At 41.3% G+C, this 72089-nt stretch overlaps 1 protein-coding gene across 3 annotated transcripts; it reads left to right on the top strand.

Moving 5' to 3' along the window:
• Window positions 1–38905: 38905 nt before the first annotated feature.
• DPY19L4 (dpy-19 like 4) lies at window positions 38906–71786 on the top strand (the record flags this gene model as incomplete). Of its 3 annotated transcripts, XM_084207669.1 has the most annotated exons (19): window positions 38906–39038; window positions 42589–42696; window positions 43656–43780; window positions 44489–44579; window positions 46322–46443; window positions 47299–47444; window positions 49135–49258; window positions 49802–49936; window positions 51158–51289; window positions 51379–51477; window positions 52673–52746; window positions 54538–54696; window positions 56353–56472; window positions 57528–57648; window positions 59077–59133; window positions 61448–61530; window positions 63244–63376; window positions 63809–63967; window positions 66081–71786. In XM_084207669.1, the coding sequence occupies 19 exons, from the start codon at window positions 38906–38908 to the stop codon at window positions 66243–66245; spliced, it is 2286 nt and encodes a 761-aa protein (XP_084063795.1). In that variant the 3' UTR covers window positions 66246–71786. The 3 variants fall into 3 exon arrangements, with proteins under 3 accessions (XP_084063795.1, XP_084063796.1, XP_084063797.1); XM_084207670.1 differs by lacking the exon at window positions 51379–51477 and having other exon boundaries at window positions 38916–39038; XM_084207671.1 differs by lacking the exons at window positions 52673–52746; window positions 54538–54696; window positions 56353–56472; window positions 57528–57648 and having other exon boundaries at window positions 38916–39038.
• Between the last annotated feature and the right edge of the window lie 303 nt (window positions 71787–72089).

Raw genomic sequence — 72089 nt, 5'->3', positions numbered from 1 at the left:
TACATATAAAACATTAAAAAATTCGTGATTCCTCAGACAGGCAAATGCAAGAGTTATGCATTCTGCTGTTGCCATTACTCTTTGTACTTACAAGAATTGAATGCAGAATCTGTTTTTCCTTGTACTCGGCTACAACTCAGATAAGCATCAGGAGAGATTAAATATAACTGTGTAAGGGACATAACCTCCTGTTATGCTGCAGTAGGTTTGTTTTGCCACCAGCTACTGCAGGATAACATGAAATTCAGACCTTGGCAGGTAAAACACATCCAAGTTGAACTTGATAATTTCTGTAATGTGGAATATTTGAAGCTGTAGCCATGTTAAGCATAATTAGATGCACCCAATGGTTGTATACCACAGAACAATTAGAACTCAATCCCTAGAAATGTGTTAAAGTTCTTTCCAGTTATTTATGCTGTTGAGATAGGCAGAGCCATATACAGTGCTCAGAAGTGATATGCATTCATCTGTGTTTATATCACCAGGAAAGGCACTGCCATCTGCCCTTAGCAATTCGCTCTCTACTCTTTGCTCTTTGTAAGATGAGCCCAGCTTCAATGTCATGTGACAATTTATTGCTAGTGATCTGCTCCGAGTTGTTTTCTGGTCACCACCAGTTTGTTTGGATTCCCTTTTTTCTTGTGTGTTGTCTGGTGTCACTGTGGAACTTGGGCTTGTCAGACTTATTTTATACATCATTAGCTCAGGAGTGCAGGGGATGATTACTTTCTCATAAAAAATAATTCTTTCCCAGAAGACGTGTAAATCTTGGCTGTTGAGACAGTGCTTTTTGCAAATTTCCTTGAGAGTCAAAAACTCAGGATTTTATTCTTCATTGCCTCACACCTCTTGCTGTCATTTAAACTCCTGCCAAAGAACATCACTGAAGCAGCAGCTCTGCACTCTGCGGCTTCCAACCTTTGAGACTGCTGCTTTCTAATCTTGATGTCCTTGTACACAAGTCTTATTTACTTTTTTTTTATGTCATCCCAAGTTCATTTCCTTTAATGATCAAAAGTCCATGGCACGGTTTAGCCCTGAAAAGGACTGATACTACAGCCCTCACTGCGTTGCTGAGTGTAACTAGGGCAGAGGCCAGCTGGGCAGCAGCCAGTCCCTGGCTCCAGCATTTGAGAGCTGGGAAGTTCTGAGGTGAAACATTATTGGACACACTTGAGAACTAGAGGCTGTAAATAGAATAAAGCAAATAAAAACATTCAGAAAAATGAGAGCCACAAGAACTGGGCTCTTTCCAAACACTCTTCCTATTTTTATTTTTTTTTTTACAAAGTCTTCATTTCATTTGTAGGGTAATACAAGTTCTAGATCTTGGCTCTGCCCTTTCCACAGCACAACATGTGCTCAATTGTTCTTCTGTCCTATTTCTTCTTGTGATGTAGTTTGCTGAAAGGCTCTGGTATGTAGCTGTTAAAGTTCATGATAAAGTGGCTGGTAGCGTCAGGACAGAGCAATTTTACAAGTGTATTTGGTGTGCCTCCCTGGGCATCTGCCATTTGTGCAACAGGGAACTAATTTTCATAACCTGAGAGCTGCTCTGGAACTTGTAAGAACTTGGAGCATTCACCGCTGCTCCATGTTTCTCCAAAGAGAAATGATCCAAGTTGATTGTAGAATAATCTCTCCAGAGTCCTGTTCTGTTCCTGTTTTGCTGGTGTTCTACTGCTACAGCAGTGTCTGCTGTTAATAGGGAACCCAGGCTCACAGGGAGACAGGCACATTGTGGCAGCAGCAAAGTTGTCAACCGTCACTCCACAATCCAAACTTGTCAACAAGCTTGTATTAACCAAGCTTTCAGCCTGACTCAATGCCTTTTCCATTCAATTTTTATGTCTTCTTAATTGCCCAAACTTCATTTTTCCACAATGAGCTCTGCCCATCATTATCAAGAGCAGCATTTCCTGGAGTAATTTGGAAGAAACTTTGTGATTCCTTTGCCTTCCATTTAAAACATTTTATTTTAATAAAAACTTGATTTTCTTTTTCAATCTCCCTGCACTGTAGCAATATCATTGAAGGAATGTGTGTTCTACTCAGGTAAGGGAGGATTGTTCCTCCTATCATTTATTTGTGAAGTTCCAATAGTATTTGCTTTATTTGATGGCGGCACAAATTACCTCCCAGGGGAGGCTGCAAATTTAATAAATCTTATGGCCCTTGGCCTAATTATCTTCTGTCTTGGTTTCTTGTTAGCCATTCATCCTTGTGCAAGGTGTATATCCACTATTAGGAGGAGTATATATTTGGGATTCAGCAGCATTTTGCTTTCATCCACAAAAACCTACAGCGACCCTAAGGCCATGCCAGCAATACTACACTTCTGGCCAAAGCTGTATTTTGGTGTGACCCACTTGCAGGGGTGACTGGCATACCTGTAGTGTAGAACTACACAACCCTTCCAGATGTACACCAGCCCTGCAGGAATAGACAAGTCATGATGGAGAATCAAAATCCTTACCAGTGTAGACCAAGCTGGCAATACCTACAGCAGCACTTCCACAAGAACTTCAGAGAAGTTTACACCCTTAGGTCCCCATAAAGGACTTTTGTGGTTGAGATTTTGAAGGGGACAGAGAGTCCCTTGGTGGAATTGTGTGGGAGTGAGCATACATCATAGCCAGTGGGTTCCTACTGTGATTTTTCTGTGATGGAAACAGGTCTCAGACCACGACTCTATGAAAGGAATCTCAAGGCACTGATAACTGCAGGTATTCGCATCTCTCACATTTGTCTCTGCCCCTGCCAGTGCTGCTGCAGTTGGCCCTTTGGCCTACCAGCTTAAAAAAGTAATTCTGGGGGTAAATAATGTGCTGACTTTTCAAAGCTGGACCAGTTTTTCAATCACGCCCACAAAGAGCTGGGTTGGCTTCCCGATGGAGTGTTGCATTGTGATTTGGGGACTGGAGACTTGTGATCAAGATGGATAGAGAAGGATGGAGAGGGGCTCTGTGATTTTGCAACCCATCTTCTTGGTGGTTATGTTCCACATATGGAAATGTATTTTTACTGAAGCCAATTTACTGGGGTGCTCAGGAGAGAATGACTGTTCTGCAGTCTATGTGTAAGGGTGAGTTACCATAAAACGTGCACAGGAACTACAAAATGAAATATCCAAATGTATGACTGCCTCTGTTCATCCTTAAAAACACATTTTAAAATATTACTTCATGAGAGGCTGCAAGAAAGAAGCCAGAGCAAAAGGAAAAACTGGAATAATTCACAACTGTCACTTAGAAAGTGATGCAATATGTCAAAAAAGTAGAGACTTTATGAAAGCCAACTACACACTGCAGTCATTTATGCTTAGTAAAGCTTGTAACTATTGCTGTATGTAGGATAGCAAATAATTAACATAAAACTGGTTAGTTATTACTTGGGCATGGAGCCAAAGTATGTTATGGCTGATTTACTGTAAAGGCTTATCTGCACTCGGGCTGTTCCCACCCTTGCTCTGGTACCAGCATGGCTTCACTTGTGGTAACAATTGCAGGAGCTCTTGTTTGACCAGGCAGGGGCACTTTTACTGCCATGTGGCCTAATCTGTTTGTGCAGTCATGTGTGCAGAGAGCAGCGTACGGGTGTGTGCTTTACAGCCTTTCCTTAGAAATGGCTTTAGTATGCACACCAACAGTCAGCACATAAAAATCATTTCCATCAAGTGATTTGGGGATATAGGAAAGACAGATTTCAAGGCTTGTTATTATGCTACTGTGATGGGCTTTAAAAAGGAAACATTTTTCCTAGCATGTTATAAATATCTCATCATGCCATTACGATCACAGACTAGGAAACCATCACGGCTATGCATGAGAAAGGCAACACTGCAGTAACATCACATCTCTCCCTCTCTATTGTTTTCCTGGTGGATTGTTGCAAGAAGGAAAACTTGATAATGTCCAGACATTTTCTTGCCCTTTTTTGAAAATCAGAAATGTCTTGTTTACCTTAGAAACTGGGGCTTTGTTTATGGTGTGTTCTGTGTTGTGAAGCACACAGAAATACAGGCAGTCCCTGCTTGAGCAGGTTCCTTACTCACTGATCTACTCCAAGGCTGTGTACTCACAGGGGAACCTGGCCTTGGGTTTGGTGATTAACCCAACACAGGTACGTGTCTCAGAGGACTCAGGCATTTTGAGAACATAAGCTTAAGTTTCTAAAAGTAAGCAAGGAGTTAAACAATAAACCATATCAGGTAGCCTGTTTATTACCACATGGCCATTTCCACTGCTGTTCTCCATAAAGTTGTGCCAGCACTTTCATTTTAAGCATTGTTTTTCATTAGTTTATATAATACAGCTGTAAACATTTTTTCAGGCTCAAACTTGGAATTTAAAGGGAGAAACTAGGAAAAAACCACACCCCTGACTACTCTGCTTTTGAATGATATAAAAGTGAAACTGCTGGGAGTATTGCATGGGATGGGTATGTCCATGCCAATAAAAGCTTTGGATTAACAAGTGGAGGATGTACAAAACCATCTCTGCAGATGTCCTCTATGAGGCAGATGTCCTGGAAAAGGCCAGGGAATGAGCCTGTGTGTTGAATCTTGAACTAGAATGGAAGAGCTCAGTAAACAAAATACCAACATAGTAATGCTGAAGGAACATAATTAGTCACCACATTCTTGACTTGTGCTCTCTGGTATTTCCATTGTAAACATGGATTGTTTTCATCAAGCATAAGAACAGCCGTGGATACAACTCTATGTCCTTGTGTAAGTGACAAGCACCAAGGATCTGATCACTGAGCTTGACATCATACAAGACAACTAAACTATCTAACAGCCCAGTAGGAACCTAGCCTCTTTTTTACACAGCCTGTCTAGTTTCTGCCAGGTTAGCAGTGAGCTCAGTTACTCTGGTGAAGCCTCCAAATGCTAGAGCCAGCACAAGTGAAATGGCTCAAGCAAAGACCCTCTTAACAGCACCTACCGATGTAGCTCAGTCTCTTTGCATCACCAACCTGGGAGCATCTTCCAAGGGGGACATTTTGTGGGTACCAGTGTTGAGCAGCTGTTTCTCCTTGCTCTGCACCCCGTGCCACCTGTCTGAGGGGCTGGCACAGCTGTTTGTGCAGCCAGGCAGTGAGCTGTGCCAGGGAACATCCCTGTGCTGGCTGCTTCCTAAGGCACTTTGCTGCATGGTTACACAAACTGTCGGGCTGGTGCAACTCAGGAGGCTGCAGGGAGGCACGATGATCAGCTGGTGGGGACTGGGTAAACAGCAACTGCTAGAGCCAGTTCCAAAGCAGTAGTGAGACCAAAAGCCAAACCACAGGCTCAGGTTATTTACAGTCCTTTCCACTGGCTTCAGTGAACAACAGTTAGTGTCCCCCTGTTGCACCCCCACATCCTAGTGAGACTGAAATCAGTGAACAATCCCGTTCCCTGTGATTTCAATTGATCTGTATTTAGAGTAAAAAACGTACTGAAGTTTTGATGTTATCTATGAAGGTCCCATCTAAGGGCATTTGGAGTGAGTATTAAAAGACTGTTTGGGTAGCAACCCATAGATTTTTATCCCACTTCCTGGCTCATTCACCATGCTCTCTGTTGTGACTAGGGATAATGTGAAATAATATGAAAGCAAGTTCCTTCAATCTGAACCATGGGGGAAATAAAAAACCACGGCTGACAGAGGCTTCTATGCATCCAGCTCAGCTGAGAACACAGGCTGGGAACAAAAGCACCTGATGTGTGGGACTTGTCCACTGAAAGAGAGCATCCAGTCTTCTTCCTCATGCTAGGCCACATAGCCACTGTGATGGTGCTGTTTTAGCAGTTGTGCAGAGAAAGTCCCATGCTGGGTCCCTAAAAGCCATCAGGGACTTGACCATCTGGGAAGGTCAGTACATTAATAAAAAGCCTCTTGCATTAAACCAAAATGAAGAGCGACTCTCCCAATCCATCAAAGGAAGTCCAACACATGGGTGTTAAAACAATGGGCCCTTTAGGTGAGTAGCTCTTGTCTACAGCAAGATTACAAAACCTCATTTATTTTTGACTTGTTTTGAATCTAGGTGCCCACTATCCAGGGCAAGTATTAAAGTTTTGGCCAGCAACGCCCTAGGCGTGGAGATACCAAATGGTAATTCCTGCATCAACCCGTGAGGGCTTGGTCCTTTAGGAGGAGGTTTCAAGCACCCCTAGAAAAAAATCAGAGAAAACAACTTGATGTCTCTGGCAGGAAGATTTGTTTTGCAGTCCCATTTTTTCCATCTGAAAAATGCCTACAATTACACCTAACCTAACAGAAAAGCTCTGAATCTTGATTAGTGTGTGCAAAGCCCATCAGTGTGTACATGGTGAAGTCTGTAGCCCTGAGAAAGGAAGGAATGAGGTGGCCCAATAACTCTGCAGTGAGTCAGTCACATTACCTAATCTATAGTACAGCTGTGCCACACGGGATACTCTCTGTAAACACACTGCCTTATCACCTGCTTGGTGGGAAGGGTGAGCTGGTTCAGCTAAAATAAGAACAGGAATAAACCTGTGTCCAACAGCACTTCCATCTTACCTCCGGTTATGCTCCAGCGCTCCCTGTCCCGAGTGAAATGAACTCCCAGAGGTTTTTTTCCCTTGAGGTATTAATTATTTCATTGAACAAAAGAAGGGAGGATGAAAATAACCCAGAGAAATGGGTGTTTGTGCAGTGTTTACGCCAAGGTTTCCAAGCTGATATACAGCAATAAATATCAGGGACCAGCTGCTTCCTTTCTTCCATGAGTCCACGTGGAGATGGCGATTCCCTCCAGATCTCCCCTGGGAAACACTGGATCAGAGCATTGTTTTAAAAAAGAAATAAGGGGATGTCAGCAAGCAGAGGTGGACTTTGCATTATTCCTGTCTTGTTTTTGCTTTTACAGTCCACCGAGTTCCATGGCTGCGTTCATGGGGGCTCATGAAACCATCTGGCCCACGGAGGCTTTGTTTCCACTGGAGTTATGTCCTGCTTCCCACCACCCTGAGGAAAGAAGGGGACCAAACACTGAGGCACAGCACAAGGGCTCAGCAGATGCTGGTTCTCATGTCTGTAGGGACATGTTATGTGTCCTGTGTCACATCACTGTTACTCATGTGTGGTGTGAGGGTAAGAGCACCTTGTCACCTCTGGAGGGTCCTCCAAGCTCCTTAGAGCTGGGTAGGTGGACGATCACAGGGAGAGATGCTTAGGAAGTGCATGACTCCAGACATCTTAAAACTGCAGGCAACGAGTGCTTTATGTATTATTTTGATTATTGTGTGGCATTTATATTGCAGGAGTGATCAGATGTGCTAGAAATTGTACAAACTGATAGTGTAATATGGTCTCTGTCACTAGGGAACATTTTTAAAAAATAAAAGAGATGAGTCTGGGGGAAGGTAATACTCTGTCTTACAAATATGTTCCAGGGTAATGATGAGAGTTCTTGCACATGCTCATAGATCTCACCCAGAAAAATACACTTGTAGCAGAATTGTTAATCTTGGCTTTCCTGCTGGGTTGTGTTTTCTTTAGAAATCCAGGTTTTTAACCAGAAAAGCTCATCAGAATAGAAATGAGAAGGAGGGGAAGTGCTAGCCAGAAAGGGGATAAGAAAATGAGAAAATGGGAATAAGGAAGGAACAGAAAGAAAGAAGGAATAGAGGTGCAAGAGGAATAGAAAAGCTTATCATTTGAGAACATTGAGAGCACAGGGAGATTACAGAGTACAGAGTTAGGAAAAGTGCAGTGTAAAGCAGGGACAATTGCCATTGGTAGTTTTGGAAAAAAAAAAAATAGCCAGAATTTTAAACATGTGTAAATGGTGGCTTCATGAGCTCTAGAGGCATCAGAAAAAAACTGGTGACCACTGGGACTAAGACAGGGGCACTACCTGAGCACGGACAGAAGAGGATGCTGCCGCCCCCTCCCACACTGCTTCCCATCAGCAGCACCCTTTTGTTAAGTCTGTTCTTAGAGTAGTTGTTCCTAAGACCACCTGTCTTGATCCAAGCAGTCTTGCCCCCCAGTGCTGAGAAATGTGCAAAATGCAGAGTAAATCCATTTCCAGTTGTCCTTCATTTCAGTGAAGTCCTAAACCAAATCTGGGTCTATGTTTGAGTTTTAAGAGGAACTGATGCCAGGGACAGGCATTTCTTAGGTGCAGTTTTCCTCACTTACTAAATAGCTCTCCAAAGTCATTTTTGTCTGAGCAGTGAGTGCAAGAAAGCCAGGCCTGTCCTTCCATAAAACACCACTCCCAAATCTTAGTTTCTTCCTTATTTCTGCTAGAAATGACACACCATCCCTTCTCTGATTTTTCTCCTTTCTTTCCACTTCCTATGCACGTGCACCCTTCGGTCTGTAACCAGATCTAAGAAAGCTCATTGGTACTCGGTGATGCCTCCTGCTTGGGTCACCCTGCATCCCCACTGCCACTTCAGAGTGTCATTGCCACTGCTGTGGTGCCTCCTGCTTGGGTCACCCTGCATCCCCACTGCCACTTCAGAGGTGTCACTGCCACCGCTGCAGAGCTGGCCATGGAGAAGGAATGGGAAACTGCTCCAGGTGTAAAGCAATACTCTAAACCTGGGAGACTGGGAGAGGATGAGGGAGAAGCATGGTCATTTTTAACCTGGATTGATTCCCTTGCCCACTTCATGCTGCAGCCTCACAGACACTTGCATCAGTGGAGCAGGCAATGGCATCGAACTGGTGGGTGGGGGATCTGTGCTGCTGGATGCTCCTTGCCAAAAAGACGAAGGTGGCATGTGGATGTGCTCTGCCTGCTCAGCCCAGCCCTGCTGGCCGGCGGCTTCTCTTGCACTTCTCCAAAATGAACCCTTCCTTCCTCCTTCCATTTGGGGAGTTCACAGCAGCTGGAGTTGAAAGTTTTTAATTCCCACAGAAAACCAGGGGTGTATAAGCTCAAGGTGACGTTGTTTTAGCTGAGTTGTGTTGGCCCATCTCGCAGATGAGGGTGTGTTTGACTGTGCTGACTGCTCTTACAGCATTATCTTAAGTTTTGTGATATCAGGTGATGTTGGTAGGGGGCAGTTGTTGAAATCAGATGATCATATGTTAATCCCAGATTTCTTTTCCCTTTCTTAAAGCAAGCTTGTGGCAGCAAAGTAAGGGAAGCCTGACAGCATGGCACAAAGCCTGAAACATTTGAAGGCCCATAAAACACACTTCAAATGAACACATTTTGTAAAATCTCATTAGTTTCTGAGGCTTGATTCATGACAGCTGAATCCTCAGGACTGGCAATATTCATATAATGTAAAAGAGCTATAAACATTAAAGAAGTAAAAATGCACAAAGCTTCTACATCAGTCACCAGCTGCAGCCAAGCTATGGCTCATTGGAATTTATTGCAGCGTCTTCAAGCGGAGCAAGTGGTGAAGTGGTGCTATTACTTCTGATTACAAATGGACTGGGTAAGAGCACTGGTGCTATAAACACCCCATTATAGAATGGGCTGCACAGTACAACACCTACTATATTAATAACATTCAATTCTTTGGATTCAAAAATAGTGCTCTTAGGAAGAAAAGCAATTGCATTCTAGTTTGACACCTAAAAGGAAATGTGGGAAGGAAATAACTGTAACTGGCACAGCTAATAATGGATTATGATGTTACCCTCCTGGGAACTGGAGAGAATTGTCCTGCACTTTAGATTGGAACTAGCCTGCTTTCTCAAACATAAATCTGTGTTAATCCTTCCAAAAGCTAAAAAAAAAAAAAAAAAAAAGCCCAGGTGAGCTTTTGGTTCCCATGGAGCTCCTCTGTGCCATTTTGATGAAAGAAAAGGATCAGAAAGCTGCCTTTAAGGTTCATCTGAAAGCACCCCTCTGACAAGGGAACCAGAGACATCCCTGCTACTTACCCCACGCACAGTGTCTCCACACCTGCTGACAACAAGAAGAGGCTGGAGCAACCTGCCCTTTGGTAGGCTTTGCCTAACATAATGATCCCTCAAGGCCTTTGGCAATTCAAAGATTAGAGGGCTCAGCTGAACACAGAAGCTGCACCAATTTAACGTATATCATGGCTTTGATTTGCATTCCCAGAGCCAGTTCAAGGTGTGGTTTCACAGGTTCCCAGGTCTCTGTTCCCATCCCCTTGCCAGAGGTCTGTCTCTCCCAGCAGAGCTGATGGCCATTGCCCTGGGTGCTCATCTCAGAGCTGGTTTTGTGCAGAAAACCCCACAAACCTTCCCACACACCTGCCTTCATCAGCCACCCGTGGGAGGACACTGGACTTTTGCCCTGGAGGAACTGGGGCGCAGGGAGGCTCGTTTCTGCCAGCTCACGGTGGGATGGTGACGGCAGCACAAGCGCTGAGTAAACACCTGAGGAGGGACTCCTCCAGCATAGCAGCGAGGGCTGTCAGACTTTGTCAGTCAGCACAGCTGCTCCACAGCCCCAGGGAGTTCTAACCCTTCCTCTCCCACACCCCAGCATTACGCCCAGGCCACATTACTGTGGGATAGCAGGAGAGGAAGGGAACGCTCTCTGTCTCATCCCATGATTCTTTAACTGCTGAAATTCAGGCAGGAGGAGCAAAGGGAGGCTTTAGGTATCACTTCCCACTGGTGGATCTCAAAGGGTTTTGGAGGTAGATACTTTTAAACCTGTTGCATAAACACTGCACCAATAGCATTGTGTAGATGGCTGATGTGATGAAGGCCATCAAACAAGCAAATTACAGAGCTGGGAAAAAATGTTACCTTAGACCCTTTCCAGTAACCCACTTACTTCACAGTGCCTTCAGCTATGAACTCCTGTGGCAGAGACAGACCATAGTTAAATGCTTGCATCTCTCTCTTATCCCCTATCTGGGCATCAGGTTTTAACTAAACCTGTCCTATCCCTGCCTAGGCCCCCTTTCACCACCCAGATCATGCCCAAGGGGCCTTACATGACTGCACTCACCCTCATACACCCTGGAGGAGCAGGATGGGACATATTCATGCTTTTAGACACACCAGTTTATTCATACCAGACAAACCTTGCATCTTTGGTTAAATTGATGAGACATTACACATGGGCTACAACAAATGACCACATGACCTCTGGGAAATAAAACAGTTGAAGAGAGGCCTAAAGGTTTGTTTAAACCTTTGTCCTGTCATTTTTTCAGACTAAGTAGAGCATGAGCACAGGTGAAGATCCAGCCTATTTTGTAGCAAGTATAGATTTAATAAATCTGTCTCAACTCCATTTGTACAATGAGAAGCTGTTACAATGGGAGGAAATCGGCTGAGCTCATATTCTTCCCTGAGACAAAAGTTCTGGGCACAGCTAGATGAGAAAATAGCTACAGCTTTTTCTAAAGAGCCAGTGAAATAAAATCACTGGAGGAAGTACTCCAAAACCCTTCAATACAGCAAACTATGTAGGCAAGCAGTACAAGCAAAGATTACATCATTGCCAGAAACAACCAAATAGCCCCATCAAGGTAATTACCAAGTATGAGGCAAACAGCTGGATCAGGGTATGGGTAAATATTGCTAAACCAGAGTTCTGAACATGTTATCCTGGAGAACAGAATGGGAGCATTTCAAGGCATATGTTAATTCATCAGCTCTCACCAGTATTCTTGATCAGAAGTGCTTGTGTTTCCATAGTGCCTTGGGAAGCTGTGAACATCAAAGCCCAGACATACACACACACATCCAGGTCCACCAGCTCTACCAGGCAGGTATGAATCTCCAGCAAGCAGATGATAACAAATAGCAGGAAGCCCATGAAAATACATCTTAAGCTAGCTCTGGGAACAGGAATCAAAGCCACAGGTTACGTTACTTTGATTCAGCCCCTGTGTAGAGACTAGAAACTGAAAATCAAAGTGAGGCTTGGTACCTTTTTGAAAGAGCCAATTCACCACAGCCTAAATGAAAAGAGTTAGTAGCTCCTACAGAAGTGCAGGTACAATTCTCAGCTGAGATGTGAGAAGCTCTTTTCTCTTTTCAGAGCTGGTTACACAAAGAAGTTTACTTTGAAACATGTGGTGCCTCAGTGTAATTGCTTCACATAAAGTAGTATGCAGGAGCAGCCTCCAAATGAACACAGGGCTTCTTCCCGAGTCATTGTTTCTGCCTGGAGAAGAAGAATGAGGATGCTGAGCTGGACACCAGGGTACCTGGTGGAGTAGCTAGGTGTGGGACAGCCCCAGTGCTGCCCAGTGGGGTAGGTGACAGAGCATAGCCAGAAGTCACAAATTTCCACCCAGATGTTCGCACCATCAAATCTCTGTGATTCACCTTTTGGGTGTTGTCATTGTTCAAGTTACCAGCAAATCCCTATGAAGAAACCAGCTCTCCCCAGAGTAACTGGGGGTGGGTGGCCATCACTGTGGGGACACTTGGCATACCAGTGTCAGACAGCTGCAAGTTTTCCAGACAGGACCAACTCTTCCATGTAATTTTAGCTGCCATTTTCCCAGCTTCATCTTCCTACCCAGCAGCAGTGCCTCAAGTACAAGGATGCAGAGGAGAAGCAGAAGGAGTTCAATATGGTTCTCTTCTGGTAGAAGTGCATTTCATATGTCTTCCCTCCTTGTCATGAGCTTGGGAGAGTGGAGAGTATGCTGAGGGCTGCCACTGGCCCACAGAGCGTGCTTCAAGGTGTGAAAATGCAATTTTCCACATGCAGTTACCTGAGAGATACTGCATCAGACTGCCTACTCAAAAGGACACATCATCACCATCCAGAAAGGTGTGTTCAGGGCAGCATCTGGAAATCCCCAGGTCTTGGAATGTTGTTTGTGTCACCTGTGAGGGACCCTAATTTCACAGCCCTTGCCATTGTTATGCCTGAACCGAGGCTGGCACTTAACAAATACAACCAGGTACAGGTAACTGGGTGCAGCCCTGTCCCAGGAGATGGGGCAGACCACCCAAGAACAGGATCACTCCTGCTTACCTGGAGCAGCCCTATCCTGGGCTATGCCACTGATGGTACCTCAAGCCCCACAGCTTTCCAGTACAACTCCATCTAGGAGCTGTCTGCTCTGCTTCAGGCCTTCTGAAAACCTCAAAGAGGTCTTAGCTTTACAGTGCATGCAATTCACCAGATTGTCAAAAAGAGGACTGACATCCCACTTAAGAGTGTCATTAGCACTGCCAGGGTTTCTTCTTTAGTTTCTAGAAGGTTCTATGAGCACCCTCTATGTGTAGCTCAGTAAGGCATTGGTGGGACATCTGGACCATAGAAAAACCCATGTAATGAGTGCAGGAGCAGTGACAGGCCAGCAGCACAGTGCAGTTCCCCATCCCCATGAGCTGTGTGGAGACACCAGCCAGGCTCCATGGGCTGAGGGTGATCGCTGCCCTCACTGCACCCCAGAGAGAGGGACTGGCCTCAGCTGGAAGCCAGGCTTTAGATGTTATAAGGCTGGCTTGGCAGCCTGTGTTCATCCATCAGAGTGGCAATTTCCAGAGCATGTGTCAGACAGCCCTCCTACACTGATGCTGAGAGCAACACCTTGGATACAGACCTGACATAATACTGGGAATATTTGTCATGATTTGTGGTGTGCAGTATCACTAATACAGTGACATGACCTGATGAGCTCTGTGAGACCTCTCCTTGTTATGATGTGCAAGTTCTGCATGCTTGGCAAGCTTTTATTAATTTTAAATAAAATGGGGGATGTCAATTTACTGTGGGAAATATGTCAGCCTTTGTTAATGCACTTTGTATTCCTTTATTAATTTTTCATACTGCCATGGATGCAAGTCTGCTTGGGGGAAATACCAGTCATACACAGTGCATTTCCCTGCAGGGTCCTGTGTTTGGAGGAGGGAGTGGAGAAGAGGGGGAGGCTCTCTGTTATTGCTCAGTAAGATTTTCAAAGCGTACACTCATGAGTATATAAAACTGTGCAACTTGTGCATCATCAGTTTAAGTGCCTGAGTGCTGGCCTGTGGGGCCTCTCTCCCTGCCTGCAGTATCATTCCAAAAGCTTAGGTTCTTTTCTAGGTCATGATCAATTTTATATATTGAATTACATGTTGGATAATGCTGGTGCATTAAAAAAAAGTAAAATTCAGCTTTAAAATTACAAATATTAGACAAAAGTTTTTTCTCCCTGGAAAGTGCAGTGCTTTAATGCTGTGCAAACAGAGCAAAGGCAAGGGGCTTAATAAAGGACAAAGGAGATTCTGGTATACAGAGCTGAGTGCTCTTGGCATGCTGTGGAGAGTCTTCCAGTGTGTGTGACCAGCTTTCCTTCCCAGGAATCTTGGGAACATGTGACATGGTGTGACATGGCTCTGTAGTCTGCTCACAACATCGGAGCTGGATCCACCTCCATGAACAGTTTTTGCACTGGTTCTTTGACAAGGGGGAGATCTGTCTTGCATTCCCTGGACTCTGCTCCTCCCAGAGCATCACACCCCTGTCCTGCACATTTCCTGGGGCTCAGATAGGGTCACCAAATGTTTCTTTGTTTTTCTCTTTCTTCATTCTCAGGTTCTCTCAGGCCCAGATCTTGAGATCTGTGACCTCAAGGCGTGTGAGCCTGGAAAGGAGCAAAGTCAAAACCCTGAATTTTGCAAGAACAAACTTCCAGCTCTTTAAGGAATTGGTGAATAAGATTCACTGGGAAACTGTCCTTAAGGACAGAGGTGATGACCAGTGCTGGCAGCTCTTGAAGGCCCCTTTTCTTAGAGTACAAGAGTGCTCTTCCAGTGTGTAGGAAATCAAGCAAGGCAGGCCAGAAACTGACTTGGATTTGCTCCTCCAGCTGAGGAAGAAATGCACTGCCAGTGGAAGCAGAGACAGGTGACCTGGGGAGAGTACAGGGACACATTTCATATATCTAGGAATGGGGTCAGGACTGCCAAGACAAAGCTGGAACAGGACTTGGCAAGAGATGTAGAGAATTACAAGAAGGGATTCCATAAGGACATAGGACAGAAAAGGCCAAGGAGAGTGTAGCCCCTGTGATAAGCAAGAAGGGTGACACTGATATGGAGAAGGCTGAGGTATCTATGAGCTCTTTGTCTCAGTCTTCACTTCCCACTTCTCTCAAGTGCCTGACCCTCTGGGTGGGTGTGGGGGAGAAGCCCTCCCTGTATAAGTGAAGAGCAGTTCAGGATCACGTGGTGAAGCTGAACAGCCACAGGTCTACAAGGTCTGAGGAGATGCACCCCAGGGTCCTGAAGGAACTGGTCAATGTTGTTGCTAAGCCACTCTCCATCGTATTTGAAAAGTCATGGTGGTCAGGTGAAGCCCTTGGTGACCAGAAAACTGGAGACATCACTCCCATTTGTAAAAATGGGAAAAAGGAAGATCCAGGGAACTACAGACCAGATGATCCTGGGAACACCATGGTGCAGAACCTCCCAGAAGATCTGCTAAAGCACATAAAGGACAAGGAGGTGTCAGCCAGCACATCTCTACTGAGAGCAAATCACACCTGGTGGCCTGTGTTGGACTGATGGCAAGAGTTGATAAGAGAAGACCAAAAAGACATCAGTTATCTACTCTTCTGTTAGGCCTCCAGTATGGTCCAACATGATTTTTTTATCTCCAACTTGAAGAAACATGGGTGGAGCATTCAGTGGATAAGGAATTGGCTGGATGAATGCAGCCAGAGAGTTGTGATCAATGGCTTTGTGTCTAGGTGGAGGCCAGCAATCAGTTGTGTCCCTCAGGGCCCTGTCTTGGGACCAGTGCTCTTCAACATCATCATCAGTGACACAGACAGTGAGGTCAAGTGCACCTTCATCATGTTTGCAGATGACCTGAAGCTGAGCAGTACAGATGACACAAAAGAAGGACAGGGTCACTTCCATCGGAACCTGGACGGAGTTGAGAAGTGGCCCATGAGAACTTCCTGAAATTCAACGAGTGCAAGTGCAAAGTGCTGCACCTGGTTCAGAGCAATCCCAGGTATAAGCACAGATTGGAAGAAGTCATTGAGATCAGTCCTACAGCAAAGGACTTGGATATTCTCAGGGATGAAAGCTGGGCATGAGCCAAGGGTGGGTGCTCACAGCCCAGAAAGCTGCCAGCATCCTGGCTACCTCAAAGGAGGTGCTGCCAGCACATCAAGGGAGGTGGTTCTCCCCCTCTACACTGCTCCACGAGGTCACCACCTGGAGTACAGCTGAAAAGAAAGATATGGACCTGTTAGAGTAGGTCTAGACAAGGGCCATGAATATGGTCAGAGGAATGGAGTACCTCTGCAACAAAGACAGGCTGATGTTCTGCCTCAGCAAGTTGAAGATAGTAAAAAATTGGGGAACCCAGAGAAGGCACAGTGCTTTGGGCACCTGAAATGCCCCCTACCTCCCTTGCAGCCCTGCTCTGAGTCCAAATGGCCTTTAATGCTGCTTTTTGATGAACCTGAAGTCTCGTGGAAGTAACCTTATCAAAGCCTTACTAACAGGACTCTGCAGTGTATATCCTACTTGGACTCCCTACACTTCTTCTGAGAGAGAAATGTAACTTAAAAATTGTTAGCTGTAGGTAAATGGCATGACAGGGCAATGAGATGGCTCAGAAGGGTGAATGCCAGAGTGCACGATTCAGCTTTAACACAACATGGAGGTATGGGAGGAGACCCACAGGGAACTACCAGTTGCCACAGGACAACTTATCCTGGAGGGTTATTCAGGGTTCTCTGAGTTGCAGCGCACTCTGTAAGTATAGATACCCTCCTGGCCCCAAAGTAAATATGTATCTGTAAAAATACTGTGCATGACATTGCTGTAAGGAACTATGCCTTTCATGTTTGCAGTGTTTGGATAGCCCAGACACTTGAGAGATGCTGCACAGCCTGCTCTATGAGGGGCTTTGTGGCAAGATCTTTTAATGTCCTGGCCTCTCCATGCTGGTATTTAAAGGCCAGTTGTATTCTGAAAAATTACCCTGGTAGGCATAGTGAAAATTTGTCTTTCTAATCATCAAATTTGCCAAGCTAACAACAGAATATGTTAATTTCCAGATGTGCCAGTTCAGGGTAAGTTCAGCAGAGAGAGCCAGAGCAGCTTTTTCTGTGTCCTCAGTAGTAAGGTCTGCGTAAAAAGGCTTCCAATTCTGCAAATGTGACTGGAGTAGAAATGTGCTATCTTGGGTGAAGAAGTTCTGCAGCCTGAGCTGGCATAAAATGCAGCAAATCCTTATTTTAGTGAGTGAATTCCCCAGATGTGCCTGGGAACAAGTCAACTGACTACAAAAGATCTATTTATCCACCATGACTATTTAGAGTAAAAAAACTGCACTTTGAAGTTTGGTAGGCACTTTTGCAATAGAGGGGTTTGCCCTGATGTCCTTGGCCAAAAATAGTGGCTTATTTTTGTCCTGCTAACACATGCCAGCTGGCTGCCACCCTCCATTCCTGACGCAGCTGCATTTCAGTTCTGCTGTTTATGTAAAGTTTGTACAGTGTGATTTGGGGTCCTTTGGGATGAAATGTACTATGTAAATATAAACTCTTATTTCCAATGTCTTTCTGTAGCCATTGAGGGCCTAATTCATCCCACCACGTGGGGGTTTACACCAAGATCCCAGCATTGTCTGGCACCTAGTGGGTTCAGCCTGTGGAGAAAGCTCCCATGAGCAGCTTCTGGAAACACCACAGGGCTGCTCAGTGTCCCAGCACCCATCCCCAGCTTGGCCCAGGATTTGGAGCATCCGAGTGGAAGACTCTTTTGAAGACAAGGGTTGAGTTTGGCATTTTACTACACAAGCTTGTTGTTTGCTAACAGATTGGAATCTGGATTTGGAGTTTTGCATATTCCTTCACACTAGGCTGTAAGATAGTTAGTTTGGATCCAGCTGGTTAATTTACCAATACAGCTGAGCAAGTGATAAGGAATAGGGTGTGCTACAGCCATCTAAGTTCTTCTCTTGCAAGGTCAGATATCCCCATAACTGGGAATAATGTGCAAATATATTGCTTTCACAAAGAAATAAGCCCTGCTGAGTAATTGGAAGGACTGTGAATCTCGTCCAGTTTGATTATATCTTGGCATCTCTTGACAAGTATGGGCCTATCCCAGACTATATGCAACACATATCCATAATTCACACTACACAATATCAAATGCAACATTTGCAACATAGCAAAGCAGATGATCTGCAAGATATAGCTGCCTATTTAAATAGTGTCCTGAATATTTATCCATAAGAATTTCCATGTCGCTTCAGCTGTAGAGAGAGTGGAAAAATGTGGGCAAAAAAAACCCCAAAAAGTAAAGGCAAAGTTTGAAAGTCCAGGATAGAAAACTCAAGGGTCTAGAATCACATGCCTACCACAGCCTCCCAGCAGTTTAGTCAGGCATGTTCAGCACCCCCCTCCTGGAGATGACTCACTTGTCTGAAGGCCGAGGAGAAACCTCCCATCAAACCTGGATCAGCCCCATCCCCAGCTCCACCTCCCACCAAGTCCCACCACCAAAGCCCATGTAATCACCTTTTGCAGTTTCCTTGAGCCTGACTGGGTTCCCACTGGGCTCCCACAGTATGTGCTGGAAGGTGAGATCTGCTCCCTGTGCTAGTCTCAACCAGCAGGACACAGTGTCTCGTTTTCCCCTGCAAATTTAGAGAAAGAGGAAAATTATTTGATTTCTTCAAAGGTGCCTCAGACTGTTTGAGGCTCCCTGATCCCAGGGAAGAAGATGGAAGTGTTCTCTACCCTTTCCCATTTTCCTCTGTATCTCCATGCCCATTACTGCTGCACCAATCTCAGAGCATATTAGCAAAAAAGGAATTGCAGAGGAATTTGCAGAGGAGCTTAGGAGACTATTTTGGGTCCAAATGAGCTCAGAACAGTGAGAAGCAGTGACTGGCTGCAATGGTGATGCTCACAGACCTCCAGGACTGGGGTGACTATCACCCTCATGCTGCTCCTTTGGCTTTAATCTGGCACTGTGAAATGTCAACCTGTCCTTCGGACAAAACAGAAAAAAATAAGTGTTGCCAGAACCCTGTCATAACCAGAGAGAGATGAAAGACTGTACTGCATATTACCTGTGCCTTGCTGCTACAGAGATTGCTGCTTCACTCGTGGTGAGCACATCACCATCACTGAAATATGGGACTGGTGCCAACATGACATATTTTTACTACAAGTGCACAAAAGGGAATTATCTCTTTTAAAACAACCTCTTCCTCTCCCAGGATCACTCCTGGGAGCTCGTGTTTTGTCTCCAGGATTCCTTCTCCCCTTAACTCACAATGTTTTTACCTTTTTTTCCCCTGTTTGGCAAAGAAAAGTTGTTAATCCTCATGGGAGTTACAGGGCAGCAGAAGGTGTACCAGAGGACGCCGAAGGGGCAGTGGTGTGTAGTTTGTCTCTGGTGTCAGCTGGGTTTGGGATGAGTCAGGAAGATAAGTTAGGTAACAAACAAGTGGGAGAGCTAATAGACCAGTTGGTAGCAGCGAGGGTGCATCCGCTGCTGACTCAGAGACCTAATCAATGTCTTATCATTTCTCACGCCTTCCAGCTCCAGCCTCAAAGCTCCAAGGGTTCTCATCAGGGGATTAATTCCTCCTTCTCATCCTCATCAGGAGCACGCACTTGAGCCCTGTGCGTGGGAAATAGACACATCTTCTGCATGTGGCAGAAACACCCAGCCATTGATTACACCCATCAGCTAATGGATGGACAGCATCCCAGCCAGCTGTACCCAGGTACAGAATGCAGATTTATTATCCCCAGGTGCAAGCACTGTCAGGAGCCCAAGGAATTATTGGATATATTTTATAATGGAATAAAGAGATTGTAAGGGAAATGGAACCTCAAAGGAAAAAGTTCAGACATCCTGAAGACAAAAAGCAGAAGTACTTGGGAGGATGCATAAACACCAGTCCATCAGAGGCAGCTGAGTCCCATGTCACAGAATAAGATCATCTCTTGGTGTCATTCTATGAGAGCTGTAAAGATTCACCTGAAGATCCATTGGGAAGGCTGAAAGTCATGTTGTCAAAGGACTTGCCCTGAGAAGAAAGGCCCAGGATGAATTCTAGCCCAGTGGTCATGCATGTGAACTTTGTTGTCTGGAAGGGAGCCATACTGCAGGACTCCAGCACCAGGCTCGAGTAGGGCCCTCTTGGGCTCCTTGCTGGCACACATGGGCACCTCCTAAGGCTCTTGCCGTGCCCTTGCCTTTTTCCTCACCTGCTCTCTGTGGCCCTTCACTCTGGGCAGGGTTGTGGTGGTTGCTGATTGCTGCTGGTCATTTCAGACAGACTTTTTAGCTCCCTCAATGTTTCTGACCCTGCCCCATCCTGGACATGGCTATAAATTATGCTCCTTCTTCACATCTTGCCCCAGCTTTGGTTCTATTTTCTCTCCCTCAGTCTCCAAAGTACTTGGCATATATCTTTCATTTACCTGGTGTGGGCTGCATGGGTATGCAATGGACACAGAAGCTAATTAGTGATGGATGGGTTTTAAATTTAACCTCATGGTGCAGCCGTGCCTTGAATGTAAATAATGCATGTGCTTTTGGGTGAACATGTGGAGTCCTTTGAGAGCACTTCAGAGGAGACCAACCTGCTGCTCAGGACAGCTGAGATCTCTGCAAAAAACCTCTGAAATACTCAGAAGACTTAATGTGTGCTACTCACACACGGCTTTGAAAACTTCCCTCAGTGCTCAACTACTTGCAGCAGCAGAAGTGCATGAAAATGTGAAAAGTGAAAAATTCACTATGAATCTTTAGAAAGGGTTCTATGGGCAAATTTGGAGGAGTTGGTCAAACTTTTATATAACATCCATTTCTGATCCCCCTCTGCCTCTGTTTACTAAAAGAAATTGAGTTTGAGCAAAGGGAGTAAAATCAAGGAAAAGATGCTTCTAAAGTGAAACTATTAACAATGAATAAAATGAGAAAACAAATCAGAATAAAGTAAGTGCATCAAGATGATCTCAATAATCTCAACACAAAACCAGTTAATCCTTATAAGCGTTAAGAGAGGCTCTTCAGGAAGCAGCTGTCCCTTTGGTTACAAACACACTAGAGTCAATTTAGCATGGAAACTGGAGCTGCTTAAATAGTTTACTTTTGAGACATTACTATCTAATGTTCACATCACAGAGCCCGTTATAAAGCTCCTGTCTTAGATTTCCGTTCTCACATAGAAGGTAACCCTTTCCTCCCCTCTGCCAGCAGATTCCAACAGATGACAGATTTCAACAGGACAACTCTAATAAACAGATTTTTGACAGGTCATATTAGCCAGAAACTATCTGGGGCAACGGCAAGGGCTCTTTGAGCACAAAATAATTTTTCTTTATGTGCCAACATTTAAATCTAAATTATTTTCTTCAGAGTACAGATTTTAGGGACAGATGCATGCATGCACACAGCAATGCTTTCATGGCATAGAGTGAAGTCTAAGAAAGTCCAGAAATTCCCCAGACATCAAACACAAACAGCAAACATAGATAAAGAAGCCACTTCCCATAGGACTGGGCCTGGAGCTGCAGTCGTGGATGCAGCAGATGTCCTCTTGGCTCAGTGCTTCTCCTGCACAGACCTTGTTTGGGCGCTGGCTGGGAAGCAGGAGGCAGGGACAACATAATCAGCGGAGTTTTGACAATGTTTCTTTAAATAACTGTATTTGGGGGGACTGGAGGGCCAGTCTTCTCTCAGCAGGCTCATTGACCTTAAAGGTGAAATATCCCAGACTGGTCCTTCGTGTTCGTGTACTTAGCTCACTCGGCCTGGTGACACCTCCCTCCCCTGGCTGCAAGCAAATGTGCTGCAAGGGCTGATTTGGAGCTACCCCAGATTTGAATTTAGCAAGTGGCAGGTTTGGGAAAAGTCCCATTTATGTCCACAGAATAAAAAGCATTTGGTGTCTTATAGAGCAGACACTGTACGTCTGCAAACATTTCCCTTCCCTAAGCCTTCGTTTCCCTCCCTCTCCCCTGTTTTGTAAGTAAAACAAATTAACATGCAAGATGTTTCCTGAAGATTTTGGCATAGTCTTATCTGGATAAAAGGTCTCATGATGACTCTGTTGCCAACTTATAGAAATTTCAACACAAAACTATTCTATAAAAATAGCTGCTTGCCACGGTTTGTTTGTTTTCATCCCAACCACTGCTTGACATTCCCTCATCTGCAAAAATAAACGTGTACAATTTATTACTTCTGTCATCATTTTTCTCCTAAAGAAGGCAACTTACAGTCAGCGTTCTATTTTGGAAATAAGCTAGAAGTCAAGCAGTTTGTCTCTTGTACACTTTGAGAGTAGCAAAACTTGCTAGTTATTTCTTTGCTGACTTAGCCTCTGAGCAGTGCTGGGCATGCTGCCTGAAGCTTCCACAGCTGGTTCCAAAGCCTCTTGTACCCCACCAAGAGCAGCACTTGCAGTAGCCCTTTGCAGAAGGAGTGGCCTTGGGGTTTCCAAGGGGCTGGGATCTCACCACCATCCCCTGGAGAGGCTGAAGGGCGAGAGACAGGGAGCAGGGGCTGAGCCGTGAGAGCTTTGCCCAAGGGTGATGCTTCCTATTCCTGCTGATGGGCACTGAGCAGCAGTGAGGCAGTGTCACCCTGTGCCCCATTCCGGGGGAAAAGCAGAGAGACAGAACAGAGCCGTCATGTTTGCCCCTCCACAGCTGGCTGCCCTTCTTTCCCTCATTTTGAAGCAGTGATGATAGTTCCACTCCAATACTGTCATTATACTACAAAGTAATAAAAATGTTTTTTCTGGAATCCCATGTTCTTGGCCTTGCCCTGCAGGATAGAATCCTTGTTTCTCATCCAGACAGCTTGGAATCTGAGGGTGAACAATTCAGGGGGTGTGGGAGGACCCATTTTCTATCCTCCATCACGGTCTCTTTTTGTAACAAGGTATGTCCAGAGCTATAGAGAAGTGTCCAGTTGGCTCATCCTTTGAAAACCAGACCCTAAACCTTCTGCGCCCGAGCTCTCCATCTCCGGTTAGTGAAAGAAACACTTCCCTGTGTCCTGTTAAGAAATGTATTCAAGGCTGAGGAGCACTTGGTGGTGGGGACAGATGCTCCCTGTGACCCGGGGTTTACTGCCTTGGAGTGTCTGAGTGCTCTTGGTGGGTCAGGACCACCCACACTGGTGGACACTGAGCCCCTGCTGCCACTCTGGCTTTGGGGGGCACAGGGAGCCGAGGGCTTTGGCTGGGTGAAGCAGGGGGCTGGAGGTGAGCTTCACCCAGGGCTCATGGCAAGGGCAGCCCCAGCAAGAGGAGGCAGGCCCATGGCTTCCTCGCACCAAAGAGGAGGGAAAGAGAAGATTCAGACCCAGTCGCCTGCTACAAACATTAAAGGGATTTTGCATGCTTATATTTTTTTCCTCAGAGGAAAATTATGCTGCTTTGGGTTGCCATGGTTTCTGGTTTCCCTGGTTACCTCTCAGTATGGAGTAGGGGATGAGAGATGAGGGGAGGGAAGGAGGAGCCAAAAAGACAGGGGCCAATTACAAAGATCCTGAGCAAGGCAGATGATGTCAGCAGGCCTTTTTTCCCGGGAAAAAGAACAAAAAGAATGGATGTTTCTCAGCAAGGATGGTGGCTGTGTTTTGTACCCTTTGATGTTTTAAAATTCAAAAGGGTGAGAAGATTATACAACAAAATTAATCACCAGTGAAAACCTACAGCCCAGTGTTTAGTACCTCCTTAAACTTAGAAGCAAGAGGACCACTGGTGAGAGAACCATGATGGAAAATAAGAAATCACATCAATGGGAATACCTGGGACCATGTGAGACTGGGAGGCAAGGCTAGGCTGCTGGTAATGGCTCTTGCAATGGACCATTGCAGCCAGGCAGGAGAAAAGTGTTGATGCAACTCCAGCTCCAGAGAGCTCCAGCACAGCACTCCTGGTCAGCCCCACCTGCAGAGCCTCATGCAGATCATCCCCTCCCAAAAATCAACAGGACAATGTATGCAAGAAAGGCTTCCTTACATGGCCAAGTCCCCAGTCCTTAGTGAAAGTCCCATGCTGTTTTCAAGTGGTCAAGCTTTGAGTAAGGACTAAACCAAGCCTGTGTAAACCCTCTTTATACAACCACATGTTTCAGTGGTTGGACAAGAAATCCAATCTGATCCCAGTGGCAGGGCGCCAATAATCCTCTCACCTTTCTCTTAATATCCTGTGACTCAGTGATATATGTCAGGCCATTTAAACCCCAGCAGCAGAGTTCAGGTGCTGTGCCAATTATATTGAGTGGATGGGGAGATATGCTAGTTGAACAAGAAATAGGTCAGAGGAATGATTTAGCTAATAAATTATATTAATGAAAAGTTCTTTTGGGAGCTGTTTGGTTTGTAGTTCTGGGGAGGAGAAGAGGGTCAGCAGGAGCAAAGAGAAAAATGGGAGGACCTGGCAGCAGACCTCAGTAGAGCAATGAAGGGGCAACAGAGAAGATGGGAAATGGGATGAACTGAGCACGTCTGGTCCTTGTGGCACAGACCCTGCTATAATGGCACTGATCTCTCTCCACATGGGACAGAGGTGCTTGGGCTAGCTTGTGCTGGGGATAAAACTGCTGCCCTAACTGAGCTTCTCTGCCCAGGCCAAAATAGACAGTTTCTCTTCAAGGCTACTTAGCTAGGATTCAGTGTCTAACCAGCACAAGCAATATCAGCCTCCAGCCCAGGCAGTGGCTCACTTAGCACTGGGCATCTTTGTACAACACTTCGTTCACCCCACAGAAACACCTACATCCCTGTCCAGAATCTGCTCATGTCAAGTCTTTCCAGTGCTGGGCTTTGAATCAAATCCAAGTCTGGTGTCTAGATATAGAGTTAGAAAAACTGAAATCACTGCCAGGAACTCATAGAATCCTTAGGTTGCCTTCATTACCAGCTCACTTTGAAATGATTGCTAAGGACTACTTTGTTGTGTTCTAATTGATGGGGTTTGGAACTGCAGGGGAGAGCTTCCCTGCAGACTCCTGTGGCTGCTTGTGTTCTACCTGTAGATAAACCAAGACAAAACACACCTTCCAAAGGTACTAATGGCAATCTATTGAATGTGTTACAGGGAGAGCAGGACATTACTGCATGTTGGGCAAAAATTACAAAAATGCGTAAACAGGTATCTTTGGAGTTTTGTTTCTGTTTGTAATAACAGAGATAGCTTCAAAGTTATATTGTCATCGCTGCAAATGAAGGCATAGAGATTAGTGACATCTAATTTTAGGTGTTTTGAAGTTAGATGACTTGCCAGCCAGAGGCATTGAGAGGAGGGCAGCCGGGACTGCGCACCTTCGAGCTGCTCTCCCGGGCACCTCTTGTAGGATGGGATAAAGCCTCTGCTGGTGGTGCCTGTTTCTTTCCACCATTTTCAGGCAAAGCCCAGCAAACTGATTTTAGTTATCTGACTGCTGAGTGCACCATGTCAGATGTACAAGGTCCACCTGTATGTTCTGTGATAGCTGTTGACAAAGTAGCGTCCCCCATCCCCAGAGTTCCTGCTGATTATGCCCAGGCCTGAAACTCCTCCTGGCAGCAAGGACAAAACTGATGCTGGCAGGAGATGGGCAGGGAAAGGAACACCTCCCTACAGAGATGACATTTTGTATTTCTAGTTTCTCATTTCTCTCTGCCATACAGCATGCAGTACACAAAGTTTATTGCATATTGTTGGTGAATTTAATTTAGGGCTGATCCTGAGCAAACCACAGAAACAGAGCCTTCATCAGAGCACTTATTTTTGTAGTGAGATTTGAAGAAGTAGTTTGAAAAATAATCTCCAGCATTCATGAGCTGTTATAAATTGGTTCTTTTATGTATTAGAGACAGGGCAATAAATGCCAAAGGGGATTTACTGGTTATTGCTGCTCTGATAAAAGGGTCATTAAGAGTTGTAAAAGCCTAAACGATAATGGGGAGATGTCGTAAATGCTGTAAGTGAATAGAATGAAAGAACATGATATACCCGTCAGCTGAGGTCACTTCCTAATAGTTTATAACCCTCTTCCAAACACTGAAGAGAAATCTGGGTTTGTCCAGCCAGGCAACTGAAAATTCCCATCAGCCACCCCAAGCTGAGCTCCTGGAGCTTCCTAAGCAGCAGCTGACTGACAAGTATCCTGAAAATGCCCAAGGCTGCAGAGTAAGTCCCTATACCATGTGTGGACTGCTCTCTGAAAAGGCAAGTATGGGGCACAGGGGTGTGTCATATGTGGAACAGCACCTGGGGCTGTTCTGAGAAAGGCCCTAAAATGGTCATGTGGAAGAACAGACCTACATGCCCCAAATCTTTACCTCTGATGCAGACAAGACTCATCCTCCTCTTAACCAGCAGGTCTGCTGGCTATCTGCCCTGCACACAGCATCTAACCAATAAATCCCATCAAAATTTGAATGTGAAAATCATTTTAAAATGAACACCATCAATTCCCACAGCTTGTTATTAGCAGCACTGCTGAAAGCATCTGTTATTAAGGCCTTCAGCATGTCCCTTAGGAGCCTTGTTTTCTGTTGTTTATGATTTTGTGAAACTTGAACTGAATTTTTTCATTCTGAATCTCTGTCTCCTGCTGAATTACTGTGGAACATTTCAGACAGAACACTACAGCTGTGGGGATAGAGGAAAGGACATAATTTTGTCTGTATTAAAGTAAGACACTAGTGACTTTTTCTTTGAGGAAGGCTAATTTCTCTGTACATGATAGCATGATTTCAGTGACCTGCTTTTCTGCAATTTCATGGGTAAATCAGGGAAATCTGACAAATTATGTTCTTCAGCAATTAAAAAAATCAGCAGTTCATGACATCTGATTTCCTGGGTGTGCACCAGCCCAAGGTGTCCATGACCTTACCTGCAGATACAGGAGAGAATGTCAGTCCAGCAAGGGCTAGATGTCAGATCTAAGGGGAGATTGTAATTTTAGTTTCCTAGTACGAGCTGTGAATGTAGCCATAGAGAAGAAGTTGCCCAGTATGAATGCAGAGCTGCAAGAGATGATTTACATCTCTCTGATTTACAGAATATAGGTGGGATAAGTTGCAGGAAGAGGGAGAGGAGGTTTACATCAGGGCAAGAAATTGTGGATGGAGATGGAAATGGAGAGTCTGTGCAGGAGGCTTTGAATTTGCTGGTGAGTTGGCTGGGCTTCTCTGCAGTAGCACCAGAGGGAACTGCCCTTGGTTTGCCCTCCCCACTCCCCCGTGTGGGTAAAACACACCCTCTCCTACCCCTTGGGAGTGTTATTGCAATTGTCAGGTCAAACATCTGCAGACACGAAATGTTGAGGACTCTGCACATCTTCTATTTTGCTGAGCTACTCCAGCAATACAATAGTATGAAAAATCCTGAGTAAGAATAAGTAGCTGTCTCTAAAGCAGGGTTTGAAGAGTGCACACACCAAGGGCTGGGCACACTCAGCACAGAGTAAACAAACAGCTCATCCTGAGCACCAGGGCAGGAGAAAACACCAGTGGGTGATCATGTGGCTAGAGATAAATATATCATAAATCATTTGCTATCAGGAAACAAATGTCAGTTGAGTAAGCATCCTAATTCTGGCATTTCTTAAATTTTCAGTGTTTGCCTTTGCAACCAATCATGCTTGGCTTCTGTGATACATTTGATATCACTGCATATTGAGACACTGCAGACTGTCTCTGACCTAGTAAGTGAGGCACGTCAGATTTATTCCCATAACAAGACTTGAGCAGGCACACTGCAGACCTGTTCTCTGCAGCAGATGAGCTAAGGAGCTTGGCATTTCACCTGGCCTTAATTCCCCCAGACCAGTCAAGGCTCCTTGTGACACCTGATGGAATGCAGAAACTCTACGGAGCCCAGATCGGTTAGTAACTTGTGTGCTCTGGGAGGTACTGTAAGTACCTTGAAATATCGATTTCACACACGTAAACTAATCTGAAGAGGATTAAAAGATTGGTTGGCATTTGAGCAAACAAGAAGGATAGTTTTTTCCTAGGGGGATCTATGAGTCATCTTTTTTTGACAAGACAGACAACTTTCAGATATTACAATACATCTTGAAAATACTTCTAAACCCTTGATTTATTTTAATCCAAAGAGAACCGTTGTTGACTATGCCTGGTCTTAAAATCTTTTCATGTTTTGGTCAGGAGCAAGCACAATGATGCATTTTAAGGCTTCACTATAAAATATAAGGGATAAATAATTGCTGAATGTCCCATGAAATGAGAAGTTATTCTTTGAATTATTTACAGAATACTCAAAAATAAGGAATTTGTGTGGAGAAAATAGGGACAACTATGCATAAACAATAGGGGAGAAGTTTGTCAATAAAATAGTATGAACAACTATAAATTGTAAACAACATTTTAAAAACAAGTAACAGTATCAGAGGTTTCTCAGACAAATATCTTCAATAATTGACTAATTATGACATTAGTCAGAAAAAAATCAGACCGGTCCCAGCCCAGCAAATTATCAGCATCCTCAGATAGGATAGCCTCATTTCCAGGGCACCACTGAGAACAGCCAAACAAGTTGGTTCTGTTTTACATTGAATTTTTGTTTTCTTGTTGTTATAAATGGTATGCTGTGTTTTGGGTTCCAGGGCTTATGGTTATGTTACTTACAAGCAGCATGACTGTAACTTCATCCAAGGAAATGATTGTGGATTTATTTACAAGATATTCATTTACACTTGTGTAATTGAGTAGAGAATTCTTCTCCAACCTGTATGTTCTCACCTGGCATTCTTCCTGTTTGCTTGCTTTTAATTACTTCTAATATGCATACTAATGCTCTTAATAACTCGGCTCATGAAATCTACATCTGCAGTGGGCTTTTAATTTACAGCTTGAGTGGTATTGTTTTAATTTCCTTCTTTCCAATAACAAGGCATCTACTGATGCTTCAGATGTGATCAGAGGATTTAAACACTCCTTGGGAGTGCAATGGGGCGCTCGTTGCTATACCAGTACCTTTCCTGGAGTGAGGCTGGAACACACACAGGACAACCCTGCACTTGTAGTGGTCAGCACTTCATCCACTGACAAGCCCTGAGCGTCCTTCTGCACAAAGGAACCTTGTTCCAACCCGTTCTCTTTATCAGTTCTGCTTCTTGACTCCTGTGTACCTTTCCTTTTCCACATTTAAAACAATCTCACAAACTTCATAGAAAGCCATCTGCCCCAAACCCTGCCTGTGATTGCTGTTTGTCCCTTTACTCGCGTGGCAGTGTGGCTTTCACAGCTCAGTGTGAAAGCCCAGGCTCCAATGAAGCTCTCATCTGAGCATTGGCACAGAAGGCATGAGTGTTTAACATAATGGGGATACATTTGCTTTGTGGTTTCAAGTCTTTCCAAGTTTCTATCTAATCATGAAGGTTGGGAATTTGCTTGCATTTCCTTTTTTTTTAAACAGAAGGCAAATCAGAAATATAACTGAGATTATTCACTAGGCACGTGACTTCTGGAATGTGACTTAAAAGCAAAACATAAAATGAATATAATGCTTTAGAACTCAAGAGAAGCAGAACCACTGCAAAGAATAATTTGTGGATTACTTTTATTGTGTTACACCATAAATAATTAATAAAAGTAAATAAATTCTGAGGTCACATAGCAACTAATGATTGTGACAGATAATCTACACTGTAAAAAGTTTAGGTTTGGTCCAGATTTTTAAACATAAACTCGTTTTCTGAGAAACAATGTTTTATATACATGCACTTTAAAAGCTCTTTAACTCTGCTGTACTATGGGGAGTAAATAAAAATCAAGCTCTGTATTTGCATACACTGAATGTGCACAGTAATGTGTTTTGAGAGTTAATAACGCATGAAGGGTGCTCAGGGTGGAGGTGGAAGCTTGGCCTCTGGTTGCCAAAAACTTCTGAGATGCAAAGGGGGTCATGCAGATTTAACTGTTACCTGAGAGCTTCTTCTGGGGTTTGCTGGTTTGTTGTTTAAAAAGAAAAAAAAATTTAAAAGTTTTATAGGATGCAAAGTGAGACAAAGGTTTCAAGTGAAACAAATACCATCTTAAAGAAAAATTATACTGCAATTTAACAAATTTATATTTATGTACCTTCTATATTAAATATATTGTAATAAAATAAAACAGATCTCTTAAAAACAAACTACTGAAAAGATGTTCATAGAGGCTTTGTGAACTACTTCATCAATAACACACTGGACAATCCACGCTGTATAATCTCCTTAGTCCCCTATGTTCACCCTACGCACCCTTGACCAGCAATCTGTGCTTCCTGGTGTTAATCTTTTTCTCTCTTTCTAAGCCCCGAAGCTGTGCTCCTCAGGCACAATTCACGTGGTTCCTCACACCTTTCCCAGCCAGCTCTCTCAGAACGGGGTGAATGGCCCCCAGGAGACTCCTCTCTCTCTCTCCATTTGCTCAGCTGGAGCCGGGATGACTGGAGCAGCACACAGGCACTCATCTCAAGATAGGAGAGAGGAATCCTACCCCTCCTCCCAGTAACTCTCATTTCCTGGTTTTCCCAGGATTAAACAGTGCTGAACTGTTTGGCCCCAGAGGAAGAAGGAGGAAACAGAACAACAAAGGAGAAATCTGATTCCAGTGGGAGCTGTTGATGAAAAGCATTTAGGCAGAGCTTTAAAAGGGAGGCAGAAATACTCACTTGTGTCTCACTTCAAGTGACACACATCAATAAAGCAGTGCAAAAGCAAAGGGATATGATAACCTTCAGAGCAGAGCTTCCATGGGAAACACATTTTGTGATTTGGCTTAGGTATGTCAGGAGTCATTAAATCAGGAAAGCTGGTGCTATTGGGAATCCGAAGGGAGCACAAAAATGGATGAATTCTGTACTGATCAATTGAATAAAAAATAGTGGCAGTTTGAAAGCTGACAAGCAATCAAACAAGATCAAATTTCTCCCACAAGGGCTGGCATTGGATTGGGCATGGTGTTTGCTAGGTGGGAAAGGCTGCCCTGCCCTTCTCCACCAGGAACATGTTTGTGGACAAATATATTAATTCAAGGTCCCAAATGACTTCAGCACTTCAGGCCACTAGCCTGATCCTCAACTCCTATTGAAGCTTTGTTTATCAGTGCTAACAACCTGTTTCGCAAGGCCAGCCTTTATTTTGGCTGACATACTGTATTCCCAAAGGCTGATGTAACATGGGTCACAAACGTCTGGTGACAAATCTCTTCCATCCTCTCTAATTTCCATGTGAAATCAACTAGCATGTATCCCAGATTATATACAGCCAAGCAAGGAGACGGTGTCTTGGCACAAGCACGTTTAAATCCCCCAGGTGCAAGGAAGGAGAAACAAAGATTCATTACAGTAATAATGTTTCAGCCTTCTAGGGATGAGGTCAAACCAGAGCAGCAGAGCACTGGCTAACAGGAGAGCAGATCTTATGTACACAGGAGCTGTCAATAAGCCTTCTGACACGTGTCTGTTGAGGGAAAATATCTACCTTATCACTGAACACTTCACAGGGCAAGAAATGTTCATTGGACAGTGTTGCATGAGTAGGATTTTTTTTTTCCCTGTCTAAATTTGCTTTCATAGCTTATTTACCTTTGAACCTGGTCAGCAAGTAGTGAGTTCTGTCAATCCGGGGGTGTTTACTCCAATGGAAAAACACACACACACACACACACACACACACACACACACATATATATATATATATATATATATATATATATATATATATATATATATATATATATAATATTATTTTGGCACTTAGCAAATTTTTATTTACTGAGAATCCTTTCTTTGTAATGATGGAAATTCAGTGTTTAGGTTAGGAACTGTTCACTGGAATCAAGTCTAGAAATTGCAAGGGTGCATGCCAGAATGCTGCCCACTTCTTTAGAGTCAATGAAAATGTGCATTCTCCTTAATACACTACCACACATTAGTATGATTTTTACAAACTAAAAGCTGCTGCTGAAAATGACAAAGCCAACTGAAAAGTGCCACTAATCTCTAGGTTGCAAGATGTTGCCAGAACATTCCTGAGAAACTGGAGCCTCCTGGGAGCAGTGTAGGTGGCATTTACTCACTTTGGAGCCCCAATGTTTATACCAAATTGCATTTCCTTGCCACTGCGCATGCCAGAGCCTGCCTTAATTTAGACTCTGCCCTCATAAGACCCTGAACTCCCTCCACTGCTCCCTATTGCAGGCACAAGCAGCAGCCAGAATCTCCCAGGACTGGTCTCAAAAGCCTCTTTCCCCTCCACTCAGTTCAGCAGAATTTCATGACGTATACATTAACTTAGATTTAATTTAGTACTTCTCCAAATGCCAGCTGTGAAAATAGGGCTGAGGAGGAGGAGGGAAGAAAACTCCACAAGCAAGTGTGATACCTGCACAGGCCAACAGTTCCATTAACCTTCCCAGGGAAAGGCAGGCACTCTTGTTTTCTAGCAGTCTATCAGTTTTCTCCCTATTTATATTTGTACTCTTTGCCTAGGTCATAAAGCGTCTAAATGAAAATTTGTTGCAGGGATTAGCTATTGATTTGCAATCCTGCACATTTGGAAGACATGACCCTAAAAGAATGTCCATTCTTTGAACTAATGAAAATTTAAACTCTAGCATAAAAAAAATTGTTTCAGGATAAAATTACCTGACATTTTGAATGATCACCATCGACGCTTTGGTTTGTTTTATAGGTAAATCCTCTTTACAAAATACACCAGAGAAGTTTCAGTGATATTTGTGGGGCTGATTGAATTCAGTGAAGCCACACTGGAGGCTTACAGCAATTCATTACACCCTCCTGAGAATATTGCAGAGAATGGTTACATGGCAGCTGCTTCTCAGGGTCCCTGATGTCAACGGGATGGATACTACAGTAGTCTCTCTTAAGATCCAGAATTTTTTCTGTGAATGAAACAAGCTAGTCCATGACTGAGCAATTCAAGTAAACTCTCCCTCTGGGAGGGAATCCAGGTTTCTTCCTCTGTCATTGTGTTTCACTCAGTCATATCTCTGCCAAAACCGCAGAGTTCAAGGACTAAGCGTAAATTTCCTGTCAATTCCTGTCCAAGTCGTTGCTGCTGACATCCTGACTCACTGAAGAGGAAGATATTATCTACCTTTGTCAACAAACATCATTCTTCTTGCAATTCCTAGGGCAGGACCAACTTTTCTCCTGTAAGGTCAGAGTTATGTAAAGTTGGGAAGGATATTTAACAAATTACTCTAACATAATGTACACAGGAAAAAAACATTGCAAGCAGCTAAGGCCAGTTTCCTTAGATTCTCCCATCACAAGAACCATACCAACATTTAGCACTTTCACTATCACTGTGCACCAACATGTTGACTCTTTGCTCATCTGAACTGTACATAAATTAATTTCTCTATTAATTTCTTAATGATAGATCTTGTAGAAGCTCAAGAAGAAATATGCAACTGCAAAAATGAGCCCAAGGCGAGTGGCATAAAGGGAAGGAGGGGGACACTTCACATGGAGGAAGAACAAAAGAGTCAAATCATGGTTTGTATGCTTTGATTTGTTACCCCAACTGATAAAAATGCATCTGTCAAGAAGAGGAAGAATCAGTCTGCAAACAAGCTAGTGATATTCTAGTAACACTATGAGATTTGACAAGTGGAGTAAATCATCCCACTTCTTCAGACAACCCAGTTTTATCTCTGGATCTATCTCTCATCTTCATTAATTACTATTGAAATTGCAGGCAGTAATCCATTTACTGCCTGCAAGAAGCAGGAAACTGAGTATTCAAAGTATGATGAATCAGTGCTTTAACTAGCCAAAACATGACAGGCAAAGCTTGCTGCCGTCACTGGTGATTCCCAAAGAAAAGCCTTTATGTAACTGTACAGTTATACATAATTACACAGTGACAGGCATCCTGTTCACACACTAGGTCTGTTTGTTCTCTGCATTTTTCATAGCACTCCATGTCTCATAAAAGCAGTTATACAGGCTGATACAGGTAAAATTAATAATTTTAAATGGGGCCATTCAACTCAGACAACTCCTGGCTTGGAAAGCATCAGCTCTGGAAATGAAGTCAAAGCCTGGCAACGCTGGCTGGGATTGAAGAAAAGCTCAGGAAACAGAACTGCCCTTCCTAGAGGAATCACACTTCTCTGTAACAAACAGCCTGGCTTATGTTTCCTCCTTGGAAAACTACAGCTGGGATTATCAGAGCTGCTTCAGAGTCTAGAATCTGCATCCCAGATGGAAGTTGCATCCTACTGCGAAGTACAATCCCATTCACTTCTTTTTCGACTGTCTAGGAAATCCTAGCAGACAAGCAGTAGGTTGGTAATAGCTAATCTGCCTGATCAGAGCGCATTTTGCCTGTGCTGGAGTTGTTTCTACTCACTCCAATGAAAAGCAGCACCAGCTGCAGAGGGCTGCTTCAGCCCAAGCTGTTTTAATAACACTACATGCAGCTTTTGAGAAGGGATCTCATGTCTGCTTAGTGTTTGGGCTATGACTTGTATTACTGATTTATAATCTTCAAGTATCAGGCCAAATTGCTTCCTGCCTAAAGTTGGAAACCCATCAAAAGCAGTGACATCGCCCTTTCTTCTGCCAGCTGTAACATGGTCAGACAAGAATGTGGGGCTAAGACTGCTGGTTGCTATGTTGGGATAGGAGATGTGCCTGACTAGTGTATTTAGTAAGACATTAAGATATATTAAAGATCATATTGCTCCACTTCTCTGAAAAATACTTATATAAAAAAGGCCAGCACAATATTCCAAGAGCAATTTCCTAGATGTAATCAGTCATTCCTGCTGATGTCAGTACCAGGGATGGGGTTTCAGTGACTCCAGTCATGATAGGCCTGCCCTACAGGGACAACACAGTGCCTGAAAAGAGACCTGAATTCTGGTGCTTGCTTTGCACCAGCTGAAGTGTTTGCTAAGCCCTCATCATCAGCACCTGTGTGATGACACCAACTCTCTGTCATTGCTCAAGGTGCGTTACCAGGGATGCCACTGGAAGCTGGGGAACGTGCTGTTCCTGGTCAAGCAGCTGATGAATGGTGAAGATGCTGCACAGGGAGGCAAGGGATGAGGCTGCCTTTCCATGCTGGCAGGGCAGGCTGTGTGGGGACCAGCACCTTCACCCTCAGAAATGCAGCTCAAACAGCTAGGCACCAGAGACAAAAGTCTCTCCAGACTCAGAAATCTGCAGGGGATGTTTAAAAAACCAAACAGTATCAAACCCAGGAAGAGGGAGAAAGGGGAAGTACAGCTCTGACCAATCATAGCTCTGACCTAGCAGAAATGACAGTGAAATCAAAGATGTGAGCAGCAAGGGCTGTCGTCATTAGCAATAAAAAAAACCAAATTGCAGTTTAGTAAGAGCTGACCAATATACTAGGTGGCAAAGTGTGAGTCAAAGCAAGTGCAGAGCTGTGAATCATCCACCTCAAAGGGCTTTATCCTTGGATAAAAGTCAAAAAGACAGCTCAGGGAGAAAAAAGGAGTGTAGGAAAGGACAGAGACAATAGCAGAGCAGTGGGCCTCCTCACAGAGCAGAGGCCACGTGGAGGACAAGGCAGCTACCAGCCAGATACGCTCCCTTACGGTTATTTCTGTATATGTTTCACAAATACAGGGGTCAGCCTCCTGCTCTGGGGAACTTCACCTGCAGCACAAACAAGAAGTAGAGCAAGAGCAAAAAGAGGGAAGTGGTACAGAAAGCAAGTCACATCACTAAGGGTGTGTGTTTGTGTCTGTGTGTGTTAAAAGGAACAAACATTTATCAGGACTTTTCTCCTGCAGTCCATTTACGATGACTTTATTACTGATACAGTGCTCTGCAGGAGCAATACAGCAATTAGTCAGCTGACATGGCTTGGTCTTATAAAGTAAGATGAAAAGCAAGAAACTAAATTACAGGTCAGATAAAGGCAACTGTGATAAGGATCAATGCCATTTAAGAGGGTGAAAACACAAAGAAGGAACTCTTTCAGGTGGGATGGAGAGAGGGGAAAAAAAAAAGGGATGGAGAAGATGATGAGATGGTTAGAAGGACGTAGAAGAGAAAATTTATAGGATGAGAGGAGAGGCTTTCAAGCATCACACACATCTAAACACAGGGTGACATGAGTTAGTTCTAGATTACAGGGAAGCCCAAGGAGTGACAGGAAGAAGCAAAGAAAATGAATATGCAGGATCTCATGCTGCTTCAAGGACAGTAAATACAAGAGGCAGGTAGAAAGAACAGGAAGATGGTCATGGCAATCACATCTGTAGTGTCTTCCACCTGCAGAGGAACACTGTTTAAAGAAATTCCAAAGGCCTCAAGAGAAATCAAAACACAGATTTACCACCAGAGGACTGAAGCTAAGAGAGAACTGAGCCAAAGCATGTTTCCATGTCCCCAGCTCAGTTTCAGCATGCAAATCCAAATCAGCTCCCTTGATTTAATGTGTATTTTCCATGATTTACAATACAGCAGATGACCATAGAACCTGGCTCACTTATATCCTAGGCAAGGTGGGCATGAGCTGAAGAAATCAAAACAACTGGAAGCTGTGCTGAAATAAAATAGGAAAAAGTTAAATAGGTGGGAAAAAATTCCAAAATTTCCATATATTGTGTGTAACTTAATTTTCTTAGGACTACTTAGGTCCAGTTTTAAGTAATGCTTCCACATTATCATTATCCCTCAATATCCCCATACTTATTCCCTTGCAGTCCCCGTATCAGGTGGGAGAGCACGCCTTTCCAATTTTAAGCAAAATTTTGGTCCCACAAACAATTTTGTAGGCACTACATTTTTATACTTTGATAGAAGATATACAGGTTTGGGGAGAGAAGAATCTGAAATAATTAAAATGAGCAAAACCTCTGGATACTGACAATCCAGAACCGTAAGTTAGCAGCCTGAAAAGTAACCCTACAAAAGGCTGAAATTAGGAGAATGGGTAAAATATCTACAGTCATTACCTGATTATTGAAACATTACAGATATTTTTAGGCATGGCATCTTTAACATACAAAAATATAACCTGGTTCGTTTACAAAATAAACAACTACATTTTAAAAAAAATTCTGTGTCATGACAAACATGCCCAGTATTAATGCATTATACTAAGGTCTGTGTTTGTCTCCTGTCAACATTCTCTAAAGGAGAGAAAAAATGATTGTTAAGCTGGAAAGCATCAGTACCATGAACTTGTAAATAAAAAGGAAAATTATGTCTGCAGGGCTTAGAAATAACATGTAAACAGAGAACAAATGCCACCATGCAGATAGATGATGCATGTTTGTACAGAGAAAGCTTAGAAAAAGAACACAACATCCCTGTATTTATTCGTTGTAATGTATTACAGCACAATGTTTAGGCCACATAATAAGCTGTCAAATGAAATAACTTTCATATGATATTAGTTGAAGAAAGCATTTTGGAAGATTGAAGTGCTACACTAATAACATTTTCAACATTACCTTAACAATCATTTCAGCATGTTCATTCTGGGGGAAAGAAACTTGCATGAAAAATGATTTTTGGTTCTCCCACCTTCAAATGTGCAATTTTTTTCCTTAGGAAAAAAGGAAAATTGAGTGAGCAGGCTGGATTTTTCACTTCTCTGCCTACTATGCATGTAAATAACTTGATATGCATTTATAATTTTACTGAAATCAAGGTGTGGGATGATCCATATTGGAGCATCTGAAGAAAACTGAAGTTGCACAATAAATGCAAAAAAGTAACACTATAAAACAGCAGGTACAAAGAAGGCTTAAGAAAAAGCATCTAGAGCTCAACTGAGCAATTGTATATTTTATGTCTGTCCATGTACCAATGGTCTGAGCACAAATATTTAAAACAATTACTGTTCTTTTCATTGCAATGACTACAGTTGCTTATTCCAGTAACTTTAAAAAACCCCACACTAACAAACAAGCAAAAAACCCTAGAGCAAACGCAATGCATTAGAAATGCAATGGATAATTTGCAACACTTTTCACTATCCAATAAATTAATAACTGCAAAAATATTTTAGATTTTATTAAAAAATCCAGGAAACTTATAAATCTCATTTTATACTCCAACAGGACACATATTGGTTTAGTTTGTCCTTGCAGCTGCCAGACGAGCAATCAGTTTTCCAGCAGCTGCTTGGCCATTGGCCTGACTGCAGGTTCAGGAGACAGGCAGCCTCCAAGGGGCAATTCCCATAAACCTCCAAGGGGCAATTCCCACAAACCTCTTCCCACGACCAGTTCTGTAATCACAGAATCAATTAGGTTTGAAAAGGCCTCTGAGATCCTCGAGACCAATCCCTGACCGAACACCACCATGCCAACTAGACCCTGGCAGCAAGTGCCACGTCCAGTCTTTCCTGACACACCTCCAGGGACAGTGACTCCATCACTGCCTGGGCAGCCCGTTCTAATGTCTAATCAGCTTTTCTGTGAAAACCTTCCTCGAGATGTCCAACCTAAACCTTCTCTGGCACAGCTTGAGGCCACGTCCTCTCGTCCTATCTCTGGCTGCCCGGGAAAAGACGCTCCCGTGGCTACAACCTCCTTTCAGGTAGAGAGCCATAAGGTCACCCCGAGCCTCCTCTTGCCCGAGGTCTCTGAAGAGGCCCGGTCCCTCTGGAGCGGCGCTGGCAGTTCGGGAGCGGCCCCAGCCGCGGCCGCGCTGCCCGGGAGGTGCCGCCCTGGGGGCTGCGCGGCGGGGCGGGCGACGGGGCCGCGGAGCTCCCGCACGGGAGCCCTGAGGCCGCCCGGCAGCGCCCCGCTGCGCCCCTGCGAGTTCGCTGTGCCCCAGTACGTTCGCTGTGTCCCAGTATGTTCTCTGTGCCGCGTACATTAGCTGTGTCCCGTACATTCGCTGTGCCCCGGTACGTTCGCTGTGCCGCGTACATTAGCTGTGCCCCGGTACGTTCGCTGTGCCCCGGTGCGCCGCCGCTCGGCTCCGGCCGGCCCCCGCGCTCCGCAGCCGCAGTTCCGGCGGTGGGAGGAAGCGCGGGGCCGCTCCGCTCCGCTCCGCTCGCCGGGGGATGCGGGAGCGCTCCCGCCCCCGCGGCCGGCGGGAGGCGGGCGACGGCGCGGGCGGGGCGGACGCGTCGCCCCGCAGAGAGCGGCGGGGGGAGCCAGCGGCGGGCTGCGGGCACGGGCCGGCCATGGAGGAAGGTGAGGGGCGGCTCCTCAGGGCGCGGAGCCGGAGCCGGGCGGAGGCGGTCGGGGCCAGGCCGCGGGCTCAGGCCGGCGGTGTGCCGCCCCTCGCGGTTTGTGCCAGGGCACGGACGGAGGTGAAACACTGGGCTGCAGGACACAGGCGGCCTCCCGGCCCAGCCCGTCCCGGCGGCCCCTCGGGCCCCAGCCCAGCCCATGGCAGCCCGTCCTGTGCAGCCCCAAGAGGGAGGCCGGGCCGGTCCCTAGGGGACGTGGGGTCTTTTTCTCTTCTCTTCTCTCGCCTGGCATTGTCTCTGGGCGGAGCGCCCGGGGCAGCATCTGTGGGCTCCGTGTATGCTTCCGTGAGTGTACTTTCTCTTTGGGCATCCTTCCGTATGTTTTAGTCAGTCTTCTTTCTCCTTTCGTTAAGTACTAGAGAGCATCCAAAAGAGGACGAAAGTGGTGAAGGGCCTTGAGGGAAGCTGTATGAGGAGCAGCTGAAGTCACTTGGTTTGTTGAGCCTGGAGAAGACTGACGGAGACCTCCAGCTTGCTCAGGAGGGGAAGAGGAGGGGCAGATACTGATCTCTTCCCTGTGGTGACGAGTGACAGGACCCGAGGGAATGGCCTGAAGCTGCGGATGGAGGGGTTTAGGTTGGTAATTAGGGAGAGGTACTTTACCCAGAGGGTGGTTAGGCACTGGAACAGGCTCTCAAGGGAAGTGGACACAGCACTAAGCCTGATGGAGTTCAAGAAGCGCTTTGACAGTGCTATCAGGTACATGGTGTGATTATTGAGGTGTCTTGTGCAGGGTTAAGAACTGGACTTGGATCATCTTTGCAGGTACCTTCCAATCCAGTGTATTCTGCGATTCTGTTCCCTACACAAGCATTTTTCTCCATGTCTTTTCAGTGCAAATCCCCATTGTAGGGGTTATGAGATGGCATTTAGATTTCTTGGAGAAATCAGGAGAAACAAAACTGTTAATAGGTGCACAGAAAAATGCAGGAGCAAAAGAAGCATGTGCAAATCTGTCCCATGGCATATTCCAACCTCCCAGCTGTTCTTAGCAGGAGTACTTTCTGAGTTGCACATGGTTTCTATATGTTTAGGAGTCTCCAGCTGCTTGTCCTCCACAACTGTGTCCGTATTCTTATGAATCTGTGCAAACTCTTGGTTTGCAGAACATTCTTTGGGTAGGAGTGTTCTGCATGAAGGTGATGTGCAATGAGCTGGTTCTTTTTAGCATGACTCATTAAATTTGTTTGAGAACTTCTTGTATTAGAAAAGGTGAATCACTGCTCTCTATTCAGTGTGTTTGTGCACTTCACTAACTAGTAGACGTCTGGCATGTTTCTGTTGGTCATCCTCTTTTCTAGACTGAGGCATCTTCAATTTGCTTCCTTGTTCCTTGTATGGAAGCCATTGCACAACTTAAATCACCCTCATGGCATTTCTCTGAATGTTTCCCAGCTCTATCTTACCCTTCTTTAGATGAGAAGACAAAAATTACAGACAGTGCTCAATTAGTAAGTGAAAAGTGGATGAGTATAGTGGCACAAAGTAGGAATGAGTTACGTATTTCTGCAGTAGAAGCAAATAAGTGGAATGCATGTTTTCTGAAAAAGAACTTGTTTGAACCAGGGACTTACAGGAAACCAAAAAGCAGATGAAAAATTATGTGCTGGATAGGGAGTTACTAGAGGCTGTGTCATCAGTTCAAAATTCTAGATAATTCTTAGTTGTTACCTTGTTTGACTTTCATATCCCTCTGTTTGAAGGAATCATTGAAGTGAAAACAGCATTTTTCTTGTTTGTGGCAACAGCAAGAAACAGAAGTAACAGACTCACATCTTTTTGTGTTATTGCTTTGGTGTTGAGCAGTCTTGAAAACTGAGGTGAAGATCTTTTGCTGATTGAGATGTTGTTTCAGAGGTAGAATTTTAAACTGTTACTTCTTTGGGAGCTTTCTCTTAGTGCTTGAAATGCTATACTTTATAAGTTTGTTACACTTCTGCTATGGTTCACTTCTCTGCCAGAGAAGCAAAGGCCTTTTCCTCCAGTGTTCTCAATGCTGTTGCTTTGGTCATAACTAGAATGACAGGGGCACTCAATTGTTCTTCCAAACACATATCTGCCCCCTTTTGTGATCTAGGATTTTCTTCCAGTGTGCTTTATTTTGCATGGTACAAATGATTTTTAACTGCAGTGCGCTTGGTGTTTGCATTGCTGATAAACTTCTCATGTATGTGTCATGAAGAGATGCTGGTATGCATTTCATTTTGGATTGACATGAAGATAAATGTGATACTGAACACTCTAACTACAACTCCTTGTGTTGTTTAGACTCTTTCCAGTTCTTGTCTTGGTTAAGAAGGTAAACATTTTCTGTTCATTCCATGGAAAATGTTACCATTGAGATCTTGGTTTGCTTAGAATAGTTTATAATTTGCTCTGTTAACACACTGGTGTCCTGATACAGGCAGACATCGCTTTAACCATTTATATTTCCTTTTCTAGTTTCTAACTTTTAGATTTAATAGCCAGGAATTAAAAGTAGACTGAATTAGAATTGAAGTAATTAATATACAACCAGAGTACTTAAAAGCTTTGTTGTAGGGTGTGAAGATTGACACTTCAAGTTTGAAGTTGGATGGGTTTATGAAGGAGCTGGTTTAAGTCCAGAGGAAAATTGGTGGCTGCAAAATTTCAAGCAATGTTGGGCAGTAGGTCAAACAGGAGAGCTAAAAATTCTGGAGCATGAATTACAGTTAAACCTTTTCATTACACTTCCAGAATAACGTAAATGTTGTGGACTATCTTTAATGTAGGAATTATAAAATACTTTTTGCAATGAGTCTTTTTGTATTCACAGACCTGCAGTCTGTGAATTTGCCTCATTGCCTTTCAGACTGTAAAATAAATGGACCAGGACTTCAAACTGCTGCTGTTCACAAAAAGTGAACAGAAGCCCTTGGTCTTGTGATGTGATATATGTGGCTGAGCAAACTGGGCTTTTAAATTATGTGTTATACTAAATATTCGTAAATCTGCTTACTTCCAGTAGATCCAAAAGCAGGAAAAAAGAGGTATTACATTTACTTTATAAAAGCCTTTGCCTTATAAATAATAGGCATCTCAGTTTAAAAGTAATGGACTAGCCCAATTTTTGTATTACTCTGCTATAGCAGCATAAAACCAGGATGAGGAATTGAGACCAGTTTCTCCCGGTGTCTGCATCAACTTACCTAAACTACTGATTTCCTTCATTTGTGTTCACCAAATGGGATAAACCAGTTAGCTTCCAGTTTGGGTTCTGGGTAATCCAGAGTATGGCCTCAAGAGAATTAGGTTTTTTTTTTTCCTAGGGAATAACATAAGAATTGATTTCTGTAGTGTTATATTGTAATTTTAGTTGGGCATATGGCATACTTTCATGGAGTCTTTGTCAAATATATCTTCCATGGGATTGAATCAGTAGCAGTAACTGGCTGCTACCTGCTGCTGTGTGGATTTCCCAGTGTGATTTTATTATTGTGTTGCAATAACTTGAAAAAAAATGTCTTCAGGGGCAGCAGACCTGCGACAGAGAAAGAAACAAAACTGCTCAGAATCTGACAAAATGGCTCCAGAGGAGAGAAACAAAGAAAATTCAAAGCTGGGAAGGTCGCCAAAATGTAAGCTACAGAATTTCTAGCTGACTTTTGATTGTTTTTTTCATTATTCTCTTACATTTTATGGGAAGATATTTGTAGCATGGTAATTTATAACAGACTTACTTTGAATTAGGTTTTTGAATATTTCAAGGGAAAGTAGGCATGCACACTACAGTTCTTTAATAATGACACTTTATGCGTTGGAGAGTGAAATGGTAGTCTTGGACTGTTTCAGGCTTGGGGAGGTAGAGGCAGGGGAGTTAAGAAATTTACTATTACTATTTGCATACAAATAAATATTTTTATTGCTCCTGGAATGATCTTCTGGTTGGAAGCTGATACACATGAAGTAATGGTTCTGAAACAAAAACAGACGAAAAGTCCGTACAGCTTTTCAAGAAACAGAACTAAAACTAAGTATAATTTTAGGCAAGCGCTCACCAAGCTACCAAAAGCTTTTATGTTAAAAGTACATGCTAACTCAAGGGAGATACAGGTGTAGTAGACACCCTTTGAATGAGTTTGGTAAAATTCAGATTTGTTTGTTCTTATATTCAAAAATGGAATGGAAAATAGAATGTCTCAGAAATTATGTTAGATGTAGTGTGCCACTTCTGTCTGTTAATGTCTTTAAGAAGTTTGTAGTGTTTTGGGTAGAATCTAGAGTTTGCTCTATTTATCTGGAAGAAGCTTTTCCTTCTTGGAATTCATTTGACAACAAAGCTTGCTGGAGAAAATTTGCAGTGTAGTGTGTTGAATATTTTGTCTGAAGGTCCTGTGAAGCAATGATAACAACTGGGAAAGAAAACTGCAGGGCAGGAGTAACAAACCAGTTTTCAATGTATCTGTGCTGCTGATGGTATGATAATTCTCATGCCAGTAAGTTCTCTTGTTGTTCAGAAATAAGAGTCATGTGTAGGATGTGCTGTTTGTTTCTCAGTCCTCTGGACTATTGTAGCTTTTCCACTGTTCATTTTCAGATATGTTAATCCAGCGTTTTGCAAAGCTTTTCTTTGGCTGTCTCGCTGCAGTCACCAGTGGAATGATGTATGCTGTGTACCTCTCTACATATCATGAACGGAAATTCTGGTTTTCCAGCAGGCAGGTAAAGATAAACTACTGAAACAAAAGCCAGATTGTGTCCTTGAAATCAAATCTGATCCATGTCATGTTGAAACTACTTGCAGTCCTGTGTCCTTCTAAGGAGGCCTCTGTCTTTGAAACAGCTTCACTTTTTTTGTCTTCTTTATTTTCTTTTTTTTTTCCTCCTGCTAACAGTTGTAGTGGCTTGTCATGCTTTTGTATGTTTTTCCATGTCACCCTTTATCCTTAAAATACCTTTCTAAAGTATGAAAAATTAACCAAAGAATACTGGGATTGCAGAAGCTACTCAACAGGAATATGTGTTGGACTTTTTGGGGGGGGGGGGGGGTTGTGTTTGTTTTTGGATTCTGTTGGGGGGGGCAGTTTGTGGTTTTTGGTTGGTCGGTTTGGTTTTGTTTTCTTAAGAACTCCATTATTAAGTGAAGTACAGAAAGTTGAATGAAATTCAGGTTTGTGAATGTGAAAAGATCCTGTGGATTTTGTGCTGACTTACAATGTGGATTTGAGTTGCTCTGATTCCAAGCATATTTGCTAAGTTACAGAGAGCATTGTGTACCTGATAGAAATGCCGTGAAAATTAATGGTTTGTGGAATATTTTGAAGATGTGCAGTGAAGTCATAACCATGTACAGTGTTACAAAACTGGTCTATCTGAAAATATATTGTCTTTGAAAAGAGATTGCAGAAGATTAATATATTTTTTTTCTAGGAACTTGAACGAGAAATTACATTTCAGGGTGACAGTGCCATTTATTACTCATTCTATAAAGAACTGCTAAAGGCTCCTTCCTTTGAAAGAGGTACAAAATTCATTTGTTTTATTAGCTTTGAAAAGTCCTGTTCACTTTGAAGACAGTAAAAAACTCCTGCAGACTGCAGAGACTAATTTTATTCTCTTATGTAGGTGTATTGGTCAGATTAATTAAAAACCACACACTGTCCTAATTTTTCAGTACCTTTTGAAAAGCAGTATTTAACTATCCCAGCAGATTGCCTTTAATCGGTACTCTAGGATAGGGTTAATATTACTCTTATTATGCCCTGTGTCAAAGTTATCATTGGGTTTGCCTGTGTCACAATAGTGGGTTTTTCTGCCATGTAAATATAATCTATGTTGAATTTGGGAATGAGGGATGAAAATTACTGTTTTCCATCCTCTGTCAGAAGACAGAACAGTTTCTGTCACAAGCTGATCTGCTCCATCCTGTCCCTGCCAGAAGTTTTAAATCTTGTCAGCTCTGAAGAATAGATGCCGATGAGCACTGAGTGGTGGGGACAGAAAGGAACAGGAAGGAGAACAGACTGAGTGACAGTGATCTCTCCTTGCTTTGTGCTCTGCTCTTTACCCTACACTGACTGGGGGGCTCTCTGACCCTGGGTCCCTAAACCAAAAGGAAACTAAAGCAGTGAAAAGAAGGAGCACTTCCATGCTTGTTCAGGGGTTCAGAATGCACTGCACTAGCATTGCGTCAGGAGAGAAGAGGATGAGCTGCCCTATCTTGCAGTGGTCAGCCACTGAATTAGTTCAGGCCCTTTGTGAAACCTCACTGAAGCCAGTAAAACTAAACTTTGTGGTTACTGTTTTATTGGTTGAACAGTTTCCCAACTGAAATGTAGCACATGAGCAATATCTGAAGTCTTTGGTACACTCAGTGCCTCATGTCCTCTGGGGATGTTGCCCATGCTGTGAGTGGATGGACTGGAGGCCTCATTTAGGGATGCTGTCTCTGCAAACAGGTAGACTCATGTCTAGAAGGTATTACAAGGTATTCAGTCTTCAAGAGGGTATTACAACTGTGCTGAACCCAGTTGTAAGTCCTGAAAGACCTGGTTTGGCCTACAGAGAACCAGCTGCAGACCATACACCAAGATATGCTCAGAGCTGGAAACAGTTGTCTGGTTTGACTGTTGCATTGTTTTTGAGGCTTTTGTTCTCCCCCGTATCTTGATTTGGGTTGTTTTTACTCTTCCCTCTATTATTCTGAGAATTGACAAGTCTTTATTTATAATATTTTGGAGTGATCTTGGAATGATCCTTCAAGTATGGCAGCTTCAATTCCATCTTAACCCCATGGAAAAGCACCTTGTGTTTGGCAAAGGATTCTTAGAAATCTCAGAAATGCAGAGCTGAAAGGGGTGATGAGGCCATCATACCTGACATCCTTCTGGAGACAGGTTTAATACATCCTGCTCATCCCTGTTAGATCTGTCTCACTCCTTAAGATCTTCCTGTGAAGGTGATCTATAGGCATGTAGTTCCAGGCCTGCATGAGTGTGTTACTGAAAAGCCTGTGCTTCAGATGATAAGTTTTGGGCCTTCTATTTAAAGACTAGATGCAAAAAGGGTAATAACTTTCTAGCTAGATCAGTAGGTGGAATGACATCTAACACAGAAGTTTCTCTTTCCTTTTAAACTAGGTGTGGTGAATCAGTCAGTAGCTTTAATCATCAGATGTTATTCTTCCTGCCTTTGAATACACTTTAGCCTCTTTTAGGAACAGCAGTACTAAGTGATTCCAGGAATAATTTTTTTTGTCTGTAGGTGTTTATGAATTGACACACAACAATAAGACAGTATCACTGAAGACCATAAATGCTGTCCAGCAAATGACTTTGTACCCGGAGCTGATTGCCAGTGTTTTATATCAAGCATCTGGTAGCGAAGTATGTGCTTTTCTCCTACTTTCTGTACTTTCATTATGGTTGTGTCTCTGCGTGTGTGTATATGAGACTTTCTGTGCTGTATCCAACTAATGCATACATTTTTTGTTGAATGAGTGGAGCTGAGGCTCTCACCAGGTCTAGATTCTCCTCAATCTCAGTTCTGATCAGTCTCTGTCATAGGATTTTGGGGGTTTAACACTAAGTAGTAACTTTTTCTGTTATTCTTTACTTCTGTAGACTGCTTCGAAATGTCAGGAGTATCTGTGCTATCCATTAAAAACTGGAAAGTTAGTTAACTCCTTTGGAATACAGAAGTCTGTTATAGTGGTACCTGTCTGCCCATTCTCATAGGGAAAAACACTTCTGTAGATTAACCTTTTGTCAGTTTCCACTCTACTCAGGCTTTGTTCTGCTTATGCTGCATACTTGTGTCCTCTCTTATTATCTTTCCTTTTTTATTGTTTATTTTGGAACCATTTTTGCCACATCTTTACTTCTTCAAGTTCTTCCCTTCTATAACTTTTTCTAGTAGTCCTCTGAACTTCATATCCTACTGTAGCATAGATTTATTAAATCTGACACATAGAGTGTTCAAACTAAAGCAAATTCAAAAATCATGGCACTGGCAAGCTGAGTCCTGAATTGTGCTCTTAATTCACACTGCTTTGTTGTTCCCCATGTTTTATTTGAGCACCAAATAAAAGCATGCCCAGTACTTTTCTAAAATAGGAGGCATCTCTTACCTGTTTGTAAAGCACCTAGCACATTGTTAGCAGTAACAAATTGTAAATAGTAATAATTTCCAGCTTCAGCTCAGTTGCCACTATGTCTCTTCATTTTTATTTGTAATTTCAGGAAGTTATTGAACCAGTGTATTTCTACATTGGTATAGTTTTTGGACTGCAGGGAATTTATGTGACTGCATTGTTTGTAACCAGTTGGGTTATGAGTGGGACTTGGCTGGCAGGAATGCTGACTGTAGCATGGTTCATTATTAACAGGTAAGAAAAACATCTTTATACAATCTAGTTTGTCAATAAGGAATTTTAAAATATTAGTGGATTGAAGTGATTTTAATTAGTGGATTGAAATGCTTTTATTAAGCTTTGTGTTCTCACTGTGAGAGCAAAATCTTATGGTGAATAGAAAACATTTCCAAGAGATTAATTGATTCTCATGATGATTGTTTAAACGGAAAGGCCTCCTGTTGTTCAAACCATCCACATTACCAGTTGAACTGACTTTATGTATGTGTGTGAATACAGGAGTATTCACACACAATTTCATTTTTCAAAAATAATCCTCAGGAGGTTTGGTTTTGTGCTGTTGAAGAATGAAGACAAATATCCAGAACAGCTGTAAAACAGACCTACACTCTCTGGCCAGCTCTAAGTGTTGTGACAGTTGTCCAGTAGCATAGAAAGAAATTATCAAGTGCCTTTTTTTTTTTTTTTTTTGGTAAAGAATATTTTATTTTTTTTAATCTTTTTTTTTTAGTGGGTTTTTCTGCAAAATGGAATTTTCTTAGATCATCTTAATATCAAGACTTTTTTGTTTTAAAACAATTCACTTGGAATTCCCCTTCCCCTTACAAAGTGCCACAATAATAGGGAGCTTCATTTGGGCAATGAAAAGCTATGTTCATGCTCTTGGTTTGTCACCATGGAGCTCTGGGGCTTTCTGTGAACTTGAGAGCACTTGAAACAGAAGACCTATGGAGCAAAATGTTAGTGATATACCTTTAAAGAAGAACTGTTGGGAAGCATCTTCTAGGAGTGTGACGTCATCATGACAGAATCTGTGATTAATAGCTGAAAATACTGTTAATCAAGCTGATGTGAACAGTGAAAAGTAGGAGAAATGGTGAATAAATCTGTAATTTTTTTCAGCAGTGAATAAGATTAAACAGTGTCAACAAAATGAAAGGTTTAGTAGTTAAAAAAGCTCTGAATATGCCTCTGCAAGAGGCTTCAGAGGAAAAAATGAAAGGTAATGCTTCTAAATACCTAAATGATAAAGGAGCTTGAGGCTCCTTTTTAAAGGCATAGTAGACGCAAAGCAGGCTATGTATCTCTGAGACTAGATGCCTTTGGTTACATTTGAAAGCGTGGCTTGTGCTTCTGAGTCACTTTAGCACTTTTAAAAACTTTTACCTACACCTCTAATTGTGTGGATACTGTCAAGTCACTCCATGAGAAAACCCTGCATGCTCCCCATCCGTCTATCTCTTGTTTTGCTGGGCAGAATTTTTCCCTGTAGACAAAATATTTGCTGCTGCTGCTGCTGTGAGGGAGCACCAGTTTGTTGAGCACTATGTTGTGCTTAACTACCTAAATCACTTGTTTAAAACATACTGTATGAGAAATGAAAGGAATCTTTTCTCTCAGCTATGAGCTGATTTTCATTGCAGGTCAGAAAAGCTTGAGGCAGATGCTTTTTGGCTTCAGTCCTATAAATGCCAGCTAACATGGAAACCTGCGAAATGGATGAGTAAAGATTGGGCCTTTCATGCTGTTAATAAATTGGTGAACTGTATCAGCAGCAAAGTTGTGTCAGTGTTACTTTGCACCAAAATGAGGAAAAGTTTGCTTGCAAGCCCACATATACAACTAGAAATGGCATTTAGGCTTTCCTTGATACTCTTGTACAACAAGTATTTAAATATTTTTGTTTCTTTGTACTTTATTCTAGGACAGACACAACAAGAATTGATTATTCCATACCATCAAGAGAAAATTGGGCTTTGCCGTATTTTGCATGTCAAGTAGCAGCTCTCACAGGCTATTTAAAAAAGAACCTAAACTGTTCTGCTGAGGTAAAGCAAAATTAGTTTCTTAAGAATGAGCTGTGGGTAAAACTGTACTCTAGGTTAGTTACTTCTGCTATTGTTGCCCTTCTGGGCAGAAAACAGTAGAAGTTTTGTTTCTTCTTTTCAAAAGAGCCAGTTGGATTTCACCTAGGCATGTGCAGTTTTTGCTAAACAACTTGTGCCCTACCTTGCTGTGCCCCCAGGAGGGTTCAGAGAGAACAGTGTGGTAATGGGCCATGTGCTGCTTGTTTTTGAATAAACAGAGGCAGAATTTTTCTCATATAAACTGTATTTCTTGAAGAAGATGGTTGTTACTTTCTTACCCTGACTGTCTAAAAAATATTCCTACTGATTGGCTTGAAATGTTTTTGAATATTTCAGTAATTACTTTTCTTCCATCTCTAAGTTAAGCACATTTGAAGTCAGTATTTTACTTATATCCCAAAACAATAGTTTCCATAGTTTATATGTTAATGACCTCTCAGTTACTTGGTGACAGACATGCATGGGTACAAAATTAATGCTTTTTCTTTTCTTTTTTCCTTCTAGAAGTTTTGTTATCTTTTGGTGAATGCCTCAACATATACCTTCATGATGATGTGGGAATACAGTCATTATCTCCTGTTTGTCCAGGCTGTTTCTCTTTTCCTGCTAGACAGCTTTGCCCTAGCACAGACAGAGAAGGTATTGGAACTTTTCAACCTACTGACAGTTGGGTGCTTACAGACAGCCTCTGAGGTGCCTGCCATTCATACTGCTCAGGAGCTCCAGAGGGAACAAGGCTGAGTGCTGAGTGTCTTGCAGCCTGGGCCCAGCTGAAGTGCATGTAATATGCATCAGAAGAATAAAATAACTTTAAACTGAGTCTCTTTTGGACTGCCGTGTTTGGGATAGAAGCTAAACAAAGCTTTTGAGACCTGAAATGTCCTTGGAGAGCTAAAAGAGTGATGAATGATATTCCTCCATTTTGGGCTAGCTGCCTCTTTTCTTTCTCCTATTCCCAGTAGGGTGGGCAGACCAAAGAAGTGCTTTGTTGGCTCTGTGCAGTTTAAGAGCTCATTTTCACCCTAAGTGGCCTGTCCTGTACTGCTTTGCCGATAAATAGACTAGACAGAAGTTGAGGGAAGATTGATTTTTGGATACAAAAAAAGTATTTAATTTTTTTCTGCAAAATGCCTCTTAGAAATGTTGCAACAGTAAGGTGTTCTTATGCTGCCTGTTGCAGTTGTAAATATGCTTTTTTGTACATGCATGCCTTTTGGTTTTGTTAGATATCAAACTGCATGCAATTCTAATTCTTCACCTCTTCTTTCAGTTTCTTTTTATTCTGTTCCTCAGCAGTGGGAAATTTTTGATCTATTGTAGTTCAAAACAGACTGTATAAGGGAGAAAATGGGTATTTTGGTAAAAGTCTGAAGAATCAAGCATCAAGGTTTATAACATCTGCTTATCAAGTAGTAAATAATAGCAAGTATAGCTAACAGTCTAAGTATTCATTCCTGAGACAGGTTAATGAACAAGTTATTTTGAGGGCGAGGAAACCACCTGTTTACAGTTGAGCTGTGTCATTAACTGTGTGTTCTTACTGCCTTGTAGTTACTGCTTTGTGTGCTTCATCACAGGAGGGTGTTACTGGGTGGGGAGACCTGGTAAAATACTCCTGCTTATGGCATTTTTACAGAATTATTGTGAAGCAATTGTCCTTTAGTTACTGAGGCTGATCAGGATAATTTTCATGTGCAATGCTTTCTAGAGCCAAATGGTACCCTGCTAGATTCATGAGTTGAAGGATTGAGATCCATTAATCCCCTGATTAACAATGGAAGTGAGCTATCTACTGCTCTAAAAAACAGGATTTATATCCGTTGTAGTTTTATTTTATTGTTTATTCTTTTTCTTCAACAGGTGCACGAGGTATACAGAATCTACCTGTTTTCTGTCATTGTGGGGTACCTTCTGCAGTTTGAAAATTCAGCCTTACTAGTGTCACCATTACTGAGTCTTGTGGTAGCTTTAATGCTCTCCAAATCCCTTCAGGTAAATAGACTTTCTTCTAACCCTGAGTGTAGTTTTAAAGTTTAAACTGAACTCCAAAATTATACAGCATTCTTTAAATATTTTTGCAGATGAATATGAAAAAAAGCACATTTGTGTCAAGATTGCTGAAAATAATGTATATTTATTTGGTACTTACAGTAGCAGTGACACTAAACTTCTTATTAAAGGTAAGATTCCTCTGAAAAAGTGATTTTAATTTCAGAATCTAAATTAAAAGTTGCAGATACATCTTGAAAAAATCTTTTGAAATGTTGCTTATCTTATTGATATAACTTTGATATTGTTCATTGCTTATTTCATAGTTAGTATGAGTACTAAAAATGGAGTCATTTTGTAGCCACTCAAACAGCTTCGTCTTCTTGGGGTTTTGGTCTTTTGGGTTGAAACAGTGTAGAAATACTCTTTAAAAGACATTTTATCTGTTTTATAAATACAGAGTTTGTTTTAACTTGAATGGCCTCTACAGACTAGTCTGAATATTAAAACAATATTCTTGTGCATGGTGACACAATAGCCAAGTATGAGTGGTCTTAGGGTAGATATTAATTTTCAATTACATTTCAAGTAGAACGTGGGAACAGAGACTTTCACTTTGTGTAGGGGTCAGTTAGGAGTTGAGATTACACAGTGGGATTTTAGCCTGATTTTGTATTTTGATTAGCAATTCCCTCTTGCTGGCTTTTTACACATATTATTGTGTTTTTCTTCTATGCCTGAAACTCACCATGGTTGTGTTAATTAACAGTATTAACTTAAAAGTAAAGAAACTACTGAACTCTGGAAGGCTTGAAAGAATGCTCACATGTAATTATTTTCCTCTGCCTAGCCTTGCTGTATCTCCAGGAAAATAAAATCCAACCTTGAAAAATATGAGTTAAATTACAGTTATGAGTAAGTTACAGAACTTTAGGCAGATCAGACAGTCTGTGTGAAGATTACAAGTGCTCATGACTTCTGCTCAGCTGCAGTCTTATTTACTAGTGGAGCCAAGCACATCACTCTTAGGCTTGCTTGGGAGTTTTGCTGAGTTGGGAGAGTTGGGAGAGTTGCTGGGTCTGTTTTTCATGATCCTTTTCACACTGCTCAGTAGTTTGACAACTTATTGGCAGCTTTTCACTTGCCTTCCTGGTGTGGTATGGGACTGGAATGAAGGGAATAATATTCTCAAGGAAACCCTAAATGTAGAATTATTGAAGATTTACAATGCTATACCTGTACCTTAGTTAGCACACTTAATCCATTTTGTTATTTTAACTAAATCTTGAATAGTTGATTGTTATCTGATGTTTTGTAATCTGAATGACTATGTGAAAACTGCTTCCAGCATTTTGTGTGATTTTTCTCTGCTAAATTAATTTTTAGATGTTCATTCCTCATAAAGAAAATGGGCATTTGCTGAAGTTCATTGAAGTAAAACTTGGCTTAAACACAACTAAGTAAGTTTATTTAAGCTCTTACACCTCCCAAGATACCCAAACTTTTGAAACTGCTCTGAGAAGTGTAACATTTCAGTGGCTTGTGAGAGTTTTACAGAGGAGCTAGGGAAATAGTTTAGTTATTTGTTGTCTGGTTTTAAGAGTGAAGTAAAAAAATATGCACATACAGAATTTACTTAGGGTATTGAGGTTTCTGAGGCACTTCAGTATTTTTCATGCCTTAGGGTGAAAGCATTTATTGGATTTTTGTTCTCTTGTGATGTTGAAGAGTGAAAACTTTCTGTATCCTGTCTATTGTTTTTAATAAGACTTGAAAGCAATGATAATAGGGTAAAGGTGCCAGTATGAGCTTTTTATAGCCTGGAAAAAAGGCTCAGGAGTGAGTCATGAACTATTGATATTATCTCAAAAGAGGCTTGGGTTGTGGGTACCCCCAATATTCCCTGTATATTTTGGAAGAAATTAAGACAAGGGACATCTTAAAAGTCAGAGGGAATTGTGATTCTAAGAAAAAACATTAGTATCTGTAAAAGACTTGGATGTTGGACTGCAAGAAGATGTCATGGCAACAGATTTTCTGGAAAACTTCCAGTGGAGTGTTAGTAAGGACTGACACACTCCTGGACCCAAGCCAAGACTTGCAATTCTATGCAGGAATTGGAACTCTCTGAAGAACTGCATCTTTCTTACAAAAAGCTACTTCACAGCCTTTCAGGGGAACAAGTGAAAAATGACATCACACCCAACGGAAACTGTTGGAGAACTTTTGGAAGACAAGATGTAGTGATGTTAACTACGATGCATTATTTATCGCACACGCATACTCATTCTTAAATGTTTTGCAAGAAAAGAAGGGACTCCTGGTCAGGATTTCAGTTTATTCAGCTCCCAGGTATTAACGGATTTCCCTCTTTTTCTCCGTGGGGCCTTGCTAAATAACACTTTTCCGACTGTCAGACTCTGCAATGAAGCCAGAGATTGAGACAAACTGGGTGCCTTTACACCTGGAACACTGTGTAACTATGTATTGGAATTATGATTTGCAGCACAAGAGCTTCAAGATCTGTCTTTTAAGGCCAGCTGGGACATGTCCAGCTGTTAATCTTTAACCTGATTCTGTCTAATTGAAAGTGGTTCTGTCCTCTAGTCTTCCCTTGGGAGAAAATGAAAGAGGGAGGGAAGCAAAACAAAGTAAGACAAGAATGCAATCACAGCACCACATGCTGCACCAGTTCCAGTTGAGAATACACACTGACAGTGCTTCTGAGCAGAGTGTATTATCTTCCTGCTTGCTAACTGAGAAAGAAGAATGATGAAGTGGCTTCAGCTACAGAACTAGAATTTCAACATTAAGGATTTTATTCCTGGCAGTGTGTCAGGCTTCTTTGTGATCTCAGATGACCACTTCCTTCGTCTCCTTGTTTGGAATGAGGGCAAGCATATCTTCTTGCATCAATATCTCTAAAATCTTAATCCACTGTGACAACAAGATTCTTTTGGTGCCCATAATGGAGTTATGTGGGAGGTTTGGCTTTTGTGATATAAAGGATTTGTAGTCTGGTCTCTTCAGATCACAGATACTTTTTAGGAAGATAGACTTCTGACAATTACTTTGAAGAGTATTTGCAAAGCAGTTTCAAATGATAAAAAGGTAACGTCAAGATGAATTTCAAGTAGCTTCCTATGACATGAATAGGTTAAACTGCAATTGTTTTGTGCTGGGTTGTTGGGTTTTTTCCTAATCTATGGGATATTATTATTGTTTTTAATGGAATGTTTTTGCCTTACTAGGAATTTTACAATGAATTGGCTCCTTTGTCAAGAATCTCTTCAGGCACCCTCCCAAGACTTTTTTTTGCGACTAACACAGTCATCACTGTTGCCTTTTTATATTTTAGTATTAATTATCTGCCTTTTTTCTGTAACTCAGGTCATTTTTAGGAGAATTTGGTAAGTAACTTGTTTATGTGAAAAATAAGTTAAAAATAAGAGGCTCCTGGATGCCTCAGGGAATGGTCATCATGTTTGTTGCTCCAAAGTTTATTTTACCATTGAGCTTGTCAGGGTGTGAGCAGTAGTAGGAAGGCCGACAAGAGCCTCCTAAAGAAAAGTCTGTTGGTGAGGAGGTTCTTGAGCATCTCTCCTGTCAGGACAGGGAGTTGTCATTGGTTTGTTTCCCTGCAGGTGTAATTCCTGCTGAGCTCCGGCTAATGTTTGCTGATGTGTTTGTCTCTTCCCACTGACAGAGAAAGTTATATCTGTAATTCTCCTTCCAACAGCAAAGTTATCTAATTGTTGCTAGAATTTGTTTTTCTGTTTTGGATTTGGGGGTTTTGGTTTTTTTTTTCAAATTTATGTGTTGAGAAAGATGAGATGGGTGGAGCTGAGAGGGCTTTGGATTTATAATGCTCCACTGTTGGTTTTTAAAAACACTTGCTTACTGTGATAAAGTCCACTAGCCTTTGCTGCTTGGAACAGAACTGAAGTAAAACTGACTCAATTAGTTTTAGTTTCGCAGTCATTCACAGTTCCCTTGAAAGGAAGGGGTAGTGGAACTGTCCTTGTAAAAAGACTAAGAATACAACGCTGTAGATTCTAGCATAACTTGTCTTGGAAACTCAGTGGTTAGGAAATTATCTCTTCCTGGTAGAGGATGAATGGTGTAACTTCTCAGATACTGGAACAAATTTCTCACTTGTCTGCCGCAAAAATCAGTCGGTTTATTTCAAGGATGAAGGCTTCTGACAGATAAAGATTATGCTGCTGTAAATGAAAATGTTTGTCAGGTTGGATGTGTGATAGGATATTCAGAACAACAGAGCAAACTTTTTATTGTTTGCTGGTGGTTGAAATAACTATTACTTTGTAATGAGCAGTGACTGCATTATGTCCAACACCTTTTTAAAGAAAATCTTAAAATAAACCTTTTCCTCTCTTTTTTTTTAAATTTTTGAATCAGTTAATAATCTTAAAATATTTTTTCTAATTTTCATAAGGGAGCTTATTATAAAAATGTAAACAGAAATCACATCATGGTAGAAGGAAGTATTATTTATTCTATGCCTTGCTATCTTGTTAGTAGAAAACCTTTCACTGCAAGATTTTGGCTATGATTTTTATTTGTTATATATAATTAGAATTTATAATAATGTGACTAAAAGCTACTTTTGTTGTCTTGTTGTACACACATTCCATACACAATTATCATCCTACAGATTCCATACTTCTTTACCATGATAATGGTATGAAGAAACTTAAAATGCATGTTCAACATGGTTTGTCTAAATGTTTGTAGAGTGTACACACTCTTAAATTAGACTGTCTCTTGGTGCTGGATTACCTTAAAGTAACATTTGTGGTCATAGGCAGTGATCCCATTGTATTAATTGACAGCCATTGCTTCAGAGAGGTTGCAATCTAAATCAAGAGACAGTGGGTACTGATAGGTCATTGATCAAGTACAAAAAGCAAGTAAACAGTGCAACAGTATGATATGCTATGATATGGAATAATCTCAGTGCACTGCTGACTTAAAAGTATTTTTATTAGCACCTTTTCCTGGGATAATATCTGAATTAAGTAATGTCTCATTTTCTCCAACTGCAGTGGTGAACCACTGAAAGAGACAGTTAAACTTGAGGATGGTCGAATTGGAGAGAGGCCAGAAATAGTTTATCATGTAATTCACACAATTTTGCTTGGTTGTCTAGCGATGTGTTTGGAAGGGTAAGTCTGATTTTGATGTATCTCTTTTGAAATCAACAGAGTTCCATACTGGACATGATACACTGTTTACCCCTTTGAAATCACCCTTTTTCAGAAATAATTTTGGCATATAGTGATACTACTTAGGAGTAGTCAAAGATAATTTTGATTATAAATTTGATATGGCTATATGAACACTTGTGCTTGGTCTCTTGAACATGTTTTCCGAGCTTTAATGCAGCCAAGATCCAAGACATTAATTGAATCACATTTTAAACACTTTCTTTATGGTATATAGGTGTAGAACTGTGCTGTAATTATTTTTAGCAAGAACTTGTGTAGTGTTTTCATGAACAGAATAGTGCTGGAATATTGGAACATGGAAGATTTCTTACCCATCTTCTTGTGTGCAGGCTACCATGAAGTGTACGTTAAAGCAGTAGCAGAACTAATTTCAAAAGTATTGTCTTAGCCCTTAAAGCTAGAGAAGCTGATGTTTGGAAAACATTATTGTTCTAATCTTGTTTCTCAGCTTAATCAGCTTGAAGATGTCAGACTTGTGTTTTTATTAGGCTCTTCATCTTAAAATCTAAATATTCACAAATGTTGCTTAAAGTGAGCAGACTGTTGTGTTATCCTGTAGTTTTTCTAAGTTGACTAGCCTATGCTTAAGAGTTAATTAAATATTTTCCTTTCCTTTCTTCAGGAAGTCCCTTACAGTACATTGTCTGTACAGCTTAGCCGATTAGCTGCTTTTTATCCCTTCTTGGCTGGAAAACCAGCCAAGTGACTCTACTATTCTCTTTGTTTTTCTTTCATCCTCCCCTGAACTCTGTGAAGGATTTTGGCATCTTTTACCTTGGATCTTGCTCCTCCATCTCACAGCAGATAATAAGGTGCCAGCTCTTCTGCTAGAGATTTCCTTGGTTTACCCTCCAGTACCATCAAAGTTGACCTTCGATTGTTTGAACATCCAGACTGTGTCTGACATAAGAAAAAAATCTGAATGTTTTTGTAATAGTTTGAGTACAGAGGCATACACAGGGTCCCAACTAAGTTATTGCAGTGTTTTTCAGAATGAAATATCTATGGACACCTTATGTTTGTATGCTTGCTGCATTTGGTGTGTGTTCTCCTGAACTTTGGATGACGCTTTTCAAGTGGCTTCGACTGAAAGCTGTGCACCCAATACTTCTGGTGAGTTGCTGATGCCAAAGTCTTGGAAAATACAGCTAACAAGTATATAGCTTTGCAAACAAGACGTACTTAAGACCCATGAAAGAACCCATGAAAACAACAGATTGTTCTCTGAGCCGTGGATTGCATATGATCTGCTTTTTCTGTCTTTTCTTCTTAGTGTCACTTGTTCTCTGGTACCTGGTGATAAAGTTGCATTCGCACTGCAGTCTTTTCTCCTAAAAAGCAGAGCTGTCTTCATCTCTCTTTCACTCTTCTCAATTTCTTTTAGCAAATATTTGAGACCTCAATCTCTCTTTCATATCTAGTTGGGATTGGTCAAGAAGGTCATGCACTTTTTAGGAGGAATGCAGGAGAAAAAGTACTGGTGCACAGGGAAGGCGTAAGCTTTGTTTGACTGAGAAATGGGTCTTAAAATGGTGTAGTAAGGTGAATATTACTGCTGAGAGTAAAACTGCTCCATAAGAAATGGTAAGTTGAATTACTTTGTATAAGATTTTTTCATGTATGGCCATTATAGAGTAGTGTTGTGACTGAAGATAAGCTTGTGTTACAGAGCAAACAACTCCCCTGCTTCCAACCCTAGCTTTGTTCTCAATATGACAAAAGTTGCTTTGTGTGATTTTTAGCACCTTTGTGCATTGGTTTTATTAACAAAATAGGGATAGGGTATTGCTTACCCTACATTCAAGAGGCTTATTGAAATAAATATATTGTACTTAGATGTTCATTATGTCACCTGTGAAAATACCATACACTGCTATATCAGAAACACTGACTGTGTTCTTTCAGTCAAGGAGTAACAATATGTTCAGCTACGTGGTAAGCACATTCTTTTAGATGCTTCATGTTTTCTGTGATGTAGACCTGCTTTTTTACTATTAACACAGTAGATGTGTTAGTAGCTTAATATCAAAGGAATGCCTTGTGTGCATTACTTACCAAATATTTTCTGTACTATAGAAGCTATTTTCTCCTTCTTGCAAAGCAAAAATTCTATCAGCTAGAATGATGGTATGCTGAGAGATGGGTTTCTGGGTCTTGCATATCAATAATGCTAATCTGAACAAGATCAGAGGTTTGTAATGCTTGGGTTTTTCCTTTCTCATAGCATTTGAATGTGAGGTATTTACCTTCTTCTGTTCCCTACATCATGTGCACATGGAATCATTGTTACTTTAGTAGTAATTAACTGTCCCTAAAATTGATGGTAAAATTTTTGTGAGTCAAATTAAAACTTCCATGCTAAATTAGGCAAATTCTTGTTTGAGGAAAGTTTTTTTTCCCTAGTAGAAAACCACAAAGATTCACCTGCTGTCACTCTAAGGTTTCAGGCATAAATATTGCTCACTGTATGAGCAGAATCAATGGACACCTCAGAGATGGAGAATGGTGCATAATCCATTTTCTCTAACATGTACTTTCTAGGCTCTTATTCTGAGTATGGCAGTTCCCACTATAATTGGATTCAGCTTGTGGAAAGAGGTAAGAAAAGTACCTTTGTGGAGTTTTCTTTTATGCAGGCACAATATGAGTCAAAATGATGAGCAAATGTAATGAAATGTACTCAGTGAAATTAAATATATCTGATGAAATTGAAGCTGTCATTCATTGAAAATATGTTTTGTTTAAAAAAAAAACTTCATTTTTTTCAGTATAAGGTATTTGACAATTTAATTTTTTGGTGGTCACTTATTGTAATTAAATTTAAATGAAGACCTTATTATATTCAGCTGTTTGGATGTATAAATTGAACAAAGAAAATGCTGCCAAATGAAAACTCAGGATATTGAAAACTATGTTGCCTCAATCACTCCTTAGTGAAAAGGAGTAAAGTTAGAATGAAATAAAATTACAGGAGGCCATATGCAAATAAACTGTTCGAAAAGCTCCCATCAAATTATAATGGAGTTAAATTCTTTGTGCAGACCATTGTGTCAAGGTGTGTCCCTACTGCAGTACAGGGGAAGAAAAGACAGAGATGTTTCCATGTTTAAAATGAATACTTAGTTCTTTATTGCAAGTCACAGACAGACTGGAGGTAGAGTATTTGGAAATTATTTTTTAAGCTCCTGTGAGGGCAAAAAATATGTGAAACGTCCCATGAAGTGTAATCCTGTGCTATACTGGCCCAGCTTTAAAATAGTTTGGCTAGTCTGAGAATTCATATATAGAAGCCAGTCTTGCCCAACAGTATTATAACAGATTTTGTAACATTTATCTTACATTGCAACTAAATTTTGTATTGTAGCCTCACTTTTTACATGTTTTTGATGGAGCAATAGATACTGTCTGTAAAAAAAGCTAGAGTTGCTCAAAAGAGTTATGAAATCTATTACAATAGAGGAAACTAGTGTAGCTACCCAAGTAATTAATTTCCAGATTGTTTTAATGAAAGCAGTGTGGGGTTTTGGACTCTAGAGGGCTTCATCCATTGCCGATCCAGCTTCTGCTTTCAAGCAGTGGTGAACAGTTTGCTCTCCAGGTTCATAACTCGTCCCTGAGGTTGGGAATGTTGGTTAAGAAGTAACAGAGCAGCAAAAATGCCTTGAGACTCCTAATCTGTTACTGTGGCTATAAAAGGCTGGCTGTATAGCTCAGCATCTTTTTGCTTGGCTGCCTTCTGACTGTGTCTGGCATAGTCCCTCCTCTAACTAGGTTTTTCGAGGTGCTGTGATTGATGAGTGAAGCAGGTTCTCCTTGGGGTGGCAGTAGCAGTTCCTCTTTCCATCCCTCTGTTCTGGGAGTAGTTCCAGTGTATGTGTAACAGCAGTGCTGTTTGTCCCTGACACAAACCTATGGCAGCTCTTCTTATGCTGCTTGTAGGCTGCTGTCACTTGACAGCTGAGTTGTCCAGGTAATGGGGGTGGAAAGTCCTCAGTTAAAATCAGGCTCCCACTTACAAACTGTCTGTACACTGTGGCTGTCCCAGTGTAAGTTGTCTCTTTAATCTGGCAGAACCTGTAAACTTCATTCTTTTCCAGAAGAACTGACATCCAGTAACTTAGGATTTACAACACCATGTACATGTACCCGTTCCAGCCCCTCAAGGCTGGCCAGTTTCCAGCCATGGCTTTTTCAGATAAATGCACCAAATGGCTCAAGGACTTACAAAATTTCCCATCTTAGTAAAGAAGGACCTCCAACCTGAGGGAAGTCATGATGCAGGGTTGCAAGCTTGCCTGGTTTGAAAGAGGAGGCATTCACAGAATCCCTTCTTTTCCCAAAATGTTTTTCAAGAGCATAAACTGAAATATCCCACTTCACACAACGTAATGTGCTATTCTTCACTGCAGTGGTTGAAGTCAGAAGCAAGTCTGGGCATGTTACCAGGACTCTTCTAGGAAATTTCTTCTCTCCTGTCTTACTTGCGTAACACCTTTCCATCAAGTCACAACAGTCCAATCCTTCCTGCTCAAACAGATTTACCATGAGAGATTTATCATCTTCTTGGTTTAGTGCCCTTATTTGTAGGTATTTGCATATGACCGCCTGAACTATGGTTTTGATGCATTTAAGGCCACATGATGTTGAGGAATGTTGTTGCTGCTACTTATATATTCATTTTTAATTATAAGTATTCTAATGAAATAGAGAGAGATGAGAACTTCTGTTTAACATACTTATTTTGGAGAGGGTCTCCTGCAAGCTGAGTTTTGCAAAATATTCAAGCAAAAGTACGAGTCGGGAGGGAAAAATGTTGAAACCCATTTCTGTTGTGTCACTTAAGGCCTTGATGTAATGAGATGCTCTATAGATAATTTTTTAAACTGTAAGTGACCAAAAACATTTCCATCAGTTTTTCCCTAGAATAATGACAGAGCTTACGGAACTGCAAGAATTCTATGATCCTGATACAGTAGAACTTATGACATGGATAAAGTAAGCATGAAGTCCAACATTTCTATTTTACTGCTTTTTGTAAGGGTATTTATATCTCAGCAGTTTGTGGAGCTACCTCTGTTAAGCTGGATTTTCCCTTGGTATTCAGTGATGCACGGGGGAAGAAGTTTTTTATTTTAAGTTTGGTATTGTTCCCATAAAAGAAACAGGAGTTTATCATGGATTACAAGAGAAGGTCCTGGAACACACAAGCAAGTAGTGTTTAATGTCATTGCAGACCTAGTTTCCAAATAGGGGTCGAGATCTTAGCAGGATCTTAGATCTTGCTAACATTTCATTAGATTACAGGATTCGTGTTGATTGTAATGCCAAAAACCCTGAAATGTTATGTGCCTGAGCCAATAAAATGAAATGGCTGAATGTGAGGATTTGGAGACTTTTGTCAGGATACATGTGTTATTCAGACTTCCCCTTTGACCACAGCAAGTATGGAGCTATGTTATACAGCTCATATTGTGCATATACACAGCTAATATGAAGTCAAGTTATTTTCACAGATTTATTTTTCTTACCACCAAAGGTTTCAGAATTGCATTCTGCCTCATTCAATTTAACTTCAAACTATGTCATTAGGAACTGTGCTTTTCTGAAAATTAGATCCCTTGTGTTCAGATAACTTAGCTTTAACTGTACTTTTTTAGAATATTGCTTTCTGTATTTATGTAGTCTTTAATGTCAACCTGTTCGTCTTCACAAAAGGCAAGGCTGGTAATTAGTGTTCCAGCCAATTTCTTTTTCTTGTTGTAGTAGTGTACGTTGTTTGTCACTGCTGTAGCTCTTCAAGGCAGCAAGTGGAATAATGCCAAGTACCTAATGGCTTTTATGTTAGTCTGCATATACTTCAAGTACGTAATTAATCATGGTGAATTTCATTGAGATTCACTCAGCTACCAGCAATTTGACTGCCCTTATCTGTAGCAGCTGTTCTTATTTTTAAAGAAAATAAAGATTTTTTTTCTTATGGATATACTTAGCTATCCACATAGAAATTTTAATTCAATGTCATTATTACAGTATATTTTCTCAAAGTCTTCTCTTTGATAATATGAATTTAATTTGAATTTTCTCTACAGAAGTTGCCAAAGTCTGTAATAAAGTGTGACAGTGACTGTTTTCTTTCATTAATACGGAAATACAAATAGTCAAAAAATTATACCAAGCCCAGAAACATGATTACTTGTAGACATTATTGTGTATGCTGACATTATTTTCTCATAGATGATGAAATACATGATCAGAGCTTACATATGAAATACATAATAGAGATCAAGTTACAACAATCACAAATCACTCCCTTACAAGATAACATCATGTTGTTTCTCCTTCTACCTACCCTCTCTCCCGAGCTTGTTTTATCATGAGTTGGCAGCCATTCAGAAAAGCAGAACTTGGATCCATTCCAGGACCACTCTGAACGGTGCTCAGTGGATTGCAAGGAGGGGAGAACAACCATGAGCCCTTACCCCAGCAGGAACCCCTCCTTTCAAACTTGTATTGCTGCAGGTCTGCCCTTTCCCTGGCAGGGAAAGTACTGCCACAGCAACACCATCACCAATTGTAATGAGAGCCCCAGTGATACCTTCACCTGCTCCAGTTCATTCTGCAGCACCCTAGCAGATCCCATACACAGTTTTGATAGTTGTTTTGGTGTGCATGCGGTACTCAGGGTGTGTGTTGGTGTTGCTTTTGCAGACGCCATGCTCCTGTGGCTGCAGTGTTTGCAGGCAGCCCACAGCTCATGGGTGTGATTAAGCTCTGTACAGGATGGATGGTGTCGAGCCTGCCTTTGTATAATGATGATGATCTTCTGAAAAGAAATGAGAATGTGAGTATCCAATTCCATAAATGTGACATCTCACAGAAACTGTCTTCCTCTTCACCCAAATTTAATGCAAAAAAATAGAATGTATTAGTAGGGATGAGGACATAGGAGTCCAGTGGACATGGAAGGGATTGTCAAGTATATTATCAGTGCTTCACTCTGCACAGAAACAAATGTTAAAGTATTATTTCTGAAGACTTTTCAGGCCACTTGTAGTATGTAAGATGAGAACTTGCCATCATGAAAGACAAATACTTCCCATTCAGCTGGCCATTGCCTTACTGTTTTGGAGATTTCAAAACCAAACTTTTTATAGCTTGATGTGTACATATAGTTTGTCATTGCAGATAGGTCATTGTTGGGGGGTGTGTATGTCCCAGTGTTTAAGGTATCACTGATTTTTGCATTGCATGAACATGTTTTCTTAATTTATAGATTTATCAGATCTATTCAAAGAGGTCAGCAGAGGATATTTATAAGATACTCACATCTTACAAAGCCAACTTTCTGGTTATTGAAGATTCAATTTGCAATGAAGTGGGACCTGTAAGAGGATGTAGAGTTAAAGATCTGTTGGATATTGCTAATGGTCATGTAAGTATTGGTGAGAAGAAATGAATGTTTGAATGCATAAATAATTAAATTGAAAATAAATCTTATAATGCTGGTCTTATTTTTCTTATTGTAATTGACATGTAGACAAAACTCAAGGTGATCAGTTAAGTTTTGGATTGTCTGTAACTTGTAATCTTACCTGATACTATTAACTGCCCTAATCCCTCCTAACACGTGAATATCTAGCTCTGCTGCTTTTCTGACAATCATTAAATACCATTTAACTATACATAAATATTCAAGACTGACACCTGAATAGGTTGTTACAAAAGCAGTGAAGTCCTGCCACAGAAGGCATTCTTTAGTAGCTTTGAAGGTGAAATTCTAAAATGGATAAACTCAGTTCTTCTAAAACTCTGGCTGGGATGAGTTTAGTGCAATTTAGTTCAGTACAGACCGTTTGGTTCTGATGAGGGTGCAAGTCTGTTCAGTTCAGCCTTGCAGGTGGGTTAGCACACCAACAGGTAGTTTAAACCACATCTGGTAGAAAGATTGCTTGAATAAACTGCACCATGAATGCTGCTTCAGTCATTGACATGTTCTGTCTCTTTGGATGTTGGTAGTGCTGCTCTTGCTGCTTAAATAGGGAGTAAGCTGGTGTCAGTTTCACTTCTAGGTTTCCTAACTACTTTATCCATGAAGGATATTGTCCCCATTTTTCTATTAACTTCCTTACCACTGCTGAAATCTGTTATTTCTTTCCTAGTCTTGCTGCTAAAATCATGTATGCTGTGATTATTCCAGGATATATCCAATATACTGTGCCATAACTAAGTGTGTGTGTCTGAATAACCTCCATGATTGTTAATCTGCACATTACCTCTCAATTTCTCCTCAGATCTGTGTTTCCATGTGTAAGTTTCTGTTTCCTCTTCACACTTAGTCTCTCCACTGGAGCAATTAACTACAATTTCAGGATTTCATGCACTCATACCCCTGCATCTCTCATCTCCATGCTTCCTGCATGCTTCTCTCTCACACATAAGCTTGATAATCCTTCTTGTGTTTTTTGTTGTGGTTTTTGTTATTGTTGTTTTGGGGGGAGTGGTTGGTTTGGGTATATTTGGGTATTTTTCAGAAAACTGTCATCATTTGTTCTGTAAAGTTAGTAAAGTGTATTGTCTCAGGAAGCTTTAAACAAATCTCTCAGTTTGCTTGCTAACCAAATTTGTTTAAGTCGTATTGGAAGATTATCAAGATACTCCAAAGTAGAGGAAGCTAGTGAATACATGTTTGGAGACTGCAGTGCAGCATTTACTTACACCCAACATAGGTGAGACAGTGGGCAGGCAATGTGTTGACTGGTCTGTGGATGTGTTTTGAATTGCTGTATTTAAGAAGATAAGTACCACTTTATAGCTTGTGATACATCCTGTAGTCCTAGTCCAATATCTTGTTTCTGACACTGGCTGAGAGCATAGGTTTACTGATAGGGAAAGACAAATGTTTTTCAGCAGTCTGTGCTGAAGGACTGTAGCTCAGGGCAATTATCTTTGTGTTTGGAAGCTGCTGGTGGATTTTCCTTCATGAGTTTGTCCTACCACCTTTTTTTTTTTTAAACCGTGTAAATTTGTGGCATCAGAAGGAATAATGAAGGGATTTCTTCAGGCATATCAGACAGTAGATCCTAGAATGCAGTTTGCTTCCAAGTCACTTGGTTGGAATTTGTAGGGAGATGTGTGTGTGTGTCTTTGGTCTTTATTGGGTATATCAAACTTACTTGGCCTGGGAAAGGTAATGGAGATTTTAGTTTCCTTCATACTGGTATGCCCTGTGCAGGTCAGGTTTGAACTACTGGGAAAACGGGGCACGTGTATAATTTTCATTGCTGTTGTTCTTTATAATATGAATGAAGCACACTGGTTTTAATGTATGCTACCTTGACAAAGGAATTAATTCACAAAGGCTTTTTTAGGTGGTTAAACAAATTACAGGGGAATATGTTTTCAGTTTATTGAAACTGTACAATGTGGAAATTAATTGTCTATCATAAATGAAATTTACAGAATACAAAAGTTAATTAAATGTACAGAATTACATTCTGTAACCACTTATCTTCAGTACTGTAATTAGGTCTTTTTCTTCCTGACAGGTGGTTTGTGAGGAAGGTGACAACTATGCCTACTCAAAATATGGACGATTTTGTCATGAAATCAAAATGAACTATTCTCCATATGTGAATTATTTCACTCGAGTATACTGGAATAGATCCTACTTTGTATATAGAATCAACACTGTGATATCCTTCCAGTCCTGAAAAAGCATGCAAGCTTCTTTCTGAGGATTGATTGTGAATGAATTTCAGTTGGAAAAGTTCCTTTTGAGCAAGGAAGTCTATTTTTGCAGATAGATGTGCACACATGCAGTGTACTGACAACTTTACTCTACCAAACTGAAATTCTTTGATCTACAGATCAGCTGACACATATACCATCCTTGAAGGAAACGGGAACATTTATCAGTTTTACAGTCTCTACAATGTGCTACAGTCTTCCATGTTTTTACATTTTTCTTCCCACAGAAATCATCTTAATCTTCCTGTAAATGAGGTTTCTAACTTTAGTGTTAGAGAGTTGATATGCGTAGACTTCATGAAAAACAGAAAAATTATTTAAAGAGCTAGTTAAAGTCATATAGCTTTTGATTTTTAGCAAGAACGCAATCACTATCCCAAGTCTTTTCAAGTAAGTGTTTGGATTTTTAGTTTGGGGTTTCTTTTTGTTTTGTTTTAATTCTTCCTGTCTTCCATGGTAAACATTTCTGTGTTTCTCAAACACACATTTATACATCTTATGTGTAACTATATAGTTTTTAGAAATCATATAAGAAAAATTTTACTTAAACAACACTTCCATAGATTAAGGCACTGATCTCTACATTGTTGTCTCTGTTGTCTACATAGGCATGTTGGAGGAAATGCTAGGAATTAGACCTAGCAATAGGAGCTGACAAGCTCAGACCTTCAGTTTGGAAGGAACTTGTCTTCAGCATTTCTCCACTTAAGTGTTTATGTGTGTATGCATAAGTGTGTCTTTCTTAGCAGCCACCAGAATGGGCCAGTATACCACAGTATGCCACACTTGTTTTCAGGCAAGTGTAGCAGGACAACCAGGTTTGCTTTTGAGACTTCTGCACTTCAGTTTCACCCCCTGTGTGTGTGCGTTGGTGTGTGGGTGTGTGTGTGGGGGTGTGTGTGTGTGGACAGATGGGTGATACTCATTTCATTCAACTTATTATGCAATAGCTATATTAAGATAGTGCCATAACTGTCATTTAAAACACTATAATCACCACCATTAATAAATAATGGTACAGGTGTTCATAGCTATTTTTATATCAATTATGCAAATACCCAGATCTTTAAAAATTTGGCAAAGTACTCTGCAGTTTTGCTTCCCTCTAAAATTTGCCCCTCTTTGCCTCTACAACTCCTTTTCTTAACAAATGATCTGTTCATCCTGTTTGCTGCTGGCTGATAGACTTTCAAGAAAATGAATGATATTTTAATTACAACTCTGGGTCTAAACCTAGTGTTGAGAATGGAAACTCCAATAAAAGGTAACCGTGGCTTTGCTTAATGTTGATGTAACTGGACAAAAAGCCAGGACTAAGTTTTGGAAGAAGTTGCTCACCCCTTGGGGGTTACCTGCAGTTACAAATTAATGTAACACCTGGCCCAGAGACCAGTCTATCAGGCATGTGGGAATGATTCTTTGGAGCCCAGATGTCTTTAATGAAGGATCTGGCAAAATAGGATGAAATCTCAGCCGAAAAATCTGCAAACCATTCTGCAAGTAGAAGCTGCAAAACAATCCTTACTGCAAATCAGAGATTTTAACTCTGAAATTATTAGGAACTGCAGCATGTTGTTGTATGTGCATGATTCTTCTCTGCTCTATGCAGATACACTTGCTTATTTTACACTGACACATAGTGCTGAAATTTTTTAAAAGTTGTTATCACTTTTGGAGTGATTTAAAAGAAAAAAGCTTTATTGTTGTAAAAGCCAACATGTCTGTAATCTGTTTCTTACTTTCAGTTATGTTTTTAGGCCTATGAGTCTTGACAAAATGTTAAATTGTGCATTTTATTTGAAGCCAACATTCAGATAAATCTATCGAATATATGGGATGTTGTCACTGAGAGAAACACTTATCCATATAACTGAGTGAAAAGTTATAAGTAAATATCCTTTCTGGGCACACAAGCATCATGTTGGGGATAGTGTGCACCTGTGTGTCTGCTGGAGTGCAGGCTGCATGTATTTGCTTGTGCACAAGTGCATGTCTTACTCCACTGGGCTGTTTCAGACTGCTCAATTACCTTATACCAACAGAAGCTTGTGTATTTACTTGAGCTATGGCAGGCCTGCAGGAGCCCCCTCTGTATGTGTGGATATAGATATAATATTTGGAAGTAAGTTTACAGTTCCTTTTCCAATTTAGGTTTGCTTGAATCATTGTCAAGGAATTACACGTCTTACATGTGTGTTGGTCATTTAATCTCTTGAAGGTAGTAATTCACGAATATCACTTCATATCAGCAATGAAGCATTCCAGGTGCAAACTTCAGGGTTACAGCTGTACTTGGGTAGATGAAGTTGCAGAACTTCTGGCTTCATGCCTTAGACTGCCATGCTGAAATGTAACATTCAACTGTCCTTGGCTGCCTGTTGTGTTTCACTGCAGTGTTGTCTGTGTTACCATGTAGAACATAGCTCGAACAGATACATGTAGAGCACACATATTAAGAAAACCACAAATGAGGTCACCCACACATCTAAACAAAACTGTCCTGTAGCACGTTGGCCTTTATACATGTTTCAATGAACAAGTTGAGCTTTATTTGAACTGTGACATAGTTACTGTTATTAATTTTGTCATAGTTTTTAAGACGTATTCTTGATACTTCAATTGATTCTGCTTTAGGAGAATCATTTAAGATTTTTACCTTGCTTTTTATATTAGAGAAAATTATATTGCAGCACCATTGGCACAGCAGCCTTAAGTAACAGAAGGAGCCTTTTATTTGGGAGAACATTGTGGATGTTCCTGTAAAAAGGCATAATTAAAACTAGTGACTGAAAGAAACATATCTTACAAAGAAAGTGAATTAATTTCTTATCCAGCCATGGACTAGCAAAAATACTGTCTAATCTCCAGCTTCTGTGAAAAATAATAAGTTCCATTGATATCCTTCAGTGGGACAACAAAGGACATAATTACACCAGGCTTGTGCCGACAACCCTGGCTTGGTTTTCAACCAGATCACAGGTTTAACTCCTTGAAAGGGTTGTGGGAAAGTTTTACAAATTTTGATCTGCTTTGCTGTAGATGTTGCAATTCAGTTGAAACACGTGCCTTGCAAGCTTTTATTAAACAAACAAAAACCTCAATTCATGTTTCTTTTTGTGAAGATTTTTTTTTTAAATTCCTGTCCCTCTGATTTCTAGAGTTTCTGTTGTGTCTTAATATGCCAGCCTCCAAGGATGCCCAAGTGGTGCAGCTGGGATGTGTTCCAGCCATCTAACAGCTGTTCACTGGGAAGAATGAGAATTTGAATAGCAATTTGTGTGACTATTCTGCTGGCTTATTTCCTCCTTCACATTTCCACTTTCTGATATACTTGATCTTAGTAAATGCAAAAAAATTACCTTGAAAAAATGAATTAGTATAGTATTTCCAGGTACCCACCTGTTATCCATAGACTTTTGAATCAAAGTTTGACCAATCCACAGCTAAACTAACATACACAGTTTTAATCTTAAAAAAATGCTTTCACTTCCTGAATCACCACATACTTGAACTCAGATTTGACAGGAGATGCTTGAGCCTAAGGAAAGGTATTTCTAAGCATAAACTTCTTTTCATATTATTTAAAAAACCATTGATTTAATTTCTTCCAAAGTAAATGGAAAAACAATTTAATGCAACACAATCTTAAATACATTTTCCATGGGGGTGGGGAGTAAGGAGAAGATACACAAGTGTGGAAGAAAGAGGGCCAAAAGATTTCACAGGCATTGAAAATACTTCCAACTGTTTGCTCTGATGGCATTACTATATACTGAAAGGTAGAGGCTTGGGACCAAGTCTTGCTCTTACCACCTTATTTTCACTAAGTCATCTTCAAGTGTCCAGACCTTATGATGTTCCATCAGCCTTTCCATGCAATTCACGTGAAAAGGAGCTGCAAGATGAGGTTGTAGGGATTGTAAGGTATCCTTGAAATACTTCTTAAAACTTCATATAATCTGTCCTTCAACCAAAACTCCAACAAGACAAGGTGTAGGCAGCGCTTGTGAATGCCTGGGCGTGTGCACACATGATGTGTTTGCATTTATTGGTGTCTGTTTTACTATTATGTTTTGGAGATGGAATGAGGAACTTCTCTTATCCCTAATGGGGATTGAATCTGTAAGTCTGGTAAATATTGATGGGCAGGTGGATTCTGGAGTACTGTATTGGAGATGAAAGAGAAGCAGAGCTTTATTCCAACACAAGCAATATTTCATGTGAAGTAATACCTCAACATAAATCTGCAGAATCATGCTTTAATACTCTTTTTAAAACCTAACTTTAGAGGGGAAAAAAAGTGGGAATTCTAAGACATGCCTTGTGTGTTATCTTAATCTTTTGTACTTCATCAGTACAAACACCATTACGTTGCTGCACTCTATGCCAAATGCAGAGCTAATGATGCCTAAAGGTCTTTTGAATTGTTTTGTACCTCAACAATGTGTTTAAATGTAATTAATCTGGCAATGGTTTTGGTTTCAGCACAGTTAAATGTATGTATTTCTGCCTTTCAAGTGATGTTTAAGGTTACCTATTTATTTGATGAGACAGAAGGTTTAATGCCTTTCAAAGATTCAAAGTTGTTTACTTCAGTAATGCAGAGGAATTATTGGTGGTGCTTTACTTGTTAACAGTGATGTTCAGCAGTAACATATGTGGCATATGGACTTATCTATGTGCAGCTATTTAATAACAAGTCTAAGGAATACAATTCCTTTTATCCTGTTTGTTGTCTTGGACAGTTTTTTATCAAAATAATGTATACATAGTAAATATTTTTCTCTTGTAACAAATTTTTTTTTCTGTAGAAAAAAAAAATTAATAAAAGCCAAGTCCAGAAAGTATGGATTGTTTGGGACACAAACCATTTTATCCTTTGAGAAGTCAAAGGAAGGCTGTGCAGCATGGCTCAAAAGTCTGTCTTGACAGGCAGCATAAACAGTCTTGCAGCTTTTGAGGACAAGCAGCCTGCTCAGACTGGATCCATATGTTGTGCTGACTGTGGCTGCCTGTTGAGACATACTTGTGTGAGGATGAACAGCAAAATGTGAGCTGCTTCATATGGAATTATTGAACTCTGTGACTTTCTCCCTAAAGTTCTTCCTACAGCAAGCACATCACCTGGAAATAAAGTGCTATGCAATATCACATGCTTACTAATTTAATTTTTTTAAATCTACTAATGTATTATCTGCCTTGAATTTTTACAGATCATGATTGCATATTTTGGAGCCCTCCATTGTTTTATACAATATTATTAGTAGGAATCTTTGAATGAAGATTAGTTTGTAATAATTTAGCATGTAATGATATAAAATCTTGATTAGTTTTTTTGAGTTAAATTCTAAAGACAGTACAAATACCCTACAGAGCACTTCTCCAAAACCAGATCATTTAGCACCTGAAAAAAATTACGTATTTACATCTTAAATTTATAATGATTCTGAGTTTGAGCATTTATCAGCTTGCTTTGTTTTAGGCTAGTCAGGAAATGAGCTGATGTTGAGGTATACAAGTTTAGCCATTCAAACAACCAGGCTTTGTGGTTGCTTAGCTCAAAGGGGAATGGATGCTCCTGGCAGCAGGAAATTCATGTTGGTATCTGTGTACTCTTCTGTGCCTTTATGCAAAACTGAGACTGTGGTTACTAGCTGTGAAACAGAGAACATTCTGTTACATATAATGCAATTTGAATTGGTATATGTCTATAAATAGGTATTTTATGTGAGTCTGTATCTCTGTGCAAAATACATATTCTGTTTATAATCAATGATTCAGAGGTGTTAGGTAAAAGAACTGAAATA

Source organism: Fringilla coelebs (genome assembly GCF_963513975.1).
Source record: "Fringilla coelebs genome assembly, chromosome: 1".
NCBI classification, from domain to species: domain Eukaryota; kingdom Metazoa; phylum Chordata; class Aves; order Passeriformes; family Fringillidae; genus Fringilla; species Fringilla coelebs.
The sequence above is the reverse complement of the archived record's forward strand: the minus strand, read 5'-3'. Positions and strand labels throughout refer to the sequence as shown.